The sequence below is a fragment of the Diadema antillarum genome, unplaced genomic scaffold (assembly GCF_040938485.1).
Source record: "Diadema antillarum isolate AM-2024a unplaced genomic scaffold, OU_Dant_1.0 seq00000767_RagTag, whole genome shotgun sequence".
Lineage (NCBI taxonomy): Eukaryota > Metazoa > Echinodermata > Echinoidea > Diadematoida > Diadematidae > Diadema > Diadema antillarum.
Window position 1 is genome coordinate 664,272 of NW_027271657.1, and position 72,089 is coordinate 736,360.

A 72,089-nucleotide genomic window follows, 5' to 3' on the forward strand; every position below is an offset into this window, starting at 1 on the left:
GGTGGTTTGCCAGCCCCCCACCCCCTCCCCCCCCCCCCCCCCCCCCCCACGCATATATAGATCATTATCACGCATGATACATTCGCAAAGTATACATGTATGCATGGACATTGTGCTCAGACTCGGAGAATAAGGAACAAACACAGATGAAGGGAAGAGAGGGAGGGAGAGAGATAGAGAAAATAGAATAGACAAACATAATATGTTATGTGAGAAACAGGTGGTGTAACTACCGGTAGACCTATTTTTGCGACTCTTCCGTTACCATAGGTTATCACATAATTATACAGGAAGCGTGATCCGAGTGATTATGGTCATGCAGATATTCCTGATCAATTTTTACCACTGACTCGTATATGTCTTTGTTGAGTCTTGCAACACTGCTGTGCCTTTATTCATTTCAGTTATCTTCGTTGATATCGTAGCTGGTTATGAAGGATCGTAGAGTGGCATGGTTGATACGTGTGAAGACCATGCAACATGACTCATGTGTTGCGAATGTCTGTTTGCTCAGTCTTCACGGCTATACCAATCACTGGACGTAGCCTCATTACTCACAAGGTGATTATCTATTGAGTCAACCTCTCAGACTTCTCTCAAGATAAAGGTTATCTCTTCACTCTGTCGTATTTCAGTGACCGGGATCCTTGAGGGCAGGAATCATGAAAGTGATGAAAAGGAACGACAATACCTGAAATGCAGAATACATCTTATAATTATTTGTTTATCTCCTTTTTGTCTGAGCAATTCAAAACGAGAATTCATTTCATTGGAAGTAAGAAGTGATGATTGTGAATATCTCCTGGAATGAGACTTATTCTCTGCAGTAAAAATCGTGCGTCTGGACTGGTTTAGTTCTTTATACGAGCATGAATAGAGACAAACGTATCATTGTTACAGCGCCACCACTCTGAAAATAGAATGAAGTGATTTGACAGAAATCCCTTGAAAGGTTGAATACGTCACTCGTGAGGTTTTAAAAGTTTTTGAAAGACGTGGCAAAGAAATGATCTAGCAAAGGTATGTGTTATCCATGGTCATGGCATTCATAAAGAGCTCTAAGAGAATAAATGCAAAGAAAAGTAGAAGAGGATGTATGGGTAGCATGACGTACAACATACAAGATTATTTATAAAAACAACAACAACAAACAAACAAACAAACAAACAAACAAACAAACAAACAAACAAACAAAACATTCAAACCGCGATGCACAGCCCAAGACGATTGAGCAGATTGAATATTTCCCTTTAATTGGCCTCCGTAAACGCACATGACACACATCCAAACACAAACGACGATGTCGAAATACAACAACATAAGAGCGAAAGAGATCACGACAAAATGAACTACTTTTGATACACTTCTGTACGCAAATATTGCGCAGAAATAAGCGGCTTAAGCCATTTTGATGAATGCTATTCATTGAGGCGAAGCGAGGGGCTTCAGACAGCCTTTCTGGTTGAATGGAGATCGGACAGGCCCGGATCCAGAACGGGAGAGTACAGGCGAACTCTCCATTGAGCTGCCGTGGTGCTATACATTCTGAATGTACAACGATTATGTACTGCCAGTATAATGTCTGCCTACTTTCATTATTATATTACACTAGAGGCTATGCCGTATTTCACATCGTTCATGAGACCCTTAACATTATGTCCATGTTTGTTTGGGTTTTTTTTTCACCTTTGGCTCAATTTTATTGCATCATTATAGATGGCATTCTGATTTTAAAAAAACCCCACACAGATCAGAAAAACACCGATGCATTTCATGTTAAAAGTGCGCAGAATTGTGTCCGCCAAACTTTCCTCATCTTCTTCTGTGTTGTGTTCTTATTCTCAATCGCGGTCAAAAGTTAATTGGGAGCGCTTACATAAAAACGGATACTAGTAATCGTAATGAAATAAAATAGGTAGTTATTGATTATAGTGATAGTGATAGGCCTAATGTGTAATGATACAATTCATTTATTTCAGCTATGATAGAAACAATGATAAATTGATATTTTCTGTTATTTCCACCATTTTATCATTATTTTTATTAGGAATATGATTATCATTATGATGATGATGATGATGATGATAGTGCTTATAATAATAATGATGATAATGATGATAATAATAATGATGATGCTGATAATAACAATAATAACAATAATAATAATAAAAGTTATTATTGTTATTATTATCATTATCATTATTATTAACTACACGTATATCATCATTATCACAATTATCATGATCACGTTATTCTCAGCATCATGGGCCTGGGCAGCAACAGCATTATTCTTTCCATCTCACTGTGATGCGTTACAAACCAATATACCAGCAATCAGTAACGAACGCATTGACGAAGTGTAGGGCGACACCAGGGAAATGGGCTTTTGTTTCCCACCTCATCTCTGGCATGTCTGTGGGTGACAATACTCAGTTCACCAACACTCGACCAGTGATCACATGTACTGGTATGTCTTACCCTATGATACCTGCTTATAGTGCATCTTGGTAGCCCATGATGTGATTTTTTTGCGACGTAATCTTTTCTGCTATACGAGAACAAAGACTCCTCACCCTGTGATAAACAGAGGAATCGGACCACGTTATAGCACGAAACAAAACTGAAAGTATAGATAACCTATGCCGATGTTTTCAAGTAGACCACGTTGTCGGAAAGCAATGTTACCAGTCATCACTTATTACCGTCGTTTTCACGTAATCTGACCAGAAATAACACGAAAGTACGTTTCCTCCGAGGTTGAGTTCAAGGTGTCCAGCTTTTCCTTTCCGTCTGTCACTCTGGGACATTTTCCACGTGGAATGACTCTAACCAGCCGCTGTTTACCGCAGTACAACCACCATCTCGGTCATAGAGGACAGTTTCATGATGACTGCCAATTTTCTTGATTGCTACTGACGGTGAGCTGGGTAGGGGGTCACTCTCCTCAATTGGAGTAGTCTAGTGATGGAGCAGATGAGGAAAGATCCTCACCTGTAGGTCACATCGAAGTCAAGGTGCAATAACCTCCAAGTCATGCCGTGTCGCTTTCATACCGTGTTGTAGTTTCGGGAATGTATTCTATCAAGGAAACTCCTTGATTTATTCATACATTGCCAACTGTCAACCTTTTTGCTATCGTATTCCGGGTTTAGGAAAATTATGTCATCAACGTAGGCCTATACTATGGATACACTGAGTAAAAGTTTAGCCCGACGACAATGACCGCCTTGTAGGGAGCTGTAGGATGAAATGCTTGCACAATTCAAATTCTTAGGACAATTCTATTTCGTTTTATTTACGTCTTTCACTGCAAACTTGAATAATATACAAAATATGCTGCAAAATTTAAGAATTTCAAGGGGCTCTGGGTCTTTTGTTTTTGTTTCGGATAATCATCTCTGTGTCATTGGAAATCCAACAATTTATCTTGCCACATCCAGACACTTTCCATTTCAGTCACAATTAAGTGCGTAAAGCTTCAATGCAATGCACTATCTATTCAATCCCTGTCTCTTGTACCGGTTGAATGTTACGCCTGGTGTAACCATGGAGCTGCTCCATGGTGTAACATACTGTCCATTAGTTACCACACATCTCCTGCCAGTGACATGTGGTGGTGAGAAGTTCACCCACGTCTGGTTGTGGAGGCGTGGGTTGCTCGCTCTTCCTGGAAAGGTCGATGAGAGTTCCAGGGTGAAGGCCTCGATGCTTCCCTGTGGAGCTACAGGGTTCTTCCTCTACACAAATTGATTCGGCCGAGTTGCTAACCTGAAAGTGGTACTAGTCCAAGAGCATTAGGTCAAAATAGGCCTTAACCTGGACATTTTTGGTAACAAGCTGATTTTTTCAGGATAGGTCCAGGAATATGTCTAGAATAACATACTAAAAGTCCTCATAAATCCTCCTTGAGCGTTTTCCGCAATCCAAGATGGCGTCCAAAATGGCCGCCTCTTCTGTTTTTCTCATAACTTTGCAAGTAGGTATCCCCAAAACACACTTTAAATGTCTACACATATGTTTTGAAGTATGAGGAACTCATTAGAATACATCTTAAGAGATGTTGAAGTACGCAAGTACCAATAAGACCGCTTGAGTTCTTCCAAAAGTCCAAAATGGCGTCCAAAATGGCCGCCATTTCATGTTTTTCTCATATATTTGCAAGTAGGTTTCCCCAAAACACACTTTAAATGTCTAAACATATGTTTTGACGTATGAGGAACTCATTAGAATACATCTTAAGAGATGTTGAAGCATGCAAGTACCAATAAGACCGCTTGAGTTCTTCCAAAAATCCAAAATGGCATCCAAAATGGCCGCCATTTCCTGTTTTTTCATATAACTTTGCAAGTAGGTTTCCCCAAAACACACTTTAAATGTCTAAATATATGTTTTGAAGTATAAGAAACTCGATAGAATACATTTTAAGAGATGTTGAAGCACGCAAGTACCAATAAAACTGCTTAAGCTCTTCCAAAAATCCAAAATGGTGTCCAAAGTGGCCGTCATTAGCAATTTTATCTCAAAATTGTTTAAATATATATCATTTATTAATAACCCGTGATATTTCATCCTGAAAATATTCAACAAACATTTCAATTAAAAATGTGGTTGCTGTCCATACAGTATTCAAATCACTTTGAATGTTAAAGTCTTGAAGTGTGCTCTTAATCGCTTATGACATTACGAGGGAAACACTTTATCATCAGTTTGATGCTAAACAGACAGGGCGACATATTTTGCCATATGGTCCATTTTCGTCACCTTTCGTCACCTTTCGTCACCTTTGGATTTTGGGACGAGTTCAAGTGGTTCTATTGGTATAGATATGGTTGTTTCAAATTTGCGAATAAGAATTTATCTAGATTCCTTGACTCCCATAACATTTATAAAGACATTTTAGTGTGCGTAATTGGGTTACTTAGTTGAAGGGTTATGAGAAAACAACAACAGGGAAAGGGACATTTCGGGCGCCATTTTGAATTTCAGGATGACCTCAAGTGGTTTTATTGGTAAATGCGTGTTTTTAAAAAATATCCAATAAGTATATGATTCATTTCATTGAGTCGCAAAACATATATTAAGACATTTAAAGTGCGTGTTGAAGTACGTTGGTGTAAAAACAGAAACGGCAGCAATTTCAGACGCCATTTTGGATTTCTGGAAGAGCTTAAGCAGTTTTATTCGTTTTTGTGTGTTTCAAAATCTTCCGATATGTATTGTATTGAGTTCCTTATGCTTCAAAACATATATGTTTAGACATTTAAAATGTGTTATAGGTAAACCTACTTGCAAAGTTATGAGAAAAGAGGAAATGGCGGCCATTTTGGACGCCATTTTGGATTTTTGGAAGAGCTCAAGCGGTCTTATTGGTACTTGCGTGCTTCAACATCTCTTAACATGTATTCTAATGAGTTCCTCATACTTCAAAACATATGTTTAGACATTTAAAATGTGTTATATGGAAACCTACTTGCAAAGTTATGAGAAAAACAGGAAATGGCGGCCATTTTGGATGCCATTTTGGATTTTTTGGAAGAGCTCAAGCGGTCGTATTGGTACTTGCGTGCTTCAACATCTCTTAAGATTTATTCTAATGAGTCCCTCATACTTCAAAACATATATTTAGACATTTAAAGTGTGTTTTTAAAAAACCTATTTACAAAGTTATGAGAAAAACATGATGTGGCGGCCATTTTGGACGCCATCTTGGATTGCGGAAGAGCTCAAGCGGATATATTGGTACTTGTGTGCTTCTACATCTCTTATAATGTATTCTATTGAGTTCCTTGTACTTCAAAACATATATTTAGACATCTAAAGTGTGTTTGTGGGAAACCTACTTGCAAAGTTATGAGAAAAACATGATGTGGCGGCCATTTTGGACGCCATCTTGGATTGCGGAAGAGCTCAAGCGGATATATTGGTACTTGTGTGCTTCTACATCTCTTATAATGTATTCTATTGAGTTCCTTGTACTTCAAAACATATATTTAGACATCTAAAGTGTGTTTGTGGGAAACCTACTTGCAAAGTTATGAGAAAAACATGAAATGGCGGCCATTTTGGACGCCATCTTGGATTGCGGAAAACGCTCGAGGAGGATTTATGAGGACTTTTAGTATGTTATTTTACACACATTCCTGGACCTTTCCTGAAAAAATCAGCTTGTTACCAAAAATGTCCAGGTTAAGGCCTATTTTGACCTAATGCTCTTGGACTAGTCCAAGAGCATTAGGGTTTAAACAGGAAATGGCGGCCATTTTGGATGCCATTTTGGATTTTTTGGAAGAGCTCAAGCGGTCGTATTGGTACTTGCGTGCTTCAACATCTCTTAAGATGTATTCTAATGAGTCCCTCATACTTCAAAACATATATTTAGACATTTAAAGTGTGTTTTTAGAAAACCTATTTACAAAGTTATGAGAAAAACATGATGTGGCGGCCATTTTGGACGCCATCTTGGATTGCGGAAGAGCTCAAGCGGATATATTGGTACTTGTGTGCTTCTACATCTCTTATAATGTATTCTATTGAGTTCCTTGTACTTCAAAACATATATTTAGACATCTAAAGTGTGTTTGTGGGAAACCTACTTGCAAAGTTATGAGAAAAACATGAAATGGCGGCCATTTTGGACGCCATCTTGGATTGCGGAAAACGCTCGAGGAGGATTTATGAGGACTTTTAGTATGTTATTTTACACACATTCCTGGACCTTTCCTGAAAAAATCAGCTTGTTACCAAAAATGTCCAGGTTAAACCCTAATGCTCTTGGACTATACATGGAAGAGTCAGATACTGGTAATGACATCATCAGTAATTCAGTAGGAAGGGAGAGGGAGGGGATGTTATTGAGTGATATTAAAGAAAGAATACTCGCTCCATCTTTTTGTTTCCATTATAATAACTTTATTTGGATTTTCCAAGAATGGATTTTTTTTTTTCCATAGCACGGAGTGGCTACTTTTTCAATGTTAGGAAAAAAAAAAAACTATCGCAGGACAGAGCTGCCAACTTTGAAAACCCGTGCCATCGTCTGGGAATTGAATTTGCTCAGGAACGTGTTCATTTGCGATAAATGAATATCTATGAATATGAATGAAAGACATCAATTGGTTATTAATGTCTTTGAAATCGTGCAACATCTGGCCAATCTTGACGATGTTTTGTGTTTGAAGAATTATAATGTATTATGAACGTATGGTCAATGTAAAATAAAAAGATGTACATTCTATCATAGCCAAGCGAAGAAAAAGAAAGAAAGTTAATTATCGTTTTCTGACGTGCGTGCGTCGGTACCTACACACGACCATGATGGCTGGCTGCTAACGAGCTGGCACTGTATGTACATACTAATGACGCTAATGCCCCCAATATGTCCTTGGTTGTCACTGGTTATTACCGCCCAAGAGTGGTGGACTGAAAACATCTCATGTTTTGTTCACAGCTCAGCCAACACTTGCCCAATATGCTTGGGGACATTGTGAGGGGACACGGCGTGTTTTCGTCTGCTCGATTATGCTAATAATTTCCTGCGGACAATAAGGAGTTCTGCCTCTCGATAACAGTAATACATTTGTGTCGTGCTTATTCGACTCTTATTTTCTGAGTAATGTGCAGACAAAATGTGTCTCGACTGAGAACCTTCAAAGAAAAATCATAACCAGAAACGCATGCATGATATAGTTTTGTAGTCCAAGTTAGCACACCAGTAACTCTGCTTGTCACTAAGTTCATCGAAGTAGGGCCTATACGCAAAACGATGTCTCCATGGTGATCACGTCTCCTTCGTCCAATTTCAGTCCCTTGAAACCGCATTCAGTGACTGGTTCTGCTGATGTGCACACTGCTGTAACCAGGTGTACCAGCTTATCATAGCTAGACAGGTTGTATAGATTGCAGTTCTAAAGCTTTCTTGCCATATAGACTCAATACTGGAACATTTTCCAGATTTAAACAATTGATGTGATAATTGAGGGGTTCTGCCATCGGGATGTTACTGTGTCTGTGCATCAGTCAAGGTAGGGTGCAAACCATTAGGCATTGCAATGCTCATTTCAGCTGGTCTTATTCAAATAATTGATGACGTCACAATCGCAAGACTATTTTTAATTTCATTTTATTTATGTGTTAATTTTTGATGGGGGATAGAGCTTATGGGTGCTGGTAAACTATGATAAAATAGCCATGATACATAGTTATTTTTGTCAAACTCTTCCAGCTTTTGTTTTTTGTTGACCTGTGTACATCAGCAGACTTGATTGAATTGAATAGCAGGAGACCTTGAAAGCTGAAAGAAGAAACCCAAGCTCCTCTCATATCGCAAAGACAAACTTCCAACATTAGATCATGAAGAGGTGTGAGCACTGTCACTCTCAACACCAACAGATGCAGCGAAGAGAAGGTGCGTCCATTCACCCCTGGTATAGTCTTTCCACATCAGGTGGAGACCGAACTCTGCCCTCGTGGCGTGGCGCCACTGTAAGGAACACAGAGCGATGGGAACAAAGCAAACTCTTCCTCACAATTTATGAGTTGCCAACACAAGCTGATGTGAACCGCCTGACCCCGTTCTCTGACTCATCGCTACGTTATCAGTTCGTCGTCCTCCTATTCGATCCTTTGGTGTGCTATTTACGTCTACACTGCTTTACCTGTAGCCCTTTGACAAACGTTGTCTTGCAATAATTATCAGTGACGCTATGGCCCTGCGTGTTCACACGGAAGCCCGTTATTTTTATCCCTATCCAAATTTTCGGCCGTAACGCCATTTGGCATTAGGAGTCGATAGTGTGTGTGTGAACATCTTTCCATTACTTACAGCTCTTTAAGCCCCCCCCCCCCCCAACACACACACATACAACCATCATGGCGCTACGCCGGTCATAGCTTCAGTACGCCAATTACCAGCTGCAGTGATTGTTCTTATTGCTTTTTTCGAGCCTCAGGTCCGTTGATTAAACTGGCAACACTCAGATGCAAGGTTATGTTTAAGTGTTTTCATGTGTATGTGTTTTATTTGATGTTTGGTTTATCTATCTCCCCTACAATGCCAATCTGGGTCCCCCACGCATTCTGATGGGATATAATGTCTGAAACGCAGACTAACTACAATATTCTTTTTCTTCTTCAGAGTCTACTCTTTCTCTCTCTCTCTCCCGCCATCCCGCCCTCTCTCTTTTTTTCCTGACGTGGATCTGACAGTTGAAACTGAAAGCCACTGGGGAGAGGACGTCGTCTGCATGTCGGGAGTCTTTCCATTGTCTTGTTTCCAGGAAACCGGGAGAAATTCTGATTAGGAATTTTCCTCCTCTCCTCCCTGCCTTTCAAGCTTCATCTGATTCTTTCTTCACACAGAAACGAGGCTCAGATATTGGCGCGCATGATGGTGCACAGATAAAGTGAATCTAGAATATTATGATGGAACAGGGGTCGATGTCTCATCTCCCTGTACATAGAAAAGACCCAGCGGGCATTACTCTTTCCTAGCTCCCTACAATCATGAAAACAATTGGCGTCTCAGTAGGTAATGTGAGTAAAATTTTAATCGTGTCAAAGACCTGGCAATCCAATGTGCTTACCACGGAGTTATGTTATTGCGTGGAATACGTTCAAAATGTGCTGAATCTCTTGCGCCTACAAGTTGCTTATCTCGGTTTCTAGACCTCTTCCTGGAAAAATGTGATAGTATTAACATTCAGCTCATCTTACATAATTCACACTGCCTGATCTATGTCAAGGGCAGCGTAATTATAACGCGTGATAGTAATGAGGTTATGTTGATTATGTAACTGCTCCCTAATCATAGATGCCCAGTGAGAACAAAATGCAACCTGACAACCCGCCTTCCTATTTACTTTGTGGGCAGTCTTTTCTTGTCCTTTTTTTGTCGAATATTAGTAGGATGGAACAATAAAACCACGACTTGATTACAGTGAAACAGTCACACTTTAAGAAAATGACTCAGTTATGATATGATGTAGCGATTACCATCATTGCACAAATTAATCATTCACCTCTTCATGACGCAGAGGTTGAGTGACCGACCAAGGACAGCGAGAACGATAGAAATACGTACGGCGTTGAAATATCGATCAATTTCATAATTGTGTGAAGGTAACGTTGCCATTATTTTGATTACTGGTGCCTTTCGGTCTTACGATGAACGGCCTCCCAAGGTCTTAGGACATCAACACCCCCCCCCCCCGTCCGTCCTGAGTCACGTATGAACACGTCTTGTTGTCTGAACGAGACATGATTATGCCTCCCAGCAGTTTGCTCTCTCTATAAAAGAATAAAAAATAGAAATGATTAAAAACCAGCCTAGCATCAGAGGACTGTAGGTGTAGCGCCCTCTCTCGCTTATTATCTTCTCCCTCTATCGGAAATCTATCTGTCGCTTGTTTTTTTTTAATGATTCGTCAATCACCGTTGTATCTCTCTTTCCTCTTGTTCACAGGGTGGCGTGTCTCGACTGGTGTGGATGTAACGGAGAACCAATCGATATCTCAAACATTAAAGACGGGGTACTCTTTGGTACGCCTCCCTGCGAACCTGTCTCTGGGTTTGGTAAGTTCACCTTAATGGACGACGTACAAATAAACCATCTGCCCCATTCTCCTCATAGGTCATAAAGTAGCTAATGAATCTTTTATTTGTTTGTCTTTCTAGTGTCTTTTTCATGAACTTAACATATTCATTAATTCATCTTCTCAGTATCTTATACGGACCTTGCCTTACATGACACCAGCGGTTCCGTTGATCCACAAACATCAGCTTTTATCATTGGTGACTTTGTCTTTATTTTGTGAGTTGAGTTGTCTGAGTATGCCAAAGTGGGCATTGTCTCTATGTGAATCAAGACATTCATGAATTTTGTGAGGCAATCTCTTATTTCGAATTTTTAAGTAGCCGGAAATAACAGATTAATAATTTCTCACATTTTGAGATTATGAGAGGCGGTAGGTCTGTGCAAGACACTACGCCAAGACGCCGTGTTCCCACAAGAATTTCAGGCTTTCTTGCTTGACCTGAAAGCAGGCGTGACTCAAATTTAGTTTAGGATTAAACGGTAACTTGCCTATAGGATTTCAAAGATCTCCGTCCACCCATAGACTAAGCACGGCTCTAAGTGTACATTCATGTATTATGGCCAACAATGTATTCATCTTCTCCCATTATACTAGTACTACTACCATTTTATTGTGTTCTATAGTGTGGTATGTGAATTCAACGTGCTTATTTAAAGTGAAATGCCACTCATGCTCGATTGATTTCGCTATTAATAAGGAATAAAAATGAAATGAAACCAACAGAATAATAAAAGTTTCATTAAAGCTTCATCAGAAACAATGAGGAGAATTTAATTGTTTTCATGAAATAATGATGTAGTTTCCAAAGGTGAATGTGATTAAGACATGACTATAATGCCAATGATCTCCTCTGTGGTGGTTCATTTCTACAGAAAATGTTGTAATATATATTTTTTGTTGCTATTCTGTGAACCACAAATTTCTCCAATGCTTATAGGCTATTCAAATTCAACAGTTCATGGAGACAGAATTCATTCATTTTCATTTGTGGAAAAGAAAAACACCCCAAAACATCGCAGACTCATTAATTTTGTCGCTATAGCTACTGGCAACACAGTTGATACTTTTTTCGACTGTCTGAAACAATAATCTATTAAAATAGATGTATTCAGTTCGAGTGAAGATAGATCTATTTATTTATTTTTTTTTATATCATCGATATGTCCTGATTTCTTCGTTGATTCTTTCAGACTATTATGATTCCTGTGGCGACAGAGCCACCGCGGTCATAGCTCCAACGCAAATCAGAAGTTGCGAAGACAGCACGGAAAACGTCTTCCTCTTCAGGAACGAGACGGCTGGCAGCGACCACGCCCTGGTAGTGTGGGAGAGCCAAAATCCTGCAGAGAAATACCCCGTCCGGGAATACTGTTCCGCCAGCTGTAACCCCAAGTGTGGCATTACGATCCCACCCACAACTCCAGTGCCTCCACCCACAACGTACGGGCTGTGTGATTTCCATTACTTTCTTTTTTCAACCTGTGCATAAAGAAACCCAGCACAAATGCACAAATTGCATTTTTGGTTGCCGTTGCAATATCTTTAATTTTGTCCTCGCTGAAGCTCGATTTTTTATTTTTTATCTTTTATTTTATTTATTTATTTATTTATTTTTTTTTTTGGGGGGGGGAATGTGTGTTAGCTGGGTATTGATATGGCGATTGGATTCAACATGTTTGTGTCTAATCTGTATTCGATGGTTCTCATTCTTTAATTTTCTTATAGCCCTTGTATTATGTATGTGTGTGTGTATGTATGTACAATGTATCTTGACACGACTGTTAACTCATTCTCTCTATCTGTGTACAGATGGATATTGTTATAATAATTCTGCTGATTGACCAATCCACTGAACATTTTTATTCCTTTCCCTGCAGAACCAAAATGAACACTCGTGCAATAGACGAAATCATCCCGAGGTTTTCGCCCGATCCTGTCACTACCGAACCCGGAAGTATGTTTGAGTCTGGTTGTTTGTCGAGTTTCTTTCAGCTTTGCTTTAATTACGCGCAGCCCTGCCGGAAATTATAAATTCATCAAACTACAGTATTGCCTTACGTTTATGGTGCGCGTAGAAGCTGTACAAGTACTAAGTATAAACAATTCAAAATAATTCAAAAACAGAAGTGGAAATATCGGCTATTGAAGTATTGGTGTTTGCTGTCGATAACAAACAGTATCTAATCTTGTTGATTAAAACTTGAAGTTCCTTCTGGTTTACGTATAATGAAGTCTGTACTTAAATTAAGATTCGAGGCATGACATCAGTCTGATGCATTGTTGGTTTTTGTCCGTTAATATTCAAGCACAATGCGTTGTCTTACCACATGCAATCAAAATATTAGATTCAATTTTCATCCCCTTCCCTCCCCCGTCCCCAAGTTAATTTTCTCTGTACCTCTTCTCGTTTATTTTTCTACATATGATATAGGTTAAAGCCCATTTTTTTCCAATGACAACTTGTCGTTAAGTATCGAAAATTGCAGAATACATTAAACATTAACCAATATAGGACGTGCTGATCGTGATGTTCTCAATATGTCTTGGAGGGATAGTAATTTTTTGGTTTGAAACATGTACATCTATTCTTTTCAGGTCTCTAAAATTATGTTGCTGTCTTTCGTCAATGCTCACAGCGATTTAAACGTCCCTGTCTTTGTTTCTATTAGATGGAGCTGCGCTGTCAAAAAACGATGCGAGACTTGTGGGTATTATCGTTGGGGCATTTCTTGCCGGTGTCTTTATCTGCGTCATCATCGTTCTCTGCTGTTATAACAAGAGAAAGCATCGCAGGCCCAAGCTCCCGCCAAGGTAAGTACTAGAACGTTTGTGCTACAATGATTATGTCAAAATTCAAGGATGTCTCCTTTTTTTTTTTGCGCTGCAGCCTCGTAACGGACGATTTTATTCATCTGTTCCCTTCACTTGAGTTTCTTAGGCAGGAATCTACTTAGCACTCGTCAGTACGTTGTTGCTAGGTAGGACAGGCTTTCGGCAAGCTTTGTTGTTGTTATGGCAATCTGTTGTGAATGAAATATGCATAGAAGTTGAATGTATTGAGGCATGATATAGTTACTATTACTTCTAGAAATCTCATCCCAAACAACTTTGGAAGACATTAATCGTTTCTACTAATATTTTTTTAACTCGATTGACTGGCAATTACATCATCAATATCAGGGATGTCACAGTATCAAACCCCAGCCTGAATCCGTGAACTAGTCTGTTATCTGGAATGAATCCTGATAACTCCTTTACAGTTCCGTTTCCTCTAACCCTACGTTGAACCCAACAAGGAACTCCGATGGAGGGGAAGTGATATTAAAGCTATTGACCTCTTACTGAGTGACATCAACAGAAAGGGATAGGAGCGTGTTTTTCTGTTCGTTCATACAGAACTCTCGCGATTAGACGAGTATGTTCCTGCCGAAATACCACCAAATTAAAGTTATACTCCGAATACATTTGTGAATTCAGTTAGTGCAGATGAAAATAAGGAAGCATCAGTTAAGTTTAAGGAAATGTGGACCAGCCGTTTTGAATGTGTAAGTTTTGTTTAATTTATTTACCGTCATATTTGGATGGAAAGACTACAATACGTGCCGATAAAATCAATATGAATAAAAGGTAGAAAGAATTCCACATATTACAGCTTTTTATTTAGAATTACGCATTCCCCTGACCTGTCACTGATATCTGTTCGGCAGTTCCACAACTATGACATCGTCTATGAACTGCTGTAAATTCCTTATCCGGTGATGGTTACACTACTTCCCTGGAACTTTAAAATTTCATGACTTTGTATAAAGGATTGCTCAATTTCCCCAAACTTCGACATTCTCCTGATGTCTCCAGTTAATAAATCATTGATACATGTTTGTACAGCTGTAGGCTTGTATACCTTCTGTGATTATGTTCCTTTCAGATGTGTACAGTGAGTATGTTTTTTTTTCTCCTATATTCATTCATTACGCAACAGACGGCCAGTCAACAATGGTCAAATCCGTGACAACCAAGATTACGCAACTATCGAAGAAATACAGATGACGTCTACAAGGTGTAAGTATACACAGAGATGCATGTCGGCGCTTCTTTTAAGAGTGTTTTTTTTTTTTCATTTCACGTGAAAAAAAGAAAAAAAATATCATTGTGATATACTCGACTTCGTTGACATTAGTCGAACCTGGTCAAATCTTTGAGATTATTTGTGTGTTCTTACCTGTTTTTGTATTCCTAGATGTAATTTGATGTTATTTTGGGAATCAACATATCAAATATCTCCGAACGCTGATAATCTTTGTATAGAAATATAGCAAAATAGGAGAGCGAGTAAATGCCTTCGTGTACAGGTGCTCCGAATTTGTTTTACACAAGGTGAATTTTGATTAAGTCTGGAAACGCTCACAATTGTGTATTACCGGATTAAATTGGAGAAACAGAGTTCATCAAGTTTATCCCCTTGACTGCACAGTATGAGTCACTCCTGGCCCAACCATTAGCTCATCGCTTCGGCTGTGATTGACTCTGTGCAGAACACCTACATCGCACTTGTAGAAAAAAGACCTGTCGTACAATAAGCGCCAAGACGCAGTCAGACTAAAAAGCAAAACAAGCAAAATGAAGATGATACTAATGATTATGATGATGAGGAAGAGAGTAATAATAATAATTATAATAGTAATAATAATGATAATGATAATAAAACTGATAATAGAGAATTCGTAGAGAAGCAGATGATGAGTGATCTTTCATGAATAACATGAAAAAAACCCTGCACACGATGTCATTCTTTCTATGTTCCCCCTTTCTGTATAGCATCACCTCGTCGCATCGGTGGAGCCTTCCCCAATCTTCTGTACAGAAGCGAGAGTCTATCAGCTATGCAGTCGATGAGTAGGAGTAGATCCTCTGATATCGATGATCTCGGTGATGCACCGCAGCCTCCTGTGCGACAACTTAGTCTTCTCCCAGGCGTCAACCCCGCCCTCGCCGATGACCAAGACGGTCAAACAGCCTCTCTCGATGTCTATGGCTACACCAAATATCAGCCCGATGCTGAAGCAGAGTCGCTGCCCTACATGCACCTAAAGGTGACCTCTACCAAGTCTGATCCAGCCCCTCACGACCGGAGGCCACTGAGACCCCACAGATACCGGAGTAACACTACAGACACGCACGCTAGTGCCGCTGATGTGGATAGAATGTTGGCCAGACTTAGGGCTAGAGAAGCTGTGAGAGGCGGAGCCAATCGGCGATTCGTACCCAACCAATCAGGAACTGGTAGACGATCTACGGTGGAGGAAGAATACAATCGGCTAGCCAGGAGCGGCCATAAAGCCATCCCTCGGTCTAAAAAGAGTGGATCAGGTGCCTTTACTCCCATACCAGTTCACGGTCTCTATCATTCCCGCAACCGAAAATCTCAAGAGAGCATGCGCAAGTGGAAGTCTCTGCCCGATATGACAGGTGGGGGATCTACCGGTTCGATGACGGACCCCAGTGTCATCGATGACGGCACCCCTATTTATCAGCTCTTGGAATCGAGTCGGGCAAGTTCTGTTAATGAGAGAGAAACATATAATAACCCTGGATTAGCTAACTCAACAAATCAGCCCAACAGACAAGGGATGGCAAAACCACAGGACTCCTCGGCCACAGACGGCCGAAGCGTAGGAACAAATTCATCGCCATCGACTTTGAGTAACGGCTTGAGAGACAGATACGACCCTGTGTACGAGTCTGGTGCTCATAAACAAGAAATCTGTTCTCCTGAAAGCGTTTATCAACCTCTTGCACTGCCTGATGTTGGCCAGGACGAGGACGACTTCGATGATGGAGCTTACCAAGGATCACAGGAGTGGTTGGACAGTGAGGCGTATCTTAGTCCAAAAACCACCAATTCACCTGGTAATGGACACAGTATACACAATAGCATAGGCAGACCTCAGTCTCCTGCTGCTCACACGTCTAATAACCACCACTCAGACCGACCAGAGTCCCCTGCACATCAATCCTATATTTACGAAAGTGACAACAACAATCTCTCTACCAAAACGAAGGAAAAATATGTCGATGGCAATACGTACACAGCTCTGAAGCTGAGGCCTAGCGACCATGTGGTCAGCATCGATGACGACGAGATGGAGAATGGAGAGTATATGTCATATAATAATTAACACAACATCGGACCCGACGTCAACACAATGTCATAAAAATATGAGCAGACAAAGAACTGATTATTCATGCACTGTAGGACACCACAAGTTACGTTCATCTCAATCTCGTTGCAGTTGTGTGAAGTGCCGCCGTCGAAAATGAGTTGGACACATGCGTAATGAAATGAATGAAATCGCTGCGTCTGGACAGAATTCATATCATGTCATTTCATGGAAAGAAAATGTCATTTTGTGCGGCGAAAAAAGTCTTGTCTGACTCTCAACTACGATGTGAACATGCTACCAGCGGTACTTTGTACAATTCATGTATATATAATAATTTATTGCCATTTGATTGGACTGCATCACCTATTTATTGCGCGAACTCTCAGCAACTTTTGGAAAGATATTGGATTCGTAATTTTGTCATCCAGATGTGTGCACAATTATGTTTGCACAATTTCTTCTCGATACCGTAAATGTCCTTTTGGTACATATATTGTGTAGAATATGATTATTCTACTTATGATGTGGAAATTGATAAGTGTGCGAGTTTGGCCGCCCTTTTCCACGGGAAGGGAAAAGACACAGGTCGTTGATTGTATTCCTGCGCGTGTGGCACATTACTGCCACGTATGTTTCCCTTCTTCCGTTCTATTTGTCACCGCCGTGCACAAGTACATGTAGCAGCAACTGTTAGGTTTCTCTAACAATACTAATTCTGATTCATACTGTTAGTTGCTGAAATATGTACAAAGTCTATATGAATGTTCTGACATTCAATAAAATTATTATATCAAGTAACAGGTTTGCACTGTATTTGTAACCTTACAATCCATAAGCTCAAATCTTTGTAGCTGGAAGAAAGAATGGTCCGGGTAGAGCTTTGATTTTAATAACTATTTCAGCCATATAACCGGGAAGGGGGGGGGGGGGGGGGCTTCAGTAGGCCTGTATGCAATGGTTCATTTATGCACTGACATAGCAATGCACTTAACTCACGTTGATATTGTTATTTCAAAGCCCCCCTCCCCCCCCCCCCCCCCCTGTTATGGCCGACATAAGTCACAGTGTTTCACAACTAAATTGGTCTATAAACTAAATGCCAATGAAAGTGTAACGGAAATAAGAATAGTGTTTTCACAATTATTATGTGCATTTACAATTATGTTCACGTATCTGATGAAATTTAGCATTTTGCAATAATTGCAACCTTTAGTAATACAGAGCATCATGGTATGAACGGTGTATTCTGAAAGAAAGTTGAAATCTTTCTTCGTGTAGTTATCCTGGGATGTTGTCTCATCCTCGCGAAGTCCGTCTCAACCTAGATGGATAAACAATGTGGTGCCAGGCAATGCAGAAATAATAATGGTGGCAGGGTTCTGTTGGAGAGCAGTACTGGCACTCAGAGGCTACCATACCCTGATATGAAAACATCATGATTATTATCTTCTTCATTGTTATGATTATGATTATGATTATGATTATGATTATGATTATTATTATTATTATTATTATGATGATGATGATGATTATTATTATTATTTTTATTATTATTATTTTTATTATTATTATTATCATTATTATTATTATTATATTTGTATGTATGCGTCTGCGAGTCGCACGGTAGTCTATGTTTGTGACACGCTGATTAAATTGCCAGACTTTGCCATATGTGTATAATTTTATATTATACGCTTTTATATTATAAAAGCGTCAGTTCAGAATGAGAAGGGCGTTAAGTTGTCTCGAACACTATCGGTTTAGTGACAACTTAACGCCCTTATCATTCTCAACAGACGAAAGATGCTTGACGACATTAAATGTCATGTGTTTGTTTCTAATTACAGATGAAAGTATATGTAACAATAGTGACAGTTAAAGTAATAATTGCCTCGTTCACACACGCTTCTAAACACGTGACTTGAAACAGTGCAAACCGAGAACAATTTAAAACTTTGATGTTCCTCAAATGAACCAAGAGAAGAAAACGGGGATAATGTAATTTTCCATGAAATTCAAAAGTAATTATAATTATCGTCAATACCAAAGGTAAATGAAACCCCCATCGATCATAAATAACTTATGGGTAATTGAATGTAACTGGTTGTGGTGGATGCATTAATTCAAACATTCTCCATTGTTTATTGCAACGTTTAGATAACCACAGATTTTTCCTTTGAATATTAACTTTTCATCCATAGTGCCAAGCAAATCTGACAGTAGAGTCTATATCTTGAATATTGTACTGCCTGAAGTGTGTTCTGTATAGTCTACCTAAGACCCAAGGTTTTAAGACTTTATTCAGTGAATGTAATATCTGTTTTTGTAAAAATTCGGCACATTGCAAATAAATATTGTAAAAGTAACAGACACCTAGAACTTGGTTGGCATCCTTTATTTAGCATTGCGGAGGATACAACGAACAAGTGAGGTGTTTCAAAAAGTAGAAAGTGTGTTTGTGCGTTTGTGTGTGTGTGTGTGTGTGTGTGTGTATGTGTGTGTGTGTGCGTGTGTGTGTGCGTGTGTGTGTGTATGTGTGTATTGTGTATGTGTGAACATGACATAAAAAGCAATTAAATTTTTGGAGGACCAAGAATGGCCCCTATTGTAACTAGGCTTAAAGAAATTTCAGTAATTTACACAAAGACAACTAGTTGAAGTTCTTTTGAAAAGAAACTTGTCACATCTGTATCGAGATTATCATTAGGCGCAAAGGTTATTAGCGGTCATTACTCAGGAAGTGATACATGTACAATGTATTAACAGACCTGGATAATGCATGCTGGGAAAACATACATAATGCATGTTAATGGGGATAGTTTGCAATTCTTAATCTAAGCAAAAGATGTAATTCTGTAATATTGTTTATACTACTAGACTAATTCTATTAAACTTAGCAAGGTCAGAAGGGGATGTGCTCTCTTTTTATAAATCCTAACAACTTATTATTTCTTTTAATTCAAAGAAGAAAATGAAATAACAAAAGAAGAAAACAATGGACACTTTAAAATTAGCTGAATTTAAATGAAAAAAATAATATTATGTATGTGTCTTTGATACACATATACTTGTGTGCGTGTGCATGTGTGTGTGTGTAGCTGTATGAAAAATTGTGGTAATGATGTGTTGAGTGTGAGTATGAGAGGGACAGAGGTGTACGTGTAGGAGGGAATCAGAGTACATACATGTAGATGTACAAGTACGTCGTATAGGAATACTCACATAATTAAGAGCTCACGAATCACGCACTTGTTACAAACATACTTGTTTGCATTCAAATTGAAGATGTATTTATTTACAGATTTCAGGTATAACAACTTACTCATTTCATTTCACTGTTTGCAGTTCTAAAATAACGAAATACATATGAGTGAATTAACCTTTTAAAAAAGAGTAGAAGGTAGAGTACAATGACTGCACGACAACGTGTGTCGTATGGTTTGCATTGATTTGATAGTGTATAAGAGCATAACATACTATAAGCTGCATGTACAAAGTCTATGCACGATTTACGTACACCGTACCATATTTTGGTGGTTTGATTAAAAATCAAGTAGAAATCATGAACATAAATATGCGCGTTCATACCCTCCTCCAATATGAAAACATTATGACTTGAACCTCAGAAACTTTAAAGTTAATTGATAAGTATCATTCATACATTTCCCTCTTAAAGGTATTGTTGACCACTGGGGGCAGTGATTAAAAATGAAATGTTTGAGATATCACATTTGATGCACATGAGTATTGTGTAGGTCAGTTGTATCACAAAAGCCTAAAATTTATAGGTAACACGATTTTTCTCAATAAACCTCAACTGTGTATGACTTATTCTAGAAACATTTTTTTTCAACTATTGTTCACATTGATCACACTGATTATTACGTTGGTTGTTTCTATCCCTAACTCACATTTCACAAGTAGCACTAAAGAGGTTTTTTCTTTCATCTGCAAATTGAAAATAATTCCTTTAAGATTTTTTACTCGAGTTTGAGTAAGGAAGCTACCTGCAGCTTATCTTTAGTAATTCCCCACCTCCCACGTCCCATGCATTCCTAAATACAAAATACATGCTGTTCCAGCCTCCTTCATATTTATCGTCTATCAATGTCTATAGTACATGTGGTGAGTGAGCCTTTTCTTTACCAAACTAAATGCTAAGTAACGGATATATCCGGCATTCACTTTTTTTTCATTGAGAACATATAATATGAGTTCGTTGTCTAAAATTCGTGCTGCGTGCGTAGGAGGTTACAAGCTTGCTGAAAGACTTTCAGGTCCATCTCAGTCTTTCTGGGAAGTGGGTCTAAAGAAGACTTCATGAACCTGTAAGATGTGAAGGAAGAAAGGGGATTGAAAGAAAATGATATTTCAGTCTTTCTTTAGTTATGGGCATGAAAATGATTCTACCTAAGCTTACTTTCATTAATAGCTCAAATAAAAAAATGAGGAAAAGAAAAAAAAATATTATATTATAGTTGAACTTCAAGACTCATGCTCCTTCATGTCCTTAGTGATACAAACACGAATGTAGAACTGTACCACGAGAGTTCTAGTAGTTTTTTTTAAACGTAAAGTATACAAACTTGTTTCTATACATATGTATAGGCATACAATGTCTACTGTATGTTTTGTTAGTAACACATTCGTGTCTGCTTGTGTAAGTAATATCGCAATGACGCACACATATTGACATATATTGCTATTCAACATTTTCATATCTATTACAAGAGCGAATATGTTTGCACGTATTTCATATCTCATTGTGTAATGGCTATACATCGACACATCTAGTTGCTCTTTTATTTCGTAGCATACCTCTAAGTGGGGTTTCTGCCGTAGAACGCTGACAACAACGTCGGCGACTTCTTGCACGTTTAGTAGTTGCGTCTGTTTTCATTGGCAAAACGAGAAGATAAAACCATCGCATCTGCTATAAAATCATCCGTTTGAAGTCTGACTACATGGAAAGATGGTGACATACGGAAACTCATTACACTAACTCTAGTTTGATAAGAACTGTGCCAACTACTTTCACGATGCAAACTTTCTCAAGATCACGGGTTATGCCGAAGGCACAAAATCACATGAATCCTCTTCATTCAGGAATTACAGTAATTGATCTTAGTTTAAGATATTGATAGACTTCATTATAATAGTACAGTGACTGGACTACTTTAAAAACTCGGTTTTGACATACAGGACTATATGACATAAGTTGAGATTTTCAATAAATCTGGTAATGCCAAATAAATGACAAATTAAAAGTAGTTCAAAACACCAGTTTCGGATGATGACGTGACTAAAATGACAAGAAATGAAGACGTTGTTCGCAAAAACCGATAAGTCCATATTTGCCAAATGGAGATACAGTGTGTATTTGCGATTGAAGGGCAAGAAAAATAAAGAGAATAATAAGAAAAAATTGCTTCTTTTGACCATAACTTCAAAAATGTACCTTTATATGTAGTGACCAATATATCATCTAAAAGGTATTATTTTGTACTTTATGACAGAGACCGTACTTTAAAATCTTCAAAAATGGGATTTATCCGTTTTTACCAAAACATACTCTCCGAATATATCCCTACATTGAATGAAAACTTCTCACGCCATTCCTTGAGTGATTGAAAAAGACACTAAACCTTGCCATTAGAAAATAAGAGGCAAACACATAAAATACAGCGCACCTTCTGTTTTTTCCGATCTCTTCTCTCCCTCTCTTTTTTTATCTTTATCTGTATTGTTTCTCATTCTCTTAATCTGCCTTCTTACCCGTTCGCTGTTATTTTGTACTTCATTCATCAGGTCTTCACAGAGCAGCGATCTGATCGAGGTGTCTACACCACTAGGTGAAACCAGCTAAATTGGAAGAGTAAAATTACATAATACATTTTATTAGCAGTATCATTTTCAACATGGGTGTTGTTAACATTTTCGTAAATATCACTGGGTTTAGAATAAGAATAGTACTACCATTCTTCCATTATTTTCATTACTGTACTGAAAATGAAGACGAACAAAACATTCAAGGTAAACTTGGACGTCGACCAGAGAGGACTATTGCGTCTCGAATATTTTACCCGAATCAATATCATCATCAGATATATTCTTTAAGTTCATAACAAGCACTTCCAACATTCAAGGAAATCAAACAGCATCTCCGGCTGATCTCATGTGCGTATATTTTCGAACATGTGTACTCATAGGTTCCCTGATATTATTTTGCTCCTGCGACAATTTCTCCCCTAAAATATCTTACCACCAACCCTAAATTCTATTCACAACCATAACCCTAACCCTATCCCTAATCCTAATATTAAACTAAACCTAAAACTCTAAAAGAACCCTAACCCTAATATATAAGTCCTTGAAGAAAATAAGACCGAAGTAATTGTCTCAGGAACAAGATGTCGTGTCACCATACCAAAAACAACGACCTAACGCTTTCTGAAAAAAAAAAACCAAAAAAAAAAAAACCAAAAAAAAAAAAAGAAGCAAAATGACGTGAAATTTTGAGGTACTAGGAGATTACGGACATTATTCTTCGACGAATAATATGGAATGCCCTATAGCATTCATTTGATACAAATATTTTTTTCCTCGCTATTCTACCTCAAAGGCTAAAGGGACATTTTCAGGTAGTCACAATAGCTTAGATGGAACAGGGAGGTGAGACTCCAGTTTGCTCTCACCTCCCTGGATGGAAACATACCAATCAGTTAGATGCGTGGAAAAAGCAGCCAACGACCAAACGAACGCGGTTACCGTGTGAATGATTGGGTTTGCAAATCACTGCTGTGTTTTCACAGTCCTTTTTCTTTTCTTTGTCAAAATAGATGAGGAAACTGGTATTCTGTGCTTTGCTTCTTGGACAATCACAAGTATGATTTTTGATTCATTTCGAGCTATTGCGAACCTTACCGAAACACGAATGTTCGAGTTCCTTTCCCGCAACTCTTGACGCAAACCCTCGGTGAGGGCAGCAGTCATGTGTTTGATAGCTGCTTGGAAGCGCATTTTAGCATAACATCCACCTACGACCCGATGACACAGGAGGCTGCCAAACAGAATTATGGAGAATAAAAAATGAGCACATCGTTAATACTGTTGTTACCTATTATTATTTCACCAATAATGATACCAACTTTCATTTTCTGAAAGTGAACTGGAGGAGAATGTAATTCAAAGAGAAGTCTTTCTCCAGTAGCAAAATGAAGACGTGATTGCCTCCGATCAGGTGATATCAATTATTGTTCGTTTTTTGTTTTGTATTGGTTTTTTTTTTTTTTCAGTGGAGTACACTGTAGATATCTAGGAAGCTAAGATTTTAAAGGAATGGCTAGGTTATATTTCCGAATTCAGATTCCCTTGGTTTTTTTTTTTTTTAATGTACATGTAAAGCAAAATAACTTCCACCATAAAAAAAACACAAAAAAAAATACACATTTCCATTTCCCACTGTAGGAGCCACTTTGAGTGACCGATATTGAATGCTGACAAACTTATGGTGAGGTCCTAACTTGGAACTGAATTTCTAATGAATTGTAGCTAATACCGACATTACTTTTTTTTTCTATTTCATGTTCTTTTCTGTTCCCTTCCATGCTCCATGGGTTTCACGTTGTCTATGCTTTGATCATATCCTCATGAAAGAATAAGTAAACACTAAAAAAGTGACAAGCAAGTTTGATTGAAGAAAAAAAATCAGTTTTTAAATAACAAGCATGTTTGATCGAAAAAAAAAGAATGTTCAGATATGAAGTAAAAATGTTTGGTAAAGTTCTTTTTCTTCCATTATGTGCTGAACGTTTTGCCACTTTTTACTCTTTTTGCAAAATTTATCCACCACAATATGTTGTAAAAAGATGCAGAATTAGATGCCATTATAGCCTCGCCACAAGTTGACATACCTCCCAATATTAATGATATGACCGTCATCCACACTTCGTGACATCATGTGTTTGATTGACAAGTTGCTACAAGCAGTCGACGCTAATATGTTCACCTGTAATGAAGCAAAGATTTTAATTACACGAATTGCATTTATTGCATTCTTTATTTGGTCCTAAATATTGCAAAATACGTATCATAAATTTCAGCCTTTACAATGGAGTTAAAAATCATGAGACATTTTACGCTTTCTTTGCCAGTGAATCGAGTGTTCCGAACATTAGGAAGCTTTAGATTTGCGGTGCCGACGTTTGAGACGACGCTTGAGCTGGACGTTCTCCTCTCCCATGCGTTGTGCTGAAAAGTAGCTTTAAATTAGCCGCCGGGACGCTACCCCAAATGAAATGGCGCCCCCATATGATCGTTCCATGAAGTAGCTCTCTACGTCGTGAATTGAGCGGACGTAAAAATAGACGACGCGAGCTACAAATAGATCGACTGAGATACGCAATTTTGCGCATGCTAAGATTTTTATTTTTCCCCCTCTGAATCCCCGTCCCGAAAATCTAAAGCTCCCTACAATCATCAATTTGAGAGCGTTTCCAACAGATGTGACTTCCCTGCCTTGTGGGTGAAGTGTAGTAAGCCATGTGCTGATTTACACTTGGCACTCGTTTCTTTCCTATTATACCTGCGTGAACCTAAGAGTCTTGTACACAATTTTCAGGAATTTTAGAATCTCGTATTGAATTAGTAGACAATCTTCAATTTTCCCTGACAAATTCCTTCCAAACCTCACAAGGTGTAACGAGTAATTATTGGTCATGGGTTTTACAAAATTGCCCTGACAGTGTTTTCATTTACAATGTCTTTTGCTCAGAATACCCTTTTTTGAAGTTATCGTGTTATTTGGTGTAATATTGACATTACTACCGATGATGATGATGATGATGATAATGATCAATAAGAATGATAATAATAGCAATGATGATAATAATGATAGTAATTATAACAATGACAGGGGTGGATCCAGGGAGGACCGCAAAAGGCACACGCCCCTCCCCCTTTATTTTTTGTTGAAACAAAAGAAATAAAAAGAAAAAAATGGGGGGAGGGGTGCGTGCGTCCCCCCTTTAATTTTGTAAACGCGCCCCCTCTTTACGGAATCCCTGGATCCGCCCCTGCGCTGATGATAATAATAATAATCATAACCATAATAATAATCAACAGTGCTTACAGATATAACGCATAGTGCATGATAACACATGAAAAGTGTAGATTTCCCTATGTGCTAAAAGAGAGAGAGAAATACTACAAGATTTGCAGCAGTATCGTGTTTCATATCTCCTTCATAAGTAAGTAAATGTGAAATCGCTTATACGTTGGACGATGAAGAAGTTTAAGCAAGTAAATGTCAAGAACCAGGTGGGGGAGAGCTATTCAAAAATCTCACTTCTAGCATCTTTCTCCATTCTGATGGATGCCCGTCGAGGAGTGTACAGTTAGGACTGATGTACCCAGCGTTATTAACACAGACATCAACACCTCCAAACTTCTCCTTAATCCAGGAGAACATGCCCTCAACCTCGGCTGAGTTGGACAAGTCACACTGCTTTGGAGCAACGCTTCCCTTCCACGACTCACTCTCCACCTCTTTGCGTAGAGTCTGTTGTCAGGGCAAGCAACGATAAAGTTGATAAATTGACATAACGGAATGACTAGCGTACTTTCTTCAATGTTTTCTGCTTGCATGTGTCATGAAGGAACAAGCTAACATCAGGACACTTTTTTTTTTGGGGGGGGGGGGGGGGGTGAGAATTATACTCCCTTCCCTGTTCCACCGCCCGTGCTTACAGACCGATATGTTGCTGATTTTCTCTATGCTCGGGTGTAATATGCAATGTTATTATTTATTATAAATAAAAAAATGAGAAGAGGTTCATAGTGTTCTCAGTGTTTGTAATCCACCTAAGTTCACTTGAACAGAATGATCTACATGTTGGTGTATGTGGCCTCAGAGTTCGTCTTATGCAGAAAGTCTGTGCATCCGACGCGACTATAGTCCGTCTTAACCGTAAACGTACATTACAACAACAGTATTCTACTCCAAAGTCTGGGCATACGTTCTAGTTTCCTGCAGTCATAACAGCCATTTAGCATTCATGGACTCATGTCTGGAATAAAGCATGATATTGTAGACATGATGAAGTCGAACCAATCTTTAGTAATTCATTATATTAGTTACTGTTTAAGGCAGAAATGCAAGGTCTAAGATGGTGACACTTTTCACTTCATTATGATGACAAAAAACTGAAGGAGCTTACCACCAGTTTATCTAGGCTCCGCGCAGAGGCGACGACCTGCATGCCTTGGCGAGCAAGCTCCTTGGTGATAGCAGCACCGATGCCGGCAGAGGCCCCAGTCACCAGGGCGACTCGACCTATCCAACGATTCATCGACGTACTGTGCCGTGATGAGATGAAAGTAACGGAGAATAATGGACATGAAACTTGATCTGTTGAACTTTCATCTAAATTCACGAATAAGATAACTGGAATACAATCGCTTAATGTTTTCAGGTTGGTTTCAAGAATAAGTCGGTTGGGCCTTCATTAAAATTGGACCTAAGTTAATGAGAATGATACGAAATGTAAAATTGTCATGCTCTCACGTACGGACAGTAATGTTAGCCTTACTAACAAGGAGTTACGGTGTATTTGAATTGGCAGATGTGATGACGTCACAACTTCTCTTGTCTCCCAATTACACAATTTACTTCATTAAATCAGGGAGGTTTATTCATTCGAGCACATGACGCGATGTGCATGGTTAACATCGTTTGTTGACTATTGCTGGTCACCTGGGATGAACCACGAGAAGTCGGTATCATTCCCCCTCTTCTTGTGTGGGATCAATTCAATCGAAATTGAATTGAATTGAATTGAAATTGAATTGAAATGGTGTTTTATTAATCAATATCTTTCGCAGCCCGGAGGCTGAATTACAGACATTGTTAACAAAGGCCATGTATATATTAAAAATACTCACAAAATACAATGTAGCAATGAAAAAAGAAAATACATACAAAACAACAAAGGGTCAATCCTATTCATCTTAACCATTGCACAATTAGATTAACCTATAATACAAAACAAAAAGAGATATTACAAATACAATATATTACTGTTCTCAATGATTATATAAAAGAATAAATTCATATTAATTATGTATTCCGGTCATTTATACTTATCAATTAATACAGATGTTGTCTTGTCATACGGCTCAAATCAACACATTTTACGCAACAAAAATAATCAGTTTATCAAAAATAATCAAAGATAATCAGATAAACAAAGATAATCAGATAATCATACAGCTCAAATCAACACATTTTACACAACAAAGATAATCAGTTTGAATTAAAAAAAAAATCCTCACAATCTTCTCTTCGTAATATACATAAACTCCCATATCAGAATACATTCAATCTATACACAGCGCAATACATCAAATCAGTCAATCAATAAATGATATATTCGCATTACATGTGCATACGAAAATAGCATCTGATAATTGCACATCTCTCCCCCTCTTTCTCCCCCCCTCTCTCTTTTAACTCTCATTTAACTATTACACACACTCTCACGTACAATATATATACCTAACAAACAAATATATACTATTGTTTCTATAACCAACACTCTGTGTTATATCATTGCACATTTTACACCAAAATTCGATCTCACAAATAACCAACACCAAAAAGTTAAAACGTAACATTATAAAAAAGAATTAAACCGTTTCTGAGGATAATATAAAAAGATAAAATTATACTTTTTCAACTTGTCGTTAAGCCCTTGATCCTGTGATCCACAACCTTTTTTTATATTAAGATGAACTCTCTGACAACGCATACCATGCACATCATAATTAAAAGAATATGTATATATACTTTCAAAAATTATATCTTCACATGAGGGAAACAGTGAATGCTCTGTGGCACTTTATGAAGGAGACATAAAACAAAACAAAAAACAAAACACTGTACTATTCATTGATAAATGTATATGGTAGGGAATGACACTATTTAAAACCATTTTATTTGAAACCGTTTTAAGTCTGATATTTGCACACCTATCTCCCTCTCTCTCTCTCTCTCCACCCCTCTCTCTCTCTCTCCTAACTCACATTCCACTTATACACACACTCTCTCGTACATCTAACCAGCAAATAGACACTATTGTATGTAACCAACACTCTGTATGATATTATTGCACATTTTTGTACCAGAATTTGATCTCACGTAAGAAAACACCACCAAAACACCGAAAGATAACATTATAAAATATTTTAAACCGTGTCCGAGAATAATAATATAAAAAGGATACAATTAGGCATATACTTTTTCAACTTGTCATTAAACCCTTGACCCTGTGGTTCATAATCTTTTTTATATTGATGGTATACTCTCTGGAAACACAAACCATGCACATAATAATTTGCATAATGAGGGAAATAATAAATACTCTGTGGCACTTTATGAAGGAGACATAAAACAAAACAAACAAAACAAAACTACGCTATTCATTTAATAAGTGTATGAGGTAGGGAATGGCACTACTTTGAAACCGTTTTGTTTTGCAGTTAAATTGTTGATATCTATGTCTTTTACGTAGGCTGTAGTTGACATTCTGAGTAGTTGGAATCCAATCACTACACAACGGGTTTCTGACTATTTCGGTAGCAAAATCTATAGGCAAAGCTTGTTTCGCCTGTTTCTGAGCGTATCCAAGGAACACATTTCAAGTGCTTCATATACGTGGTATAATTGTCGCCTAGTATTATCCTGCAAGACCGTTTTTTTAATAACTTCAAGGAGATCACTTCCTTCTTTTGTTAAGCTGCCACTGAAAACAGGTGCTCCATATTCAAGTATAGGTCGGATGTATCCACAATAGACTGTGATCATATCAGGCAATGGCAATCTGTGTCTTTTCAGACACCTTAGCATGTACATTTTTTTTTTTTTGTTACACCGTTTCAGTATGTCAGATATATGGGAATCCCATTTCAGGTTTGATTGAATGGTGATGCCCAATATTTTGGGTTTTGTCAACTGTATTGAGAATCTTGTCGCCTATTGAACGAGGGATTGAAATTGCAGGGTTTTTGGAGAAACATACTGTCATAACTTCACATTTTGCAGGATTTAAAGTCATGTTATTGCGAAGAGACCATTCGTGGAAATCATTAAGGGCACTTTGAATATTTGGGGGTTGGCTTTCTATCCTGCTTTCAACAAACGTCAGATCATCCACATTATTGAAATAGGGCACCACGGAATCTTTACAGGCATCATTTATCATTAAAAGAAACAGTACCGCACCCAATTTCGTTCCCTGTAGAACACCAGAACACACCGTTGACTGGTCTGACAATTTTCCAAAATATCTTGTACACTGTTGCCGATTTTCCAGAAAGTTTAAAATCCATGCAATGAAACACGGTCGAGCTTTCGAGGCGATCAATTTCTGGGCGAGGATATTGTGATCAATGCGATAGAAAGCTTTTGAGAAATCGGTAAGAACAACAGTAGACACGGAGCGAGCATTTTCCGCATTTTCTATTACTTGATGAAGGAGTTTAATGATTCGTCGACAGACCTGGGCGATTTCCGTATTGATTAGGGTCTATTTGATTGTTTTTTTCTTCCAACAACCACTTGCACATAAATGACTCTGCGATTTTGGCAAAATGACTAGTCAGAGATATTGGCCGTAAATTCGCAATTGTTGGTGGGTGGCATTTCAATATGGGAACAACCTGTGCTTGTTTCCACTGACGCGGGACATCCGATGATTGTAAGGAAGCGTTAAGTACGTTTGTCAGTGGGAAGCAAATCTCATACGCGAATTCACGAAGGATGCGGACAGGTAAGTCTCCGGTAATACCTGCTTTACACTGGTTGAGTGAACGCAGCTTTCGGTAGGTTTGCCACGGCTGGATTTCAGGACAAGGAGACGGAAAGGGGAGGTAAGCAGGTAGATGGTCTCTATCGAGGGGAGGTAAGTCACCTGCTACTGACATAAAATGATTGTTTATGCGGTCCGCTGTAACCTCGAACTGACGGGGATCACCGGCATCAGTCCCGGTACTGAGATTGGTGTTGGGCGTGCATCATTGTTGGTAAGTATTTTGATCTGCTTATACCACTTTGCAGGGTTGTCAACTTTGAGGTTCTTGACTCTTTTGTTATAATACGCGGATCTGGCCTTTTTGATACAACGAGTAACTTTATTTCTGAAATGACGCCAAAGTGGTATGTTATTCTGTTGAAAGGCAAGCTGCCTACTACGGATTGAAGATTTGATTTCAGCGGTCATCCATACCTTATCTGAACTGTGGGCATGCGTGACTCTGGCAGGTAAGTATACATCTAATTGACTCTGAATTGAATTCATCAACAGATCACACTTAACAGAAGGATCCTGTTCCTGGAAAACCTCCTCCCAGGTATGATTTGTTATCCAGTTACCAAAGGCTCTTTTTCCACTGTCTGTCAGAGGCCGTACTATCCTTCTCCGTAATTTGTTGGACTTTGATATCGATTCCATTGGACACCACAAAACTCAATTATGATCGCTCATTCCAATAGGGGATATTACACAAGTATCGTTGTACAATGAGCTGTTAGTTGTGATGATCTTGTCAAGGATGTTTGCTCCTCTAGTGGCTTGAGAAACAACTTGTTTAAAATTGACGTTGCTGAGGATTGGTTGCAGGTCAAGATCATTAAAGTCAGCTTCTGGATATCTGGTCAAAACAGTATCAATAGAAGAAAGCAGATGATCAACGTACTCATGGGCTCTGGGATGTTGAGGGGGAAAGTACACAACGCATATAATGAGGCACGAACATTGGCGAGGAAGTCTAGATGGTCTCAAATGCAACCAAAGTACTTCGATTCTGTCGGGTACTGGGACATCAAGTTCTCGTGCATTAATACGAAATTTTTATACGTAGAGAGCTACTCCACCACCAGGTCGGGTTTCCCTGCATCTTGAATGTAACGAGAAGTCGGGAAGTTTGAACATATCAAGAGGGGTGTCAGGATCAAACCAAGTTTCTGTTACCGCAATAACATCAGCGGAGTGGTTATTAGCGACTATGGATAGCTCGTCAATTTTTTTTTCTCAGAGAATTAGCGTTTAGAAGGATGGTAGGTAACTCATACTTTACCTTGTTCTTGCAGCATGATATCTCCACTTTCAATACACATCTGGAGTTTGGTGTAGTATTTGGGGGCTTGGAAGTGCGACAGGTTACCCTCACTGGAGTTTGTTGCGGTTTCAAGCTTATTTTGCTTGTGGTATCAACACAATGTTGTGCGTGGTTGCGTTGTTTCCTGGTACCACCTCGAGTTCCACGACGACGTAGGCAAGTAGGGGAATGGCCGTAATGCCGAGATCCTTTATCGCTTTCCAAGCCGACAAAGGTACTCTCCGTGTTTCACTTCCATGTCTCAGTTGTCTCAGTGTAGACAAGGAGTACCTGTGTCGATGAACCGAGAGTGTTGCAGAATCAGGTCCAGGATTAGGGCTGATGTCGCCACAAATTAGAAGCTCATGTTGAAACGATGACGTACTATCACTGTAGTACGGGATTCGTTCTGGATCTGGATCTGGATCTATTACTCTGAAAAGCTCAGGTTGAGCATCACTCAGAACGTGACTGTGACTGGAGCGTTGTTTAGTCCAAGTGCAAATGCGTTGTTTGAAGAACTTTTGATGGCGTAGAGTTTTGGCAAATGGCGCAACAGCCAAAGCGTATGTAGAACGTAAGGCAGTTTAAAGCGTGTCTCGGGCTTCATCACGAAAAGGTCCATAGGAAGTGATGGTATTCATCAGATCCAAGTTCAATTGTGTTGCGCGTCAGGGCTGGCTAAGCTCATTGATTGGAGGGGTGCTAGCTTGTGCCCCTGTGTAATGGCTGCTATACATGTGTATTTCGCATACCAATCGTTGGCAAACAGCACAGGGAAATTCGGTTATGTCTAGAAAATCACTCCACTACATACCTTCAGAAAGGTCCACAAGAGTCAGAGAGTGATATACAACAATCTACTATTCGATGTAACTCAGATTATCACACAGTAATGACGAAATATCCGAAATTTCTGGAGCTCTGGAAACACTGCTGCTGCTGCCTGTTAGGCGCTGCTCATTTCCATCAATCAATTCAATTCAATTTTTATTTTCCACTCATGGGGTGGAACACCGTCGTCAGCCAAAGGCTGCTTTTCAGAGGGGTCCACACGTACAGGTTAAAAATACAAACATTATACATACAGTACAATGTATGACAAGGATATACATCACATAATATGCAAAGAACAAGAAACAAGGTATAAGCACCATGATAGCTTGTTTCAGACACAAAAGAAGAAAAAGGAAAAAAAATATCTACAAGGCCTTAGAATACGACATAAAAAATAAGGGCATGTGACACTGAATTTCAAATACAGAAGAGAATCGGTAGTGCTGAGATATTTTGACCGTGACTTGATGAGTGGAAAAAAAAAAATGGTTTATACTCCATCCGGTTACGCATCCTGTATTCATCATTATTTCATATATTCATGTACTAGTAGTTGTTTTTTGAATGTATCAAGGGAAATATCGGAAGAAATATGTCGAACTACATCATTCCACAAAGAAGCACCTTTATATACAAAACATCTTTTACCATAATCTGTTTTAGGGCGTGTAATGTTCAATTGCATGTCGCCCGACCTTGTGGCATAATGTGATTGACGTACTGTAAAAAGTTCATTCAGATACGGAGGGGCAGTATGATGAACACATCGATACATAACTTGAGCTAAATGCTTTGATCTGCGAATTTGCAATCGATATAATTTTAATGAGGAATACAATGATCTGGTTCACCTTCAACACTGCCATCAAGGATCGGTTTTGCAGAGATTGCAACTTATCTAAATTTGTTTTGTTGGTGTTTCCCCACACCACAGAACAATAATCAAAATGAGCTTGAATAACAGATTTGTAAAATAATGCAGCTGTTTTCTGAGTAATGAAATATCGTATTCTTTTTAATAGATACAGATTTTTCACTATTTTTGATTTCAGATATTCAATATGTCTATTCCATGATAACTTCTCATCAATACAAACTCCCAAGTATTTACAAACATTTACTTTCTTAATAAGTGTGTCATTTATATACACACAAGAATCACAATTTATATATACTGTTCCATTTCTTCAATCTTTGTTTACTACCAATTTACATATTACATATTTACATATTACGTAACCTATCTAAATATTGGAAAGAAAGCACAAACTCAGGAAAAGTGTGAACTGAGAAAAGAGGCTCTGAAGTATAGTGTCTATTCACGCGCTTAATCTTTACCAAACCGTGCTGGCTGTGCGATGAATGGGACAAAAAAAAAAACAGGAAGTAAACCACAGGAATAACAACAATGAACGGATTATCAAATTAAACTGAAATTAAGCATACTTTATTAACACATTTTGTCCATAATTAATGCCAACTTTCAAAGCAGTAGCACTATTTTTTCAAAAGTTATTAGAGTTGAAAGTGAAGAGTGTGGACAAGGTTTTTCAGAAATGAAAAATTGATTCTAAAGACACACCTAGTCACACTATTCTACCAAAAATGTTCGAGACAAACTGCTAAAAAAACACACTTTCCTGCCCGTTGATGATATCAAATTTTAGCATAATGTAAAAGAAGACCCGCTCTTTCAGAAAATATGAAAAAGTAAAGTTCGGCTAGGTCGACCCATTTCACTTATTTTCAGTCCTCACGCAAAATCAGTGTGTGCGACTTTATGTTCGTTTTGAGGTGCACGGTCACATATTACGTTTGGGTCCTTATTTGAATAAAACAAACACGTGTCATCTGCATATAAGGACAGTTTACACTTTTGAACTTTGATAGGGAGGTCATTTGTATATAGTAAAAATAACAGCGGCCCGAGGAGCGAGCCCTGGGGTACACCACAGGTTACATTTCTCACAGAGGATGAAATGCCATTTATACATGTAAATTGTTTTCTTTGACAGCACAAATAATTTTCAAACCACTTTACTTCTTTATCATCAAAACCATACAATTTCAATTTATGCAATAATATTGCGTGATCCACAGTGTCAAACGCCCTTTTCAGGTCTATCATAACAACACCAACTAATTTCCCTCTATCTCTTGCTGAAAACCAGTTTTCTGTTACATTAAGAAGAGCAGTCTGTGTAGAGAAGTTTTGTCTAAAGCCGGACTGGCAGTTGGAAAGTGTATTATTCTGTAATAAATAATTTTGTACCTGGTTATAAACAATTTTCTCCATTTTCTTTCCAATTGCAGAGATAACCGATATTGGTCGGTAATTACCCAAAATACTTTTGTCACCACCTTTGAATATGGGGGTCACTCGAGCTATTTTCCATTGATGTGGTAAAATGCCTTCATCAAAGGAACAATTTATAACATTCTGAGTAAGAGGTGACGCAATAATGTGTGCTATATGGGAGGGATAACGTTGGCTGGCACACCATCGGGTCCGGTCGCCTTATCACATGGCAGAACGGTCAAAAGTTTCATGACATCAATAACTGAAACGGTATTAAAAACAAAATTTGATGTTACTTTTTCAAAATGATCAGCTGCATTTGATGCATGATTTCCGTTCTGAACACTATTACCAATGTTTATGAAGAACTCATTGAAAGCATTCGCCAGCTCTTTGCCGTGAGTAGGCACATTATTAATCATAATACTATTTATAGGCTGACTATTTTTCTTATTTGGCGTTATATACTTCAGCGAGTTCCATATTTCTTTTGAACTGTGTTTAACTGAGTTAATCTTCCTGGTTATAAAATCCCGTTTAGCTTTCCGAACGGCCTCAGTTACATCATTGCGTGCCCTTTTGTAAATGTGACTGTGCACCTCAAAACGAATATAAAGTCGCACACACTGATTTTGCGTGAGGACTGAAAATAAGTGAAATGGGTCAACCTAGCCCCAAATTGACTTTTTTCAGATTTTCTGAAAGAGCGAGTCTTCTCTTACATTATGCTAAAATTTGGTATCAGTAAACCGGCAGGAAAGTGTGCTTTTTAGCAGATTATCTCGAACATTTTTGGTGGAATAGTGTGATTAGGTGTGTCTTTAGAATCCCCTTTTCATTTCTGAAAAACCTTGTCCACACTCTTCACTTTCAACTCTAATAACTTTTGAAAGGGTAATGCTACTGCTTTGAAAGTTGGCATTAATTATTGACAAAATGTGTTAATGAGGCATGCTTAATTTCAATTTAATCTGATAATCCCTTCATTGTTGTTACTCTGGTGGTTTACTTCCTGTTTTTTGTCCCACTCATCGCACAGCCAGCACGGTGTGGTAAAGATTAAGCGCTTGAATAGACACTGTACTTCAGAGCCTCTTTTCTCAGTTCACACTTTTCCTGAGTTTGTGCTTTCTTTCCAATATTTACGAGAGTCCATTCGATTTGAGTTATACATCATTTTAAAGCTTAAAGTCTGCTCTTTCAGATTATGGTCTTAACTTAAAATTCATGTGTGGCGACTTTTTGTTTGTTTTGAGGTGCAGGGTCACAAATATCCCAGTCATGCATAGAATTACTCTTTTTAGCTTTAGCTTTAAGGCGATCCCGGGAGCGAATCGAAGTTAGAATATCTGTCGTCATCCAAGGAGATTCTTTTGTTCTTACCCTCCGCTTGTGCGCTGGTGCATGCTTATCAATGACTGCTATCAACAAAGATATAAAAATGTCATATGCTCCCTGAGGGCAATTACATTCATATACAGAGTTCCAACAAATATCATCTACATCACTGATGAATGCTTCAGGGCTGAAACGTCTAAAATCTCGAGTTATCTTGTATCGATGGTTGTCTTGGGAGTCACTGGTTGTCTTACCAATAATACAATATATCATGTAATGATCTGACAGTGATATTTCAATGACTCCGCTAGAAGAGCATTTATCCGGAAAATTAGTAAATATCAAATCTACTGCAGTAGTGGAGGTCGCAGTTACCCTTGTATATTGCGAAATCAACTGAGTACAGTTAAACGAATCCATTATATCAAATAATCTTGTAGTTTGCCATGACTTTCTGTCACTCAATGCATCACAATTCAGATCTCCAAGTAAAAGATAATCCACATTTAGATTATCTATATTATTGATAACAATTTCACAATCAATTAAATACCTCGGCTTTAGAATTAGGAGGGCGGTACCAATTGATAACAAAAATGGGTTTACTCTTACTTTGTTTAATTTCGATAATAATCATTTCCAGTTCTGTATTATGCTGAATAAGATCTTGCCTAGTGACAAAATTGATCTTATTCTTTACGTACATGTAAGAAGCTACACCCCGCCATGGCGATTTCTATCACGCCTCAGTAAACAGTAACCGGGGACAACAAGTTCACCATCATCTATGTCCGCGGACAGATGGGTCTCGCCGAGGGTCAGTATATCAATATTTGTTCGTAGTATAAAATTCTTAATTTCATCAAAATATTTCAAAAGTGACACACAATTTAAATGGGCTATCTTAAAACCCTTCATATCGTTGAATTTACATTCAGTTTTTCCTATCCCTTTAGATTCACACATGGAAGAATCCGTATTTGCCCCTTTTTGACTGGCTTGCACGGGTGAACTGAGTGTATCATGAAACAATGTGCACCTTCTGGTTTTTGTAATGGTCGGTACATCAGGAGATTCAAAAGGAGGTAATTGATCCCACAAACAATTGTCACATATCCAATCAGCATTTGATGCGAAAAAAATCTAATGACATGTGAGAACATTTTAAATGGCCCCAGTTATCACAGTACACACATCTCATAGCGTTTTGATTACTAGTATTTTTTAACCGATTTTCTACAAACACGCGGAAATTTTAATGTAAAAACAAATACAATAACTACAAAATAACCATTTAAAGGTGAAAACACAAAAATTATTACAAAGGGACGTCGAGTATATGATAATCAAAAAGAACAGCAGACTAATTTGGAGGCGAAAATCGACATAAAGTCAGCACATGGATACAAATCATGAAAGCTTCAGAGGGAAGAAAGGTCAGATGCGTTGCGAATCATTCTGTTTATTGTTCTATTGTTTGTCGCTCTGACCTTCGCAATCACTCGACCATCGCTTGTCCAAGCAGTTTCCACTTTTGGGTGTTTTTGTACATTGTTTAGGAGTTCGCGGTTCACTTTCGTCAGATGTTCCTGTATGACGACACCAGAGCCTTTCAATCGACGGCGATTTGAGATGACTAATTGCCTGGTCCTGTATGAAACAAACTTGACTACGATTGGACGTGGCCGTTTCATTCCGTGCGGTCCATTGATGGACTTTGTTCGGGTTCCCAATTCGATGCGAACGGTCTATGGCTGTGTTTATCAACTTTCCTTTCTCGGCAGAAACAGGTTATCCAAACAGCTTTCAAGGAATTTTCACGAGTTGATAAACGCAAAGCTGTTTTGAAAGCCCTTTAGGAAAGCTTTTTCGAACGCCCCAAATTTGTGACGATCCAAACAGGTTTCCTAAACAGGTTATCAGAAACCTGTTTGTAAAAGCCTTTCGAAGTTGATAAACACAAAACTGTTTTGAAAGCCCTTAAAGCCCCAGTCACATAATGCTCTGCGTCCGGCGTTACTTCCAAAAAAGTCATTTTTTCCGCGGACCCCCGCGGATCCTTTGCCGTCACCAGAAATTTGTACAAAACATGCGGGCAAAAAATGCGGGCGATACGAACAGATACGCCCAGATGCGAATACTTGCGTCCACTTGCGGATATTCTTTCGAATTGGCACATAATAGTTCTGAACACTTGCGGAGAGTTGCGGATATTTTCGGATAGTTACGGATAGTTACAGATTGCTATTAATGATTATGGACAATTTGGTTTTCTCTTACGATTCCTGCTAAGTCAGTGTATTATGACAGCAAGGTTATCACATTTTGGACTGTCTTACATTGTACACTGGGGGAAACTGAAATTGAATTACGTACAAGTTGTGAAAAAATCGTAATCCTTTAATTTGCTTGACAATAATAAAAGATATATGAAATTTTGAACTTGAAGTTTGAATTTTGTTTGTGCAACTCAAATATGAATAAACGTCATGAATGTAAAGAATATATGTGACCATGCATCACAAAACGAACAAAAAGTCGCACACACTGATTTTGTGTGAGGACTGAAAATAGGTGAAATGGGTCAACCGAGCCGATCTTGACTTAGCTACCCTGGGTAAATAAGGCTTAATCATTATTATTGTTATTATCATTATTATTATTATTATTATCATTATTATTATCATTATTGTTATTATTATTATTATTATTATTATTATTATTATCATTATTATTATCATTATTATCATCATTAATTTCAGTTTAATCTGATAATCCCCTCATTGTTGTTACTCCGGTGGTTTCCATCCTGTTTTTTGTCCATCAATTCATCGCACAACCAGCACGGTTTGGTAAAGATTAAGCGCTTGAATAGACACTGTACTTCAGAGCCTCTTTTCTCAGTTTGCACTTTTTCTGAGTGTGTGCATTCTTTCCACTATTTAGATAAGTTAGGAGAGTCCATTTGATTTGAGTAATACATCATTATAAAGCTTAAAGTCTGCTCTTTCAGAATATGCTCTCAACTAAAATTTCATGTGTGGCGACTCTTTGTGTGTTTTGTGGTGCAGGGTCACATAACATCACTATACCACAAATAAAATACAATATAGACATTAGACATATAAACATTAGAGTAAGAAAATATTACTTGCAGTCATGGAATGGACAAACTGTGGTTACGCTGTCGTTGTTCAGCGATATTCATGACTTACTGGGTTATGTTATGGAGATATTTATGATAAAGCAATGCTTATCAAATTTACAGAAAAAAACATCAAAACTTTCAAACACCCCTCCCACACCCAAATACAATATCAAGTCATCTCTTGAAGTAATGTATTTTCTGTTTGAATTTTTTGTATGCATGTCATTTTGTAATGCGCAGTAGAGTATATTATTATAGTAGCTGCGCAATATAAATGCCCTTTATTATTAATATTATTATTATTATTATTATTGTTATTATTATTATTATTATTATTATTATTAACACAAAAAATGTAATACACATTCGATGGAGCGTAAAGTGCATGGGTAAGACTATAGAGAAATACTAAATTCGTTCTCATTTTATATAGTTGCCCCTGTCTCACGCCTTCCCCGGCCAGAAAAGTGAATAAAATGCTATCACCCCATCCCCTACCCAAAATATTGCTTTTTTCGAAAAATATACATTCGAAGAGTACAAGAAAAAAAGTTCAGCACAAAGAGTCAACCGATGTCATGAGTATACATGGTATACGGGTGCCACTTAAAATGACCAGTATGTGGGAGAAATTTCATAATTTGACCATGGAGTTCTGCCTCTCCACCGCTCCGACTGTGTTGTAGCATTCCTTCAGGTAAAGCCGCTGCAGCTTGGCAACAGGAGTGTGTGCCTTCCCACGAGTCTCTGTGTTCCCATGCGAGTGGAAAACGGAAAACGTCGAAGGACGTAATTGTCCGCAACATCCGTAGCTGTCCGTAAATATCCGTAAGCGAACGAAACTGTTGTGATACGTTAACTTGCGGTTAATTTCGGATACTTACGGTGGACGTAAGCGAACGCAAACGGACGGAAGGTAAATGTTTTTGCGGATGGTCTGCGTCCAAGCCACGGGTAGTTACGTTCAGTTACGGATAGTTACGTTTGGTTACGGATACTTGCGTACATAAGTTTGCGTCCGTGGCGTCCCTCTGCGAAATTTTGAACATTTCAAAATTACGCAGGTTCGGCGACGTCATTTTGCGTTTCTTTACGGATGAGTTACGGACAGTTACGTCTACATACGTCCCTGCGGATGCCTGCGTCCACGCTGCGTCCCCCTGCGTCCACTCATTCGTATCTATCCGCGGCGGACGTAATCCATCTTAAAGCACTATGTGACTGCGGCATTAGGTCGCCCTACTGCGGTAACGCAACCATGCGTTTCCAGTTTCTGAAAAGACGCGCGCCACGTAAAGTGCACACGAGTACGTGTACACAGGTGTATACATACAGCTGTGTGTAATGCACGCATATGCTTGGATCAAGGAGGTGTTTCTCTCACCAACAAGGTTTGAGAAATAGAGTAACAACAGTCTCATTCCCTTTGATCCCATGTCTCATGCCGCCACTCAGAAATATTTGAAGTATGTGCTAAACTGGAGCTGCCTCACAGATAGGAAGACAATTGATTCATGTGGCATTGTATCATGACTCGTCACTCTCAAAGGAAGATATGTCTTTATGATGGTAATTGCTTTTCGCCGTCCCGTCTTAGAAAACAAGCGGCACATTAATAGTACAGGCAGTCAGGGCTTTGGAAAGGGCTCTCGAAAGGGCTATGGAAAGGGCTATCGAAAGGGCTATCGAAAGTTGATAAACGCAGCCGACGAAAACAAGCGGCACATTAATAGTACAGGGAGCAGACAGAGCTTTCGAAAGGGCTATGGAAAGGGCTTTCGAAAGGGCTATGGAAAGGGCTATGGAAAGGGCTATCGAAAGGGCTTTCGAAAGTCGTTTAAACTGGGGAAAGTTGATAAACACAGCCTATGTCACTTGTTGTCATGGAAATCCCCAGCCGTTTGTTGACAATGTCATAGATGTGTTCTCGCGTTCCAAATCCATGAGCTTGCATTGCTGCTCATCCAGGCGATCGTGCAATTTGTAGAATTCCTTTTGGACTGAATCTTCAATAGTTGCTTGAATAGAACGAAGCAAATCCTTGTTCTCTGTCTTAAAGCGCGCGAATATCTCCTCGATCAGCCTTTGTGATGATTCTTGTGTTGATTCGTCAGTCGCCATTTTGGAAATGGAGTTCCCGAATGTAATTGATGCAAATACAGAACTTTGAGAAGCAGTACAGAATACAGTTACACCTCAGTGCTAATTGAAATTGAATTTTCTAATCGATCACGCACCAAATACTGGAACAACTGCTGAATGTGTAATATTATTCAGGAAACTTGTCTTCCGGGGTCGGCATTATACAAAGGGAGCATCAGTTTCCAAAGTGACCAGATACTTGGGGTACAGCAAAGTTGCAAATAAAGTATGTGCGTATAGCATAAATTCCGGTATGAGGTTGCAAATTATGACAGTCTCAGAAATAGGAGCAGAAGGCTGATGTTGCAATGAAGTCGTAACAACAATGTCAGAGTCTCACATGTAGTATATGATACTCACAGAGTCACTGCTTTCTTGGAGCCGTTGGTAGTGCATGTGGGACTAGCAGGACTCCTCAGTAGACGATGGCACATTCATTCATGTTGCCGTCCTTCACAAAAAGGTCACAAGCTTCACGTTATTTTCCAACACTAAGTTCTTCATGAGTTCACATTTGTTCTTCCCAGGCAAAATATTTACTTATCACACATTTAGGTCGTAGTTTCCATGAAGTGCCGACATTTTTCTTTGCAGAGAAGCTTATCATTTGGGATTGCTCTCTCTTGAATTCATGGGCGACATCTCGGAGAATTTATGTGTTTAACTACATGTCATTGCATGTGGTATATATATCAAGACGTTCTAGCAAAATGAGTAACTTCAATAAAAGTATACCAAACAAATTTAACACATTAGATAAACCTCTGTCGAAAAAAAGGAGTCTCGCATTGAAGAGTACGAGCGAACTCACAGCAGACAAGTCCTCCTCGTTTTTGTGCAGGTTGATCTTTCTTTCAATGAGCTAGCAAGTTGGCAACAATGAATGTGGGTGCTTTGAATAGACCAGTTCGCAGGTATAACAAAGGTTCAACACAAGTAACCCCAAATTTTAAACCTGATTGTCCATCGAAGCGAAAAAGTTGTCAAGCTATGTACGTGTACGCTGTATGCGTTATTCGACTTGCTTTTGTGCGAACAGGCTCGAGTGTAGGCCTATACAGTACAAAGCGTTCTTTCTCTGCAACGCCAAAGAACTGTTCACAAAAGATTCAGGCGCTGTGCGTGACATTGCTCTGTGCCCCAGTTTGGTGTTTTCTCAGCAGACCTTCACCTCTTCATACGGAGAATGTATAACTTCGAACTGGCTTGGTGGAGAAGTGAATCAAAACGCAGTATAGCAATAACACTCTCAACAGCAAATCGTAGAAACAACACGTGTTGGAACACCGCGCTTAATCGGAGTGAAAAAGTAAATATATCATATTTAAAGATAGGATGCTAACATGAGCAAATATATGCATCATTGGTAAACTTAAGATGATTCTATTTTCATTTTATTTTGATTTGCCCATTATGAGGACAGAAATGCATGTGTATACCTTTCTTTCCATAACTGTTCCCAACGAATTCTAGTGTTTCATCTCAAATCTTACCTTGAAATGCGGCTTTAAATTTCGTGAAATGAAACTTTAACTTCGTCTTCAAATTTCATCTTGGAGTAAGAGTGCCTAGAAAATGGTCTCAAATGCTGTAGAACCCAAACGCATTTTTATTGATTACGAAGAGTTGGCACTCCATGTTCATGTACAAAGCACCTGCCTGCTAAAAATGTATCGTTGTACATAAAGTGAAATTATTGTAGTCTTGCTGTATCCCAGCAACGAAGACGATTTGAAGAAAATTTGTAGTGCTAATCAGTCACCTAAAGTATTTGAAAAATTCATTTTTTTGAGCACAACTTATCATCATGCGTTGTGAAAAGATTTTTTTTTTTTGCATGTGTGGTTGCGACTGATATACGTAATAAAAAACACGCAACCGAACAATGCAGTGAAACTTCAACAATACCTAGCTTTTTGTCTGAGGTCCATTTTGATAAATATTCTACTATTCCCTTCAACTTATTCCACTTCTAGTGTATATAAATGATATTTCAAACTCATCTATGCTACTGCAATATATTACGTTTGCTGATGACACCAACTTATTCTGTTCCAATTCTGATTTTCAGTCCCTCCTATGAACAATTTAAGCAAAATCCTTGGTTTTGATTGGCTGAGATGCTCTGGTCACTGACTGTTACCATGGTGATTGTTAGAGACTGACAACTTTCATGAAACACCCCCTGATGTCCTTTGATAAAACACCACTATGTTAATCTCTACAAGGGTTTAAATGATGATCAGCCCAATTGATAGAATACCTTATTACTATGATATGGATTATATTGCCTGTAATGATAATTAAAAAAAAAAAAAATCGGTTTTTTTTCCCCACAAAGTACAAGCGACTCCCGTTATAACAATCAAACCGAAGTCCTCGGCGCTGGACCGGGAATTCCCTCGTTGTAGCCGAATAAATGTTGTAAAGAGGTATAGATGACTTTTTCTATGTCTGAAATGTTTACATCGTTATGTCGATATATTCCGGTTAACCGTGTTCGTTATCAAACGGGAGCGCAATTTGTACAGTAGACGATCCACCGTAAAGGAAGAATTCAATCGGCTAGCCAGGAATGGCCATAAGGCCCTCGGTGTCAGGGGGAACTTACTGCGCTACTTTACTCTAGTATGGACCACGTAAATAACACAGCGTGAAGATTTTTCTTTGAGTTCAAAATGCAATCAACAAAATTTTAATTCCTCTGCGGGTTCTATGTTTTCTGACAAATCTCATCATAACGCAATTCAACATAAATAAATTATCTGTTTATATACTTAACTAAAATATTCCGCTGGATTTTAAATTAAACTCATCAAACTACCGGTTACAATCACATTGCACTTATACTACTACCTACGGAGCTCCTGTAACTACCAACTGTCATGCGTTATCTCGCAGAGTTCGGTGTCCTATGACGTCGCGACCGGAGCTGGAGGGCGCCCTCGTGCGTCTTGTAGGTCGCTAGGGTGCGGCGCACCGGCGTCGGTGTCGACGTCGACCAGTCGAGCCCTGTCAGTGACGATCGACAGCGTCTCTCTGTTGACGACCGTGATTGGAGTCACCGAGCAGCGGCTGGTCCCGGACTCAGCTCGTAGTAGTGCGGTTGTCCCAGCTCGTAGCACTGCGGCTGCGCCTCACTCGTAGCAATGCGTCTCACAGCTCGTAGCTAAATAAGGATGCGGCTGTAAATTTACAATTAGCCATCACTAACACAATAATATCCATCCATATTAATACTAATCTATCCTCACTTTGATGTTCCCCGACTACATGGCGACTATTCTGTGTCACACTCATATCATCAATATCACAATCTTCTTATGACCACAATATCAAAATCATCTTATAATATCAATATTAAAGTCATCTTATAACATCATGGTATTCGCGCCCTGTATGGCCAATGTCAGTGGGTACCGTGGGTCAAGACATTGGGGGGGGGGCACCTCATGGCAGCAACATCAGAATTGCATAACGGTACAATTAAATGCGAGCGAGCGGAGCGAGCGAGCTTGAAAATTTTGACATTTTACAGTCCCCAAACTGCGTTTGTAGCTATATATATATATATATATATATATATACATATATATATATATATATATACATATATATATATATATATATATACATATATATACATTTCTTTTTTTTTTGCTTTGGAAATTAAGGGGGCTGCACCGGGCGCGACTGCTGGCAATTGCTGGCAGTAACATCAGGAGAATGGCATAACGATTAAATGCGAGTGAGCAAAGCGAGCGAGCTTGAAAATTTTGACATTTTACAGTCCCAAAACTGCCGTTTGTAGCTATATTTTTTCGCTTTGGAAATTAAGGGGAGGGGGCGCACCGAGCGCAACTGCTGGCAATTACTGACAGCAACATCAGGAGAATGGCATAACGATTAAATGCGAGTGAGCGAAGCGAGCGAGCTTGAAAATTTTGACATTTTACAGTCCAAAAACTGCCGTTTGTAGCTACAGTGGATATTTTTTCGCTTGGGAAATTCAGGGGGGGGGGGGGGGGGGACGCACCGGGCGCAACTGCTGGCAGTTACTGGCAGTAACATCCTGAGAATGGCATATAACTATTAAATGCGAGCGAGCGAAGCGAGCGAGCTTGAAAATGTTGACATTTTACAGTCAACAAAACTGTCGTTTGTAGCTACATATATATATTTTTCGCTTTGGAGGGAGGGGGCGCCCGGTGCGCCCCCTGGATCCGCCACTGGTAGTCAAGGGTGTCGGTTTATGTTCATGATTGGGGGAGGTATGACCAGCGAGGGTGCGTCGAAGTAACCAAGCGGGAGAAGGGTGTCCAAAATCTGCACTTTATATAGAGCATCCCCTAATTGTTTGTGTTTGTGAGTGTGTGTGTTTCATAGAGATGGAAAACTTAGGAAATAGCCAAGGTCAAGTCTATTATTGACAATGCAAGGCATTTTAATATAGACTAATATGTAAAGCAACACTGCAAAATCAGAGGCTGCGTTTATCAACTCCTTTTCTCGGCAGAAACAGGTTATCCAAACAGCTTTCAAGGAATTTTTACGAGTTGGCAAACGCAAAGCTGTTTTGAAAGCCCTTTAGGAAAGCCTTTTACGAAAGGGTGCGTTTATCAACTCTCCTTTCTCGGCAGAAACAGGTTATCCAAACAGCTTTCAAGGAATTTTCACGAGTTGATAAACGCAAAGCAGTTTTGAAAGCCCTTTAGGAAAGCCTTTTCGAAAGCCCCAAATTTGTGACGATCCAAACGGGTTTCCTAAACAGGTTATCAGAAACCTGTTTGTAAAAGCCTTTCGAAGTTGATAAACGCAAAGCTGTTTTGAAAGCCCTTTAGGTCGCCCTACTGCGGTTACGCAACCATGCGTTTTCGGTTTCTGAAAAGACGCGCGCCACGTAAAGTGCACACGAGTATGTGTACACAGGTGTATACAGCTGTGTGTAATGCACGCATATGCTTGGAACAAGGAGGTGTTTCTTTCACCAACAAGGTTTGAGAAATAGAGTAACAACAGTCTCATTCCCTTTGATCCCATGTCTCATGCCGCCACTCAGAAATATTTGAAGTATGTGCTAAACTGGCGCTGCCTCACAGATAGGCCAGACAATTGATTCATCATGACTCGTCACTCTCAAAGGAAGATAATTATGTCTTTGTGATGGTAATTGCTTTTCGCCGTCCTTTCTTAGAAAACAAGCGGCACATTAATAGTACAGGCAGTCAGGGCTTTAGGACTCTCGAAAGGGCTATGGAAAGGGCTTTCGAAAGGGTTATCGAAAGCCGTTTAAACAGGGGGAAGTTGATAAACGCAGCAGACGAAAACAAGCGGCACATTAATAGTACAGGGGAGTGGACAGGGCTTTCGAAAGTCATTTAAACAAGGGAAGTTGATAAACAAAGGCTTTTACGAAAGGGTGCGGTTATCAACTCTCCTTTCTCGGCGCGCGTCTTTTCAGAAACCGGAAACGCATGGTTGCGTAACCGCAGTAGGGCGACCTAAAGGGCTTTCAAAACAGCTTTGCGTTTATCAACTTCGAAAGGCTTTTACAAACAGGTTTCTGATAACCTGTTTAGGAAACCTGTTTGGATCGTCACAAATTTGGGGCTTTCGAAAAGGCTTTCCTAAAGGGCTTTCAAAACAGCTTTGCGTTTGTCAACTCGTAAAAATTCCTTGAAAGCTGTTTGGATAACCTGTTTCTGCCGAGAAAAGGAGTTGATAAACGCAGCCTGTACATCCAAACACAGCCAATGATCTAGCTTCGATAGCAAATGTGTACAACCTACATCACATTGCGCAACATTGCAGCGACTCTTTTTGCCGTTCCGATGTTCTGAGTACACTGCGCACATCCTGCTTATATTCAAAATGCCAACCAGGAATCGAGCTGAATCACAATCTTTTGTCGTCTCCGGGCTTTTTGAACAATGTTTCACTATATATACCTCTTTAGTTATATGGTTAAAAGAATCTTAGAAAAATATCTTTTTTTCTTGATCACCCTTTCATGTCGATTTTAAAAGCAGTTTACTAACCCTTGAATTACAATTTTACCCCATGCCGCCCCCCCCCCCCCCCGTAGTTACGCCACTGGCCAATGTAATACCTACTACTGCTATAATTATTCCTTTAGGTTCACACAAAAACAATTCTCTACCTGGGGAATTTCTTCATCATAATTCCTAGCTTCCGAATTCATGACCAATCATTACAATGTGTGCATAAACAATAGCCGAACTTCTGGTTTAAAGGGACGCAGTCCTCACGAAATTTTAAAACAATATGTTGTTGTTGGTACCTCCAATGAACTACTTTCATCAAAAACAAACTTTCAAATCACCGAATAAGCTCGTACATTTCGGTTGAAAAAGTGTGACTCTGCAAATGAGCAAGTCTTGGCGGAGAGTCATACGTCATCGATGCACAGCTCTTTCCAGCGGTGTTCTGCTCGTCATCCCTAGGTATTTATAAATACATGTTTACTATTTATTTTTATATTAATTGTATATATAAATAAGCTTGAAATATTTTGTTTGAAATAATAAAACCACATATTGTCACATTTTATGAAAAAATCAGATATGATCATTTTGAACACTTAAATTGGTTTTCTGAGGCACGGCTGTCAACTTGAGAGTAGGGCATCAATGATGTTGCACCTTTTGGCAGGCTCTTACACGATCGCTTGCAGGAATTATTTTTTGAACATCGCGTACGGAGACAATTTTTGATGTCCACGCGTATAAATTGGTGAAAGGTTATATTTTTTACTCTTCTTGATTATCAGTACAGTGAAAATCTCAGGACTGCTTCCCTTTAACAGCTATAACAATATCGGAATTACTTCTGTAAACTTGATGACTTCCAATCTGACATTCATGATTATGTCCTTTATTTCTGCACAAAAATTACAACCCTACTTTCTTCAACATAATGTAATATAACCGGATTTCTCCAGTTATTGTGTGGGTTCTTTTTTTGGGTAAGTTCGCGGACACCTCACGCAGACTCACAAGGATCACATCATATCGCATCATCACGTAGAGAAAGCATCAATAATTCACCGAGATGACAATCGAAGTGCGTGCGAAGAAGAACTTTATTACCGTACTCGCCAATCCGGCTACCCGTCAGGACCAGTCGCCTGACACGATGCACCACTGTATCGCCGCACGAATGGCCGATACACACAGCGTTACAAGACTTTAGTGTACAATACACTACAAAACCACGGGGGGACTCCGCGGACACGTCCGCCCCCCGACGAGCGTCAGCTCACCACTCCTCGCTCCTTCTACCCGAGCGAGAGTATAACCACGTGCGACCCGTGACCCCCATCGAAACTCATACGGTCATGGGGTCACCGCACGCCCCCTACGTCCTAACCAGACGTACCAGAGACAGCAACTTCAGTGCTCTAACCTCATTTCATTACACAGCCCCTCCCTAAGACTAGTCAGTCCCTTGACTAGGGCAACTCGGGCTTTACATAAATAATGAAATGACCGAAACCGGATACTACAATCCCGTATCCCACACAAACAGAAACATAAACAATAAACGCTAGAACAACATTTTTACATAAACTTCACAGATTAGCGTAAGCACATTTACCTATTCTTACACGCTAAAACAACCAAGTGTATGACGTACATACGCGAAACACTGTCTCGCAACTTTGCATTTACATGTATTTACATAACTTAATAAACACACACAAAAAAGATGTGAAAACCGCATCATTACTAAACAAGCGAGGCATTCATCACTACGCATCATTGTCTCCCGCCTTGCTTAAACAACGAACTCCTTAAGTATAGCTTGTCCGATAGTTTACATTGTATTTACACGTATTTACACACACACACACACACACACAAAATAAACAAAGCTCTCTTAATAGCAGTCCACATTTTAAAGACAAATAGAACACTGGATAGCGTCATAAGTCGTTGCGCCTTCCGCTAGGGGTTCCCGTCCTGCACTCCAACCATAGCATCTCCGGAGAATTCCTTGCGCCGTCCCACTTGGTGTACCAGATATCCTTACCGTAAGTCATCTCGCAGACCACATGACAGATATGACAATACGTCACTGCTGGTGTCAACCTGTCGAAGTAGCACATGGCGTTGCAGGTATGATGCACCTATTGCAGGAATCCCGCAGTTTCCTACATTATATACATTAAGTTGCGGCTGTACACGAGTCACTACAATCACCTGGCGCTCTACCCAGCATCCCTGATACGAGTCATCGGATCGCTGAGGAGAGTTTCGCTTCCTTGGTTGAATTGCGCCGGAGATCAGTATGGAAAACGTCGGAGAAATGGATTCATCTTTGCCGGTGTGCAAATCGATAGGGTCAGACTCTGGTCGAACGTCTGCAGCTTCGTTGAGGAACTTCCGAGGTGAATGGTGCCACGAGGACATGACGATCCGGCTCCTGTAAAGGAGCATCAATACCTCCACCAACCTCGATCAAAGACTGTAACAACGGCTCACCAAAGCACTGTTTCATTCGAGCCAGGTGCATAAAGCTTTTCTTTCCGATGTTTTCTCTTGTGTTCGGCAGGTCACGTCCGACAACCTTCCTACAACCAGGAACGGACCTTGTCATTTCCGTTGTCAGGATGTGTAGCAACGCAGAATTGCATTAAAATGCACCAGGAATAGAGTTTCGGTCTGATCGTGAAAACATGCATGTGCACGCATAGCAGGCATTCGATTTGAAGGCACTACTAACGACACTGCAGGCATGGCAGGCATTCAAGGTGAAGGCACCGCTGGCACTACAGGCGCTACTATTTCTTCTTGACGAGTAGGGTCCTACTGTATTTCCTTCCGGCGTAGACTTCTGCCTCTCAAACAACTTCAACTTCATGATGTCGGTATTGACAGATGAACTTGCAGGCATACCGGGCATTCAATTTAAAGGCACCGCTGACACTGCATGCGCTATAGGGTCCTCTTGACAGGCGCTATTCTCTCTTTATCTTCTCCAGGCTGCGTAAAGTCTAAAACAATACAGGCGCCTTCGCCGGCAAGCGCCTTTCCCCTGCAGGCGCCTTCGCTCGCAGGCGCCTTTCCCCTGCAGGCGCCTCCGCCTGCAGGCGTCCTTCACTGCAGGCGCCTTCCCCTGCAGGCGCCTTTCACCTGCAGGAGCCTTTCAACTTCAACTGCAGGCGCCTTTCACCTGCAAGCGTCTTTCACCTGCAGGACGAAATATACGCAAGATGAATTTACTGATCCAGACTCACCCTGCAGGCAACGAAAAATATAGTAGGCATTCGTAACGAGGGCACTACTATAGCACTGCAGGATTAATCATCTCTCCTCTAATGCAAAATACGTCACAATAACATGAAAATGATCGTTATAGCAGTCTCCTGGTCCACGCAACCCATCCCACCGCTGCCACCAATGTAATATAACCGGATTTCTCCGGTTACTGTGGGATCTTTATTGGGTATATATTCGCGGACACTTCACTCACGCTCACAGCGATCAGACCACACCTCCATATCACGCCGAGTCGACATCATTAATTCACAAGCAACAAGAAAAGTGCGTGCATAGAGGAAACTTTATTACCGTACTCGCCAATCCGGCTACCCGTCAGGACCAGTCGCCTGACACGATGCACCACTGTATCGCCGCACGAATGGCCGATACACACAGCGTTACAAGACTTTAGTGTACAATACACTACAAAACCACGGGGGGACTCCGCGGACACGTCCGCCCCCCGACGAGCGTCAGCTCACCACTCCTCGCTCCTTCTACCCGAGCGAGAGTATAACCACGTGCGACCCGTGACCCCCATCGAAACTCATACGGTCATGGGGTCACCGCACGCCCCCTACGTCCTAACCAGACGTACCAGAGACAGCAACTTCAGTGCTCTAACATCATTTCATTACAATATCAATTCATTCTCACCTTATCGTACACATCAAATCGTTCTCTGCATACAAAAACCATAATGCTGCCAGTTTATACCGGGCGCCTCTCGTTTTAACAGCGCCTCTATTGAGCCCTTTAAAAAAACTAACTGGAAAAAATTGACTGAAATCAACGTATAAATTCTACTTACAGTTATTTCTGCCCTGCACCCGCGTCGGATTAGCTTCTCCTCTCTTAATCCTCCTTCACCGCTTTTTATCTTCTCTCACGCTCCCTCGCTCGCCCTTCACCTTGTATACATTATCACTCTCCAATCAGTACGATTCCCTTAATTTCAACCTTTCACTCCCATACCAATTCAATAATAATTAACCCGGATTTAACTACTTGGCTTCCCGTGCATTATCTTTATTCAAATACCGGGGTGCGGCCTTTATTGATTACCAAATGAATCGTAACAAAATTCGCGGGAAACCCAGCCAAGCATTTCTTACCGTGCTGCGAGAAGGGTGCAGCTTGCAAACCCTCGATCTCGCCAGCTGTTTGCCTAAAATTCTTTTTCTGCCTAGACAGTAGCCCCCCCCCCCCCCCCCCCCCCCCCGTAAACAAGAGGGTAGGAGAAAAGGAGAAAAAAAAACTTTCCGTGCCGTTTACCTCTGACACTCGGTCAAGAAAGAATGGATCAGACGTCTTTCTCCCATAACAGTTTTCTGTTATGGAGACAAACTTATAGATTTGCATTGACAGTGGATGAAGGGCAGTCAGTTGGCTCAGTCGGCAGCGCGTCTGCCTCACGATCCTACGGGCCCGGGTTCGAACCCGATCGAGTCTGGACAGAGCAATGTTGTGTGTAAACATACCGTCCCCTCTAGCAAGAGCCTAAACACTCTGTCCCTCGGATAGGACATTAAATGGAGGTCCCATGTGTGAGAGAGTCACAACTCATGCACGTAAAAGATCCTGCTTCATGCATTCATCGCAAACAGCAAGGTGTTGCAACTGGACCCCTAGCATGGAAGACCAGCTTAGTGTAGCTGTATATGGGCTATCCAGCCATCGTCACAGATGGAAAATGAACAACAACAACAACAAACAACAAGAAGGTGAAAAAGCAAAACGATGAAAATTTGTTCAAAATGGAATATAAAATGAATTACGTTGTGGAATTGTGAAGTTTTACTGAAAAGAGAGAAAAAAACACAATTACGCATTTCTTTAATGGAATATAATACAAAAATTGCACATTATTAAAGTTCGCCTATTGACTACAGTCACTGGAATATGGAGTAAAACGCTTTCACATCTTTACATAGAGCGATGCAGAGTGTGCATTATGCGGTGTATTGTGTCTGTCGACAGGTGGAGAAACTACGCCAGTTTTCGCCCTTGGCTGTATGTGCGATGTATTTGCATATCAGACATTGAAACGTTGAGTCAATAGACATAGCACAATGATATACAATAAAACTATTGCATAGAGGCAGGGTGTGTAATGTTCCATCCCAACGGTTTGAAATGCTACCAAGAGCGTGTCGTCGGAATGAAGAAATCGACAATGAAACTAGAGCACTCGCAATCGAGCACATGTATCCCCGAACCCGTCTCCCATACTCCATCTGAAAAAAAAAAAAAATCCATTTGAAAAGAATCGGTCAAGAAACAAGGCAGCGTCGCACACACAAGTAGACCCTGTAAAATTTACCTTTTCATGTATAAAGACGGAACAAGCGAGGGCGCCACCACCAAAAATAATATAGGCATCTTCATTTCAATATAATGCATCTTTTTGCCAAATTTAAAGAAAATCTTACAAGAAATGTGCGTTGGCATCCAGTCGGAACACTGAGGACGCCGTCACCATAAACTGTTTGTCCTTAATGTAGAATGATCACCCATACTCCTTTCTTGCAAGTCTGAATAAAAATCCGTTGAGTAACAATCAAGTTATTGCATAAATAAGCAATTTTGCAAATTTTGACATGATCAAGGTGACCTTTGACCCTGTAAAAGGTGGAACAGTGAGGGCAGCATTATCAATAGGAATAGATGTATAGATTTGACTATGATATACTTACATACCAAGTTTGAAACAAAAAATGGTCAAGAAACAAGGCCAGAGTCACACACACAAGCAGACCCTTAAAAATTTACCTTTTCATGTATAAAGACGGAACAGGCGAGGGCGCCATCACCAACAACAATAGGCATCTTCGTCTTAACCATAATACACCTTCATACCAAATTTGAAGATGATCGAAGAAGAACTGCAGCTAGTAGAGCACTCACAAGCAGACCCTATTGAATTTACCTTTTCATGTATAAAGACGGAACAAGTGAGGGCGCCATCACCAAAAACGATAGGCCTCCTCGGCTTGCCATAATACACCTTCATGCCAAATTTGAAGATGATCAGAGAAGAAACGCAGCTGGTAGAGCGCTCACAAGGAAATCTCTGCGGCGGCGGCGGCGGACGCGGCGGCGGACGCGGCGCGACGAGGCCAAATCCATAGTATCATCCGAACTCTGTTTTGGGATACAATATAACATTTTATGTATTATCATATTTCGCTTGATTCTCTATCTCCTTATATCCTCTGGATCTTTCCACCATGTTTCTACCATTCACTGAGCCAGCTTTGAGATTCTTCTGATGTATATTCATACGTCTTCTCCATCATACGTGTACATGGCAGTTTAACCTTCTCTGTACCATATTTATTTCATGGTCATAGGTTTCCATGTGAAAATATGTGAATTTAATATGACTCACTGACAGAGAAAGGGTTAATACATCTGGGCCCTATATTTCATAAAAAATTGATATAATAATAATAATAATGACATTTTTATAGCGCATATAACAAATGAATGTTCCCTATGCGTTTTACAATCTCATCACAAAACATACTGTAACTCTTGCTGGAATTGCAATTGTCATAGTAACGACAAGAATCCAGCTTCCTGATTGGTTGTTGCCATTGGAAGTTGTCCTTCCAGCAAGAGTTGCCCTCATAACGTTTAAACATATTTAAAAATACACGTTTAAACATATTATTGTGTATAAACATATTATTGGGTATACAATGTAAAACATTAGTATAGTTTAAGTAGCCTATTGGCACTAGAGATGCGCTGAGAATATATGTTTGTTACTTCAGATGCGTATTATTTGCTGTTATGAAGTCTGCCATCTTTGCCTCCACTTTCAGAGGCGGCAAGTGGTTCATTTCAACCATCCAGTCATATCTTGAGCTAGATTAACAGCATATTGCTGGAACGATGAACGTAGGCCTATGGTTTTCCATTTTTCTCCGAGTCTGAAGGTGTCACGTTTGCAATTTATATAAGGTAATACTGTCATTATAGCAATTTCTTCCTTGCTTAATTTCAAATACTGTATACGCATTCTCAATTTCAGCTTAACTGAAATTGTACTGACCTTATCATTGCTCTATACAAAAACAATGATGACCAATGAAACAATTTTTCAAAACTTCAAAAACCTGGTCACTTCATGCACTGACCACTCAGAACTCAAGATTTCTCTTCTTTAAGTAGTTTTTGACTGTCTCTTATGTTCTGCAAAATATGATTATATATTTTTTAATAACCGTAATTATCACTCATCGCCTGCCAGGCAGAAAAGTCCTATAGCATGACATTTTGGTTTGTGATGACAATTCGATAGAGTTTTGAAAGCTCATTTATGTAACATAACAATCATTTTCTGTGAATGCGATTTTTTTTTTTTTTTTTAGGCAACAATCCTAATAGGGAATTTTCTGCCCCCTAAGTGAAGTAGAACAGTACGAATACGTAATTGCAAACATCTTGGAGACAAAAATTAATGACACTCGTCCGTCGGCTGGGTTTGTGTGCCTTGAAGAAATCAGTGCGCACAACTTGCGTTTAAGTGCGGAGCAGGTGCTTATTCGGTACGATCTGCGTGCTCTGTGAAGAGTTGAACTCACGCAGTGCCGAATAAGCACGGACTACGCACTTATCACGTGCTCAACACTCAACTCGCAAGTGATACGTGCGCCGTCCGTCGAGCAAGTACAGTGCACTCCCGTTACAACGAACACGGTTATAACGAAATTTCGTTATAACGAAGTAAAACTTCTGGTCCCAAAATTATTGCCATTAAAGTCTATGGTAAAAAAATTCGCTTATAACGAACACGGTTATAGCGAAATTTTCGTTATAACGAAGTCTTTTCCGAGCACCACCGACAAAGGAAAACAAAAGAAATGAGCTCCGTTATGACGAAATGCGGATCGCTTTCGTAAATACGTAGCGGAACAAGCATTTCTAACGTTAGCGTCGCTGCATGGGCGAACTCTTCAATCACTGTGTATTCGCTCCGTGTGTCACGCACAGTTTTCGAGGGAACTTGCGTTATTGTAATTTAATAATCTGAAATTTATATAAGGTTCGTTTTATTTTTCCGAAGGTTCTTATTACAAAAACACAGATTCTGATACACCTAAATGTCCGTTAGTTCGGAAATGAAAATAGGGTTTGTTCTTACGAACGTTTTGGCGTTATTCGAAAGGTTCGTCGTTAGTAAGGTTCGTTAATCCGACAATGAATTAGGGTTCTTATTCGTTGATCCGAAAGTGATAGGAATTCCAAACGTGCGTTAATCGGAACATTGAAAAAAAATGGTTAATCAAAAAGTGAAAAAGGTGACTCCACTAACAAAACGTAGGAATTGCAAACCGTATAATCGTCTTTAAATGATAACCGAACCTTCGAAATACATGTAACTAACCTTTCTCATTTTTGTGATTGATAAACCTTCTTCGGAATAACGAACCTTATTTCATTTTCGGATTAAAAAACCTTTGGAACAACGAACCTTCGGAATCGTGAACCTTTCTCATTTTATGATTTACAAACCTTGGGAATGACAAACCTCATTTCATTTTCTGATCAACGAACCTTCGGAAAACGAATAATATATTAATATCTACATTATGAACTTTCGGAATAACAAATCTTCGGAAGAGCGAAGCTTCAAATTAACAAACCTTCGGAATCCCGGGAATGGCGAAACTTCAGAATAAGGAGCCTTCGGAGTAACAAACTTTTTAAAGAAACGAACCTTTGTTATAGCGAATTGTAACCGAATCCTTAACCGTCCATTTTCTATAAATGTGTGACAACATACAAACACCTTTATAATATGCTCTCTTTTAAATGGAAAATTCAATGAAATTAAAAAGGTAACATACCATTTCACATAGCTTTTCAGTGTATGATGAGTATTCAACAAACAAAATGCGTGGTTTCCTTGTTTTCGTTATAGGCTATATTGTATTTGTTCGGTTATAACGAAATTTCGTTATAACGAAAGGAAACTGCCGGTCCCGAGCATTTCCTTATGAGTGCACTGTATAGGGAGCTTTAGATTTTAGACGCGCGGACGTTTAAAGGGAAATAAACATGATCTGAGCGTGCGCAGAAGCGTGCGTCAACTTGACCCGCGCTTCTGCGCACGCTCAGATCATGTTTTTTTTTCTCCCTTTGAACGTCCGCGCGTCTAAAATCTAGACTAGAGCTCCCTACTGACGGCAGGAAGACGCACGGAGTTAGTTCGTTGTACTCACGTTTACTGTCATGACTGTAGAGGGCACGTACGTTGCCCGTACTTAGGGTGAATCCGTAGCGCGAACGCAGCGAAAGTTCCTCGTGACATAAAAGTGCTACGGCGTGTCTGTGTGCTTCAAAATCCGTACTGAGGAGGTACTTACTACGTATAGTCCGTGGGCCAGGCCAGATATTGGTACCATCTGAGGTGGCAAAACCTTTTTGGTGTCATTTTGTTTGTCGGGCATAGATATGCTTATCAAGCTATTATAGCATTTCCAAATGAGTAGCTTATATAGTCATAATAAATGAATTTTTAACCAATTTGGTCTCGTTGTTATATCCCTACACTTCTGAATCGAGACTGACCGCTATACAAGGAAGAGCACTGTCTTCTGTATGTTCACAGGTGTTCTGTTGTAAACGCGGTGGGCTTATTATGACTAAGCTACTCATTTGGAAATGCTATCATAGCTTGATAAGCATATCTATGCCCGACAAACAAAATGACACCAAAAAGATTTTGCCACCTCAGGTGGTACCAATAACCTATTTTTCGGGTCTTGGCCCATGGACTAGTACGGATCCCCAAATTTTGCCCACGTTTTTGCAAGTAGACAGCACTCACTTGCAATAATACGGCGAGTTGTGACCACGGCTTAACGCACATAAATACCTCACACATTCTATGGACATGTCTCCTTTCTTCAAGGTTCTGCCACTTTAGATTCCTGAACAAATCAACAATGTGTGTTCTGGGCTGAGCACCCAGTATCTTCCTCGCTATTATGCAACAAATCCAATTTTTTTCAATATAAAGCCAATGAGCGATTTGACCATACGAGACCGCAGTAATCGAACTGGGACATTATGAGCTCATTGCACAATACTCTAAATTCTTCATTTGGAACACATTCTTTGGCTGTCCTTCTCAAGAAACCAATCTTCCTATAGATATCTTCTTTGCGGTATAACGTACATGTCTATCATATGTTAAATGTTCATCTAGTAGCGCACCCAAATACATACACTCTCTTACCCTTTCAATTTCTATATCATCAACTAAAAGTTTCATATAAGGAAGGTTTTGCGTGCGTTGTCTGGATCCAAAAAGCATATAACTTTTGTTTTACCGGCATTTTATATTCTACAAACAGTGTTCTAGAAAAACTGCAAAACCCCAATGAACAACTTTTCATTTGTTTTATGATCTTAAAATTCAGAATCATGTTGAAGAAGATTTTTTTTTCTTCAGAAAATACAAAAACAAATTGATAGATTGGATCATTTCGCTTACTTTCAATCCCGATATAAAACTAGGTAGTGCGAATTTTTTTTTGGTTTTCTGATTTGATTTGATTCGATTTGATTTATTTATTCACCGAAAATTCATGCAAAATGGTACAGTAAAACTATAACAGGCAATATACAAACAGAAAAATAGGCCTATATACTTTGAAAATAATGGAAATACATCATAAGGAAAAGGGAAGAAAGCAAGAGAGAGAGAGAGAGAGGTAAAAAAAAACAAGCAATGAATATGAACGGTTGAATGGCCTATTCAGCTCTGTATAAGAAGACATGGCTGTTCTTCCTACATGCACGATCACATCAGGAAGGTGGAAGAGAGACCACCTTGTATCACCCCTAAATGTAATATCAACGCTAAATGTAATATCGACCCTAAATGTAATACACTTTAACCCTAAATGTAATACATTTTAACGCTTAATGTAATAATCGAGTCAACCCTAAATGTAATACATTTTAACCCTAAATATAATAACCGGAGACAACCCTAAATGTAATACATGTCAACCCTACATGTAATATCGACCCTAAATGTAATACATCTTAACAATGTAATATCGACCCTAAATGTAATACACCCTAACCCTAAATGTAATAACAACCCTAAATGTAATACATTTCAGCCCTAAATGTAAAATCGACCCTCAATGTAATATATCTTAACGCTAAATGTAATATCGACCCTAAATGTAACACGCCTTAACCCTAAATGTAATAACAACCCTAAATGTAATACATTTCAGCCCTAAATGTAAAATCGACCATAAATGTAATGTATCTTAACGCTAAATATAATAACAATCGTAAATGTAATTCATGTCAACCCTATTAAATGTAATACATTTCAACGTAATGTAATTGCGACCTTACATTTAATACACCTCATTATAGAGAGTGTAACCAATGCAGAATATCGGGCAAAAGGTCAGGGGGTATACGAAGGGGATATGACGCAACTTTCTCTCGTACTCTTGAAAGAACGACAATAGTTGCTTAGACTTGTTTTTGTTGTTTACCCAGGTAAAAATCACACAGTCTTATTAAATTCATTGTTTGCTGCAAAGTTAATTAGGTCCATGTGACATAGTTTTTAAATCTATTACCTTTATCATACAATCACACAAACATTTTGTATTCCAATCTTAATTCAGTGTTCATGATTGCTTACAGTTTTGTTGAAAAAGAAAAAAAATGGGCAAAAGTTAAGTCAGTTTGCCTTACTCATACATTCATATATCATAGGAAAGTCAGGTAAACTCAAAGATGACAAAAAGGCATCTATTTCCTTTTGCTGTACTGTCATTTTTTGATTTATTTCGTGTATCCCCCCCCCCCACGACCAATTGTCCCAGTTTCGTGTCACTAAGTATAGTAGTGATTGCCAGGAGTAGTGAACAATGTCATGAGGCTAATATTTCGGACAGTGATTTGCTGCCATGTCAATGTGTGACAGATATTTCGTCATTGAAACATTACATAGATAATGATGGTTCATAAAAAAATTTGCGAAATCTTTCTAAATCTTTCTAATTTCTAATTTTCTCCATCTACTCGCTCTATCATCCCGTTTCATCAGTAGGTATATGGTTTTTTTTTCTTGCAATATTATTCATATTCAGAATTTCCTTGCAAAGAATTTTTGCCCATTTTTTTTTTGTCATCAAAACTCTAAACAATCATGAACACTGAATGAAGACTGGAATACAAAATGTTTATGTGATTGTATGATAACGGTACATATTAAAAAAAAAAAGCTATGTCAAATGGACCCAATTAACTTTGCAGCAAACAAAGGAATCAATAAGACTGTGTGATTTTTACCTGGGTAAACAACAAAACAAATCTAAGCAACTATTGTTGCTCTTTCAAGAGTGCCATAAAAAGTTGCGTCATATCCCCTTCATATACCCCCTGACCTTTTGCCCGATTTTCTGCGTTGGTTACACTCTCTTTAATGAGGTTTTTAAATTTAGGGTCGCAATTACATTAAACATCAAAATGTATCACATTTATAGAGTTGACATGAATTACATTTAGGATTGTTATTACATTTAGCGTTAAAATGTATTACATTTATGGTTGTTATTACATTTAGCGTTAAGATGTATTACATTTAGGGTCGATATTACATTTAGCGTTAAGATGTATTGTAGCGAATTTTGGCCTTACGGGGTTGATTGTAGGCTCGTTTTCACAAAAAAATATATTGTGATCTTGCACATTACCATCACACCCTCACTCTGCACTCCGCACATCACTAACCATAAACACCCATCACAAACATCGCACAGCAGACAATCAGCGACAGTGCTTACAACTACAAAGTTGACATCAAAGACTGAGTCATGGAAAATAACATACCATTACTGTGTGTTTATTAAGCAGAGCCTGTGCAGTCGTCCTCCGAGAAGGCGGTATTACAAGCAAAGATACAAGCAATGTGTGCGATAGCAAGCCAATCCACCAGAAAGTTTAGAAAACATATCTCCCAAACAGCTCTATCTACACCCCAGGGCAGAGCCCTTCTCCCTACAGCTCGATGGCTATCTACTTTCACTATCTACTACTCTAACTCTAACTCTCCAACTATCTGTCTTCCTCTTCCCTCTCCGAGCAGGGTCCTTTTATACCTCTTGCACTTAGACCTTTGTACCCGCTGCGTGTGTCCCTTGACATCGTCTATACCCCATACACACTTTCGTGTGCACGCATGCTGCACACTCTGGGTTGGTCCATTATCTTAGGAGGGGTGTCTCTATACCAATTTTGTCACAGTATTACATTTAGGGTCGATATTACATTTAGGGCTAAAATGTATTACATTTAGGGTTGTTATTACATTTAGGGTTAAGGTGTATTACATATAGGGTCGATATTACATTTAGGGTTAAGATGTATTACATTTAGGGTCGATATTACATTTAGGGTTAAAAAGTATTATATTCAGGGTCGATATTACATTTAGGGTTGACATGTAAGTTCAAGTTCAAGTTCAAGTTCAAGTTCATATTTCATAATGTAATGTATTACATTTAGGGTCGTTATTACATTTAGGGTTGACATGTATTACATTTAGGGTTGTTTCCGGTTATGACATTTAGGGTTACAATGTATTACATTTAGGGTTGACTCGATCATTACATTTAGCGTTAAAATGTATTACATTTAGGGTTGTTATTACATTTAGGGTCAAGGTGTATTACGTGTAGGGTCGATATTACATTTAGCGTTGATATTACATTAGGGGTGATACACACCTCCCTGATCACATATTGTATACTGTGGCTATTCAAGATAATTTTATTTATAATTTTATTTATAAATTTACATCACAGCAACATGATCATCAACAAATATGTATTTCATGCACTTCATAATCTAGACGGTTTCTTGTCGGACCAATGATAAGAGCTTATGTCATAATATAATCATAATAAAAGCTAATATCAAAATTAATCTCGTAACCGATAAGCGGTTACAACCTTAAACTGGACAGCTAGGCAATAATCATAAGATGTGTGAAAATGAATGCCAGTTATGTGTAGATGTGTTTGTGTGAACAGTGGCTCAGACACTACAGGTCTATCGAACCAGGGAGGTTCTCTCTTCCGCCTCCCTGATTGAACCATAATGAATGTGGTTGGAGGTGTGGTGAGGGCGTTGACGTCATGTCTCTACGAAGGTTAACTAACGGACGTATGCCGACTCTACATGTGAACATATTACTACATACATGTAAATTCATGATCATGTGACATGATTCGTATATTTTGCGGAAAAAAAAATGTATTGATATTGTATGTTGGTGTCAGAAATGATATTTTCGTTTTCCTTCCATAGTATAGAGCAAAATCTATTACACACCAAATAAAATTTGCTTAATGATTGCCAAAGTTTGCGAAAATGATCATTCTTACAAGTTGATACGTTTTGAGTATGATATATAATAATATATAATATTTATATCTATAATATATATATATATATATATATATATATATATATATGATGTTTGTTGAGATTAATCACTTGGATAGACTCTAAACTTCAAAGCTTCTTTTTTCAATAAACACTTTTCCAGAGTGTCTGCATTTTTTCTGTTATTCAAATAGGCTGGGAAAGTCAATTTACATTGAGTTAGAGTCTGCTCTTTCAGAATCTGCCCTTCTAGAAATCCATGTCTGACGACTTTTTGTTGGTCTTGTTGTACAGGGTAGCATATGCTAGTTTGGTAAAAAAAAAACCCCAAAACAAACAAAAACAATGAATACATCCCCTCACAGCATTCTCCCCACCCCCTTGAGCTGAAGCTAACTTTCTCATTGCTTATACTCCTCGTTAAAAATGAATAAGTGTACACAATCAGCTCGAACAGATCAACACTGACACACAGGTAAACCATTGCATAGACGCAGCCCTAGAACGGAAACCATCCTTGACTAGAGTACACGAAATATGTTGGCCGTCGTGTAAGGTGGAGACAGTATTTCCCCCGCTTTATCGAATGCTGATGTTTCACTCTACGTAAGAAGAAAGAAGTGAGCGATTTTATCAAAAGGGTTTAGGAGACCAGCTAAGTCGTGTTCATTCTCTCCAGCTAAATACAGCTCCTGCGCGAAAAAAATGTGACCCAAAATGCTGTAGTTAACATCTGTCAGATGCAAAACTTCAATGGTGACATAAACTTACTCCGTTCAGAAAGAGTTGAAGCATTGAATTCTTGTAAATCATGTGACTTCCTTCTCCTTCTCCTTTCACATGACTTCAAGAAACATGGTAACCTTAATACCCCTACCCCCGGCTATGCAACTATGGAATACAGCAGAAACGAATACCAAGATATTTCTTTATGTCCCGTCCCATCCCCCTATTAACACGACTATGAGAGATGAGGCCTGGAAAGATGTGATTAAACCAGAAGAAGGTACATTTCCTACTGTATTTTCAACATTTTACTATGATCTCTTTGGCATAAATTAATTTTCATTCTACAAAGGGTTGTACATATTACTTTGGAATTGCAATTTGTTATTGTATATTTGACATTTTGCTTCTCAAATAAGAAACAGACTTCCCTATAAATACCCTGATTATTACAGAGAAGGCCACTTTGATATTTGTGTAACACAATAGACACGGAATTAATGTTTCTATTAATTTTCTCAAGATCAAACAATATTTGAGTAAAATTTCAGAAAAAAATTCATGACCTTTAATGCTTTGATGTTACCTACGACTGCTGCCATTTTTCTACAGTTCAATATCACTGAGAGTTCCATTTGTTTCCTTAAACCACAACCATCAATAGATTAGTGGAGGAACATCAAACTTTGAGATCGATAAACAAGTCAAATTGTCATCTTTCAAGCTCCCTGTCTTGATGTCAGAGTAAACAGGAAGAACGTAAGTTCGATTGTATCCTTCAACTCTACCTTGAGTACTTTTAAAGGTCCACAGATGTGAAAGTAATTGGTCGATTTTACGTTCAATTTGTGGCATTGTGCTCTCGTAAGTGGAGTCTCACTCATTTGACAGTGACAAAGGCTGTTGACTGAGAAGCATGTTTCTTTCCCTGAATCTCCCGCTGCAGTTTTCAATAGACACCGGTATCATTATGGTTGCGGGGAAAACCTTTGAAAAAAAAGATGAAAGAAAAGCCAAACCACAGAAGCTGCTATTAAAGTACACGCTAGTTCTTGAGATCATGATTGTAAAAAGTAAAGAACGAGACTTTTCTACGAACCTTGGCGAGTTTTGCCTCAACTTTTTTCTTCTTCTTCATCAATGTTGTTTTTTTTTTTTAAATTCTAAGTCATGCGGCATCCAAACAGATTCTGTTCATTTTTATCTTATGCCTTGACAAAATGTCTAGCTCTGAGTAAACTCTGCTTACTTTGAAAGATATTAAGTCACAGACGTATGAAAAACCTATGACACGCTGGATCATTGTAGTTTGTTATCATCAGAAATTTTGAATTTGTAAGATTATGCCATGTTTAATACACTTGTAATTACCACACATAGTTAGCTTCTTGAATTTGGATATGGATAATTGCTTTTTAATGAAAAGTTCTCTTTTCTTCGTCTTGTTACTATTATATTCTAAGGGTGATATTGTTTACTCTGCCTTCTGAAAGAGGCCAGTCAAATGCTTTTCATTCATGCGAAAAATAAGGATATGATATTTTCATGTAGTTGTCCTACTGTGACGTAATGAATCGTTTTGTTCCCGTATCCAGTGACATGGACTTAATCAAAACGTTAACAACTCTTAACTTTTAACACGTTTACTGGTAACCGGATTGTCAACTATACGTCAACTTTCATTCATGTGTCCTACTTACTTATGTTTTTGCATTCACTGAATCCACATTATGAACTTTGAATTAGATTCCCCTTTAAGGAGAATGAAAACGCATTTCAGTCTGCGTGGCTAAAGCAGGTTCTTTCCATTCATTCTATCGGTGAAAAAGGAGTACGGTCTCTTCTCCCTTTCCATCATAATTCTTCCTCTCGAAGCAACTCATTTCAAGCCCTTAGATCAAATTTGAGTAATGGTTACAAGCGCGTCAGCTTTATCATATAGGCTAGTAAGTTGCAGCCCTATGCATCTCTTTATTTTTATCATAGACCCTTCAGAGAACGGCTGTATTCCCTTCGATTACATTATAACCTTTGTTATAATGTTTTCATGCATATGATCACACAGAATCAAATAATTTTAATCAGGTCAAATGGAATAAATAATCATTCATACATTACAAAGATGACTAAAATTCAAATTGAATATTTGTTTGTTTCGCTTTTGTTTTGAACATTCTGAATGGATGACGGAAATTTGATGTCATTTCCCAATTCATGTAATCAACTTTTTGTACTGACGATATACAGATGATCTTTTCTCCAAAAGTAATTCACCCAGGATTCTCATGCATGTGTGTTATTCTAATTGTTGAATCATGCATAAATTAACTTGTAATGGAAATGTTAAAATATCACAATTGTATAATATATATATATATATATATATATATATATATAATATAAATAATATACACTGTATATATATGTGTGTGTGTGTGTGTGTGTGTATTTGTCTTACTATATATATATATATATATATATATATATATATATATATAATTATACACAAAAATTTATGTAATATACATTAATACAAATTTACACAGTAAAAACCTGTATACAGCGAGAGAGAAATGCGAAATGTGTTCGTTATATAGACAGGTGATCGATGCAGACAGGTTCTATGCTGTAGCATATTTTATTGCCCCTTATGATTACGTGTAAGAGAAGTAGCCCTCACGTCAAATAAGCTGACTTGAGTGAACAAGAGTTAATCAATTGCATTCAGTTTCATAAATAACACGAAGTGTATGGATATTATCTGTCTAGTCATATACTCAACATTCATGTGTACTCATGAAAAAAAAGTAAACGAAGAATAGTAGCGCAAGCCAGTCAATTCCATTTGCCTCAATTAAATGTTTTGATAATAAATAAAAGATGCTTGTTAAATCAGTAATTTCACTCCCACTGTATCGTACTCTAACATTTTACTCTTCACAACATCTTCATGGAAGAATTTTCACATCACTGATGGATACATATTTTTATTCCTACATACTACGTATAGTATTGTGTGTATTGCTGTAGACCCAAAGGCTGTCCCCTGGCACTCACCCTCGCCCCAAAGAGATAGGTAGGCCTACAGAAAGGAAAAACGGCAAATCAGATCGTCACTTTCGCCTGCTGATTGAGCAAATTCCTGTGCTAATCCTCGTAGCTTTTCTTATGGATTTATTTTCCTTCAGGTGCATGACATCACGTCTGTTCGTTGATACGAACATTTTGCTTCTCCCTAAAATCTTATTTACGCTGACCAGAGTGATTTACTTAGAATTATTTAAAGTCTCAATACGATTTCAGTGTAGGAAATTATAAAACAACAAGTGTAAGAAACTGTCATAAAATTTCGATAAATCAAATTATATTCTTAGGTTGTTGTTTTTTAAACAATAGATACACAAATAAAATGTTATCGTTTACTTTGAAGGTAAACAAACGAATCAAAATTCTTGTGTTAAATTTTTGGGAATGACCATTGATTTGCACTTAACATGGTCCGATCATATACTTTTGGCTCATTGAACAATATAAAAAGTTATCGGAATTCTCTTGAAAGTTAGAAAACATCTAGCCAAAACACTGTAAACTCACTGATTGATTGATGCCACACGTCATACATTGTATCAACTACTGTAATATTATTTGGAAAAACTGCGGTATTAGAAAACTCAGTGCTAATGTTGGTACATTTTCGTGCAGTAGACTACCACAGGTTTTTCTTCCTTAACACATACTTAATGCTTTTCAGAATCACTGATGTACACAATATGGCAAACCGCAATATTCATGTATTAAGTGTATTACTGTGCCTCTTTGAGAACATGAAAAAAATGACAATGAAATGGTAAAAACTTATCTAAATTTATGGTTCGTTACATCATCAGATTAATTCTTGGACACTTTATGCAGATAACATAAAAAAAACTAACAAAACTCTGCACACAACACAAGACAGAATTTCTTCACGAATCTTTCCTAGAGTGGTGGCAAGACATTGTCATTAGAATATATACATAACTTTGCCAAAATCATGTACACAACTGTACAGACAGGTAAATCATGAAGCCATAACGGCCGTTGGACCAAGATTTCTATCAGTGGGGATGTTTCCCTATTGGCTCATTCCTCTAATGTGGTTTAGAAGTGTATGCTCTTTCATATTTCGTAAGAGGTTTCTCATTATCTCCTCACAAAAAAGTTGGAAACCTTTAGTCCCATCTAAACCGAAACTATACAATCCCTTTAACATTATAATTTGTAACGCATGTTGCCACTATTCACCCATGATATGTGCAATCCTCACGAAACACAAAATGGCAAACGTGACACAAAGTCTTCAATCTACACACTCAGATGCCGCATCTTATAAATTAATGTAACCTTCGAGCAATATTTATCCCAGATATGAAGCTTACTTGGAAAGAATTCTCAGCTGCATTCCAAAGGCGTTAAACATGTTAAGATAAGGTTTCACGTGATAAATAGCTATCGGAAATAGTAATTACTATAAACTGTATATTCTGTGTTTAAACCGATCTGCATCTGGTACAGAAATGTGATTTAAAAGAAACGAGTTCTGACAGATTAATCATGAAAGAATCCTGCTACGAAAGGTTGTATAACCTATTATAGGGTGGGTGTGACTTGTGACGCCTAACATCCCACACATCTTCTCTAGACCGCTAATTGAAGTCATATGCCTTCATGCACTCATCCGCCTTGATACAACGACCGGAGCCTCTCGACGCCAGATATTTTCCCTCGGGACAGAAGCATCCCTTCCGACAAATCTTTGGACAGGGTTGGGGCTTCTCGTTGCAGACTCTGTGACAGCCACCACACGTAGTATAGACCATCTCCCCGGGACATCTCCCAGACCGATCCCTTGGTCTTGGACGTCGGTAGCTCTCAGCAACTGTGCAGATGAATATTAAAGATAGCATAACATTTCATTTTCTCTATATATTCTTTGCTTCAGAAGGGACTGAGGACACATGGAACGTACATATGAAATCCTAACTCTGAATTTATTGTGTGTAGAGACAAAAAAGGATCAGATTATTCCTATATTTGCCACTTGAAGCGAATGGACTATCTTCAAACTTACACAACAAAATAAAGAACATGAAAACTGTCAATTCAAACAAGTAAATCAAACAATTCAAACAAGTAAATAAAACAAAATAAAGATTACCTGCGAATAAGAAACAAAACATGTACCTTATTGTCTCATAGTTATGGTAACATAAAATTCCAACCTTCCCAAATAAAAATAGATGAACTAAAGCCAATGATGATAAATAACCTTGGTGTAACAACATACGATGGGGAAAAATTCGTATTTTTCTCTTTTTCCGGCTTTGCGTTAGCAAGTCATACCCACAGTGAGTGGCAACACCTCAAGGGAAGTATGTACTTAAGACTAAATGGCAGTTAATACGCCATTGAATGCAGCCATGCTGCAACACGTTCCTATCTAAACGAGGTCCAGATGCTCGCCTCTTCCACAATAATTGATTCTAAAGAAACAAGATACTTTAAGCCAAATTATGCTGAAATGATAATGATAATGATAATGAATAACATTTATATAGCGCTTAATAGTGATGTTTCTAAGCGCATCAAATCGGGGAAAAAATAATATATATAACGTAAAAACAAAATACAGCATTATGTACATATTATGATAACAGCAACAACAACAACAGCAAAATGAAAGGTAGAATAACGTAGATAGTAGAGATGGAAGACGCAATTTGACGGAGCTAGATTACAATCATTATATACATATTTAAACACGTGATGCATAATGTTGACTTATTTTCTATAGAGGGTATCAAGATTGTTACCTTTTTAAACTTAAGCAAACAAAAATCATTTGATAAAGAATGAAAACACAATGTACTGGATTTGTTTTTCTTGAGTTTTGTTAATGCCGAAAATGAACGTTTTAAAGCTGAATAGTACATGGCATACGAATTTCAATTGAATGTATCAACTGAACATTATGGCTGTTTAAAAGCAGAAAGAATTTGAGCTGATTCAGTATTAAAAAAAAAAAAAATGGCTCAAGAACGGAAAGACGTGGTACATCACAATGTTCCCAATTATAGAATAATTATCACTGCGCCATGCTGTACACTGTTATAATTATCCAGCGAACGCCTGAGTCATCTTCTTCTTCTTCTTCTATCTTTCACTCTCTCTCTCTCTCTTACAGATTATGATTAATTCATGAGTACAGTATTATCTTCATCGGCCGTGTCGACAGTGCCGCTTTCGATTTTGCCATTTATAACTATACTACCTTTGCTTTCGCTTGTGGCCTTGTCAAACAAAAGTGGCCTATTCATACGTAATGGCAGAAGTGTGCTGGTAGTCCTACATTGTAACGCTTATCATACATAGGGAGATAAAGCATGGTAGACATAGACTAAAGAATTTCTCCAGCTTTCCATACTTTGTTTCGTTTTGGGGCTTTGCCATATTTGTGATTCAAGTTACCCCCGGGAAACAGTTTTGCCATGTAATCGCAACTATCAAAGCTTGTTTTGTTATTTTTCTTATATATTTTGTTGAAGGGAAATAGATAACCGTACTATCAGACCTTAATGGATGGTTTGATAGCTATACGTATATTATACGACATAAAAGGCGTTAAGACCTCCTCCATTCATTTCGTTGTCGTGTATGTGCATTTATACTGTATGCGTATGATTTGTGTGTGTATATTATGTGTGTAACAGGGGGAAGGGGTGGGCTAAGGCTAGTGTGTACATACGGGTGTAGATCTATTCATTTGGTAACCACCATGGGAACACCGTGGTTTATAAAGCCAAGAGCAAGAGGACTGTTGATGAGTTAAATCCTTTCTACTTAGTTTACAGGAAAGTGTGTCATGGCTATCAACCCACAAAACAATGAAAATATCTCCATGGTAATATGCTATTGTTTATCACGTCAAGAGCGACGCAACGGAAACGACGTAGAGTGCTTCTCACCTATTCCTATATAATTAGAAAGACATGTGGATACTGTGATTATTTCATGAGAACGAAAACATAACAGTGTTAATGGCACCATTATGGCATATTTTTGACAGGGCATCAGTTGTTTTTTTTTTTTTATGTAAAACTGCAAACTTCAAGGCTGCTGCAACTCACTGCTTTAGAAACATCGACATATTCAAGGAAATATAATCATGCATATATGCATATGAGTATTGCAACAGTGTTATCTACGCTTGTAAGGCTTCTAAGTAGTGTTTACTATGTTCATGTACGTGGTGACTTGGCGCCAAATAAAATCATGTGAAGAGTTCCAGTTTAGTCTCTGATTTTATGTACAAAAGCCACAGTTAGCCTCTCTCTCATTTACTTGCCGGAATTTTGAAAAAAAAAGAGTTATGGCCTACTCAATTCTGATTTAGATGCATCATTTTCAAAATTATGCTCTAGTAAGGCGGTCATGAGTCCTATACACGTCTTCCTTCGATTAGGACAAGAACATTACTTCTTGAAAAGCCAGTAGCAATCAGAGGTATGTGACTGTGTCAACGCTTTTTACTACGAATACACTCATGCATGTATGCATACGCACATATGCCCATGTACACTGTTTTGAGTGTAGACTATACCAGGTTATATTACTATAATTTTTATTATTATCATTATATGCAATCATTTACAATAAACGGATTTAGTATCAAATCTCGTGACTGGCTGGTAACAAACTAAAAAAAAAAAATCGATTTGTCCATATGCAATTCAAAGAATAAGCAAAGACACGCCTTTTTTTGCTGTTGTTTCGTTTCCTGGTATTAAGTACCTTTCATATGCAGGTAGACAATCTTTCAGAATATCCTTTCCTTTTCCCTAATTCATCATGTCAAAACATAAGTGAACTAACTATACCCTTCAGTGTACTATTCCATCAATTAATCATTACGATACTATTTCCTTACATGATGTTATAGGTGTCCATGAAAACCATGAAAACCGTCCGTGACTATTAGTTGTGTTAAGCAGAATTTGAGCGGACTATGGAGCTAGTACACTAACGCCGGTGCTGTGAGTATAAGTGGAAAACTTATACGTGTGTTAATACACGCTAAAGCATTCAAAGTTGATCGTAGTTGATTTTGTAGTTTTGTTATTCTTGCTGTTTTTCCATTTCAGCACGTAGAAATACGACTAATAAGGCCTAAACTTACATTCAAGTGCCAAAACAGACTCATTTGAAGACCTTCGATTGTATTTTTATTTTACCAACAATATTTCAAAATACATTAATCACATTTAGCAGAAATAAACTCATGGTATATTTTAAGTCCTCCCTGTTACCACAGAATTTAAGACATGTAAGAGGACGTTGGCCATCCGTTTAGACTTAAAACAGTTTAACATCTCCAAGACTGCAATGAGAACCGGGCAATGACTGTATGAGATGATGGAATACTGGGACATTTTCGTCATAGCCTTTTCTCAAACGATCTAAACAGAACAACGATTGTCTTTTACGTAGATAAAGTACAGTAAAGCTTAGGCACATTAGATTATACCAGGCGCTCTGTATAATTTTCACTCCACTTACCCGTTAGGCAGAGGCCGAGAATCAGAACGATCATAAGACATCGTTTCACTTGATTTTCCATGGTTTTTGGAGTGGATGATTACAGTTGATCGTTCGGAGTTCCTATCAGAATTAGAGCTTGTGACGCAGCTTATCAATAGACAGACAACACACTGCATACGACTCGTCTCAGTATTGATCGGTCTATGACTGGAGGTAGGGCGCCGCTTGAGTTTTTATTGTTTGTGGGACAGTACGACGAGGCGACATAAACAAAGATGCTTGTTTGTGGTGATTGTGAACTAGCTAGTCAGAATGACGTGTTATCGAGCAGTGCAAACAATGCACTGAATGCTCTAATAGTGAGACACCGACATCCCAGCTAATAGTTGC

General features: G+C 38.7%; 2 protein-coding genes across 2 annotated transcripts; one reads left to right on the plus strand and one right to left on the minus strand.

Annotated features, from left to right (window-relative positions):
* Window positions 1-3,546: 3,546 nt before the first annotated feature.
* Window positions 3,547-16,841, plus strand: LOC139738754 (uncharacterized). Its single transcript, XM_071649395.1, has 8 exons — window positions 3,547-3,728; window positions 8,389-8,481; window positions 10,460-10,569; window positions 11,783-12,032; window positions 12,470-12,546; window positions 13,262-13,403; window positions 14,572-14,651; window positions 15,408-16,841. The coding sequence occupies exons 1-8, from the start codon at window positions 3,547-3,549 to the stop codon at window positions 16,766-16,768; spliced, it is 2,295 nt and encodes a 764-aa protein (XP_071505496.1). The 3' UTR covers window positions 16,769-16,841.
* A 4,196-nt stretch (window positions 16,842-21,037) lies between these two features.
* On the minus strand, window positions 21,038-27,102 carry LOC139738755 (dehydrogenase/reductase SDR family member 11-like). The gene is made up of 7 exons (XM_071649396.1): window positions 26,971-27,102; window positions 26,100-26,312; window positions 24,667-24,761; window positions 23,678-23,813; window positions 22,529-22,615; window positions 21,572-21,643; window positions 21,038-21,079 (listed from the first exon to the last, which is right to left on the minus strand). Exons 1-7 carry the CDS (start codon window positions 27,100-27,102, stop codon window positions 21,038-21,040), a joined length of 777 nt encoding a protein of 258 aa, XP_071505497.1.
* Window positions 27,103-72,089: the final 44,987 nt, after the last annotated feature.

What these genes read in the sequence shown, in the direction of transcription:
- LOC139738754 (XM_071649395.1), top strand. Translation starts at nt 3,547, where the DNA reads ATGGAGCTGCTCCATGGTGTAACATACTGTCCATTAGTTACCACACAT. An exon ending in TGTCACTACCGAACCCGGAA is followed by an intron (nt 12,547 to 13,261) that starts GTATGTTTGAGT and finishes TGTTTCTATTAG; the next exon opens with ATGGAGCTGCGCTGTCAAAA. An exon ending in AGGCCCAAGCTCCCGCCAAG is followed by an intron (nt 13,404 to 14,571) that starts GTAAGTACTAGA and finishes ATTACGCAACAG; the next exon opens with ACGGCCAGTCAACAATGGTC.
- LOC139738755 (XM_071649396.1), bottom strand. Translation starts at nt 27,102, where the DNA reads ATGAATCGTTGGATAGGTCGAGTCGCCCTGGTGACTGGGGCCTCTGCC. An exon ending in GGAGCCTAGATAAACTGGTG is followed by an intron (nt 26,313 to 26,970) that starts GTAAGCTCCTTC and finishes CCCTGACAACAG; the next exon opens with ACTCTACGCAAAGAGGTGGA. An exon ending in GGCAGAAACCCCACTTAGAG is followed by an intron (nt 21,080 to 21,571) that starts GTATGCTACGAA and finishes CACATCTTACAG; the next exon opens with GTTCATGAAGTCTTCTTTAG.